The following is a 63,515-nucleotide window of genomic DNA, read 5'->3' as shown; positions in this document are numbered from 1 at the left end:
ACTTGCAGTATCTGGGGACAATCAGAGGACCATTTAGTTAAAGATTGGGACCAAAGTTTTTCCAAATTAGCAAGTATCAACTCCCAATATGAGAATTTAGTTTTATAAGGGACAACTGAAATCAGGTACAGAGGAGAGAGTAAAGGATCAGCATTCAAAGAAGGGACGTTACATAAGGTATTGGAAGAGACTAGATATAATGCGAATTTAAAGATACATGAAAAAATCATTGTGAGTAATCCCATATCTGTCCATCAGCGCACGAGAAGAAAAGATGTGAGCACCTGGGTCAAAAAGCTCTTTGATAGCACTGATACCCTTAGATTGCTATTGGGAACATTTAATGTCTGCTGCTGGTAAAAAACAAGGATTGCCACAAAAGGTAATATATTTAGAATGTGCTGGATTTCATGAAGGGCCTTATTTATAGACCACCACGCCAGATGTGTGTCCCAGAAGAGTAAATAAGAGCGTACAAGTGAGGGAAGAAAGGATTTAGGAGTATGGAGCAAGGCCCTAAGATCAAATGGATGCACCAGGGCTTGTTCAATATGGCAGTTAGTATAAGTAGCTAGAAGCCATTCAGTATAGTGCTAGAAGCCATTCAGAAATGTAGCAAAAGGCAACCGCTCTCGAAAAAGCAAGAAGGTCTGGGATTGCTAGTTCTCCATCTTTACGCTGCAGCCCAATTTCGCCCAAAAAATTTGAGTTTTTTTTTTTTGTCTTCCAAAGGAATTTAGTAAATAACTGATTACACAGTTTTACATCTGTCGCAGTCAACAGTAGCACGACCCAGCAGAGAAAGTGGTAGGCAAGACCAGGTTGAAAGTAATTGAGTGATTTTAAGAATCACTGGTGTGAAATTAAATGAATATAAGTTGGAAAGACAGACAGCGATGTAAACTCCAAGATATTTCAGTTTAAATACATTGGGCACGATTCTATTCTACGCGATGTGAATAGCGCCTGGAATCAGCTCCCGGAGCTATTCAATACACCGCGCAGCTAACCCCAACTAAGGATTTCTTATCGCATCCCTACGGGAATGCGAGCAGAAATCCAACAAAAGTCCCGGCGCGAGGCTGTTTTCTGCTCTTAGTGCCGGGAAAACAGCATCGCGCCGGGAAGTTAGGTCGGGGAATGCCTGTTCTCATGCCTAAAAACCCTGTTTAAGGGGCGAGAATGAGCCTTCCCCGACCTAACATCGCGCTGGATTGAATAGCTCCAGGAGCAATCTCCCGGCGCTATTTACATTGCGCTCAATTGAATCGAGCCCATTAAGTTCAAACTGAGAAAGAACAGGGAAAGAAGAAAGAGCAGGGGGAATATTAGTAAGAGGGATGAGCTGAGACTTGTTAGTACTGACACGATAGCCTGCAAAAAAGTCAAACATTTGAATAGTTTGCAAGATTGCTGGAACAGACAATAAGGGGTCGGAAACAAATAATACAGTAACATGTCATCTGCAAACAGCACAATCTTAAATTCTCGATTAGCCACCTGAGGGCCTGATTCAGAGCCGCTCGTAAGCGTACGCTCGTTCGCTCCGAGCGATGTTCGCACATCTGCGCATGCGTATGGGTCGTAATGCGCATGCGCCAACCAGTCATTGCGGTCGGAAATCGAGCACTCGCAAAATAGCGAGTGCCTGCTAATTTGAGTGACAGGATGAGGCGTTTGTGGGTGGTAACAGGGGAAGGTGCTTGAAAACGGGGAGTGGTGATCCGAACGCAGGCGTGCCAAAAGGTCAAAACGGGCGTTTTAAGGGTGTGCATAATTAACAAAGCAGAGTCATCGACCACATCACTTGGTTGTTTCTTTGCCTGAACTGTTCGCATGATTGCGGTAGGAAAATCCTACCACAAGCACTGCGAGCAGTTCAGATGCATTTCGATGTACTCGATTAATCAAATAAATAGCGGAGATGACGTAGGATGCGAGCGGCCAGGGGGCGTCTTTACAAAATAGCGAGCGCATATTTCGTTCGCTCGTTCAGACATAGAGGCGTCAACAGACCGCAAAGAGCGAGCGCTCAATTTAAATAGCCGGCCTCTTTTTCTGAACGAGCGAGCGCAAATAGCGTCCGGCTCTGAATCAGGCCCTGAATTCCTTTAAATTGAGGGAGTTGGCGCAAGGCTATGGCCAAGGGTTCAATCGCTAGGGCAAAAGCAGTGGAGACAAGGGGCATCCTTGCCGAGTACCTCTCTGCAAGGACACAGAGTTATAGCGTTCCCGCTAGGCTGTTTTAGCGGGGTGCCGCGCCCTGCCCTATTTCTGAAGGGCAGAAAGCACCCTGTCTTCCAGCGCGGCGCCCCACTGAGACAGCCTACGGGTTCTATCTCCACCCGCTGGTCACAGTGTCCCGCGAGTGGTCAAAACGGTGGCGCAGCAGTCACTGCCGGGGAATGGATGCCGATTCACTGTGACCGCAGCGCTTGAGGGCTGCCCAGCATGTCCATGAGTGCCGGGCACGTCCCCATGTGTAACGACCCGTTTTCTTTGGCCACAACACCTATTCGGGTGCGCGCCTGCTGCGCGCGCAGAATTGCGCTAGCTCTAGGTCCGGCGCCTTGCCTGCTGCTGGACCTAGAGTGAACACTAGGGTTAGATAACAAGCCATTACAGATCATTCTAGAACTAGGTGAAAAATACAGGGTTTGCAACAACGTAATCAAGCCATCTGGGATATGTTGTAAAGAGATGGTCCCATGACACAAGGTTGAATTCTGTTCTGCATCTAAGGAAGAATAAATTTAGGGTCTGTAGATTCAGAGGATCTCAACCACTGTGCAGCAGACAGTACTTTCCGAATATTTCCAGTAGAGTGTCGGCCTTGTATGAAGTGAACCCTGTTTTTTAAGGGTGTATAATTAAAGGAAGCAGGAGTTTTAATCTGTCAGCTATGATTTTTGTAAGTAATTTATAGTGAACATTTAAAAGCGATATGGACGTATAAGAAGCAGGAAGATTACAGACTTTTCCTGGTTTGGGGATTAAACGAATGACAGCATCATTAAAATATTTAGGTATCGAAAAGAGCTTGTAGTATCGTATTAAACACTGCTATCAAGGAATCTAACAATCTCGGTGCAGGGATTTTATAATATTCCCCAGAAAGACCATCCGTGCTGGGCACTTTTAGGGGTTTTAAAGATTTAACTGCCAGGCAGAGCCGTAACTAGATATTTTGGTGCCCTGTGCTAGAAAGAGATTTGGTGCCTCCCCTCTCCCCCCATCGTAAACAGGGACAGTGCACGCCGTAGATGTGTGGGACAAAAAAAGGGTATGGTCTCATAGGGAAATGGCGTGACCACACTATAGTACCCCCAATTCACATTACGCCACACAGTAGTGCCCTTTATTTACATTAGATGCCTGTAGTAGTGTCCCTTATATACATTACGCTACAATACGCCACACAGTAGTAATGCTCCTTACATATTATGCCCACAGTACAAATTCCCCCATTACACCACACAGTACACATTACCCTTTACAGCCATTACACATTATGATGACACACAGCACAACTTCCCCCTCCCCATTACACATTAAGCCACATAGTACAACTCCCCCTCCCCACATTACACATTATGCCACAGTACAACCCCCCTCTTCCCCCATTACACATTATGCCACACAGTACAACCCTCCCTCCCCACATTACACATTGTGCCACACAGTACAACCCTCCCTCCCCACATTACACATTATGCCACACAGTACTACCCCCCTACCCCATTACACATTATGCCACAGTACAACCCCCCTCTTCCCCCATTACACATTATGCCACACAGTACAACCCCCCTCCCCCATTACACATTATGCCACAGAGTAAAACCCCCTCTTCCCCCATTACACATTATGCTACAGTACAACCCCACCTACCCCATTACACATTATGCCACACAGTACAAGCCCGCCTCCCCACATTACACATTATGCCACAGAGTACAACCCCCCTACCCCATTACACATTATGCCACAATACAACCCCCTCTTCCCCATTACACATTATGCCAACAGTACAAGCCCCTCCCCCATTACACATTATGCCACAGAGTACAACCCCCTCTTCCCCCATTACACATTATGCTACAGTACAACCCCCCTACCCCATTACACATTATGCTACAGTACAACCCCCTCTTCCATTACACATTATGCCACACAGTACAAGCCCGCCTCCCCACATTACACATTATGCCACAGAGTACAACCCCCCTACCCCATTACACATTGGGAACTAGGGGAAGCTGCTGTCTCCGTCCACACCTGTGCCTCCTCTGTCAGCACTGACTGGGCTGCAGCCCAGCACCGAAGGAACTGCTCCTCGGTGCTGGGCACTCTGGGACTGGACTGGGAGAGACGTCACGTCATGATGTCTCTCCCAGTCCTTGAAGCCACTATAGCAGACTGGAGAAGAGGCAGAGCTCAGGGGGTGGGCGGGCAGCTGCACCGCTGCCCCCTGTTAAGTGTAATAGTAGCGGTGCGCCTGGCAGAGAAGGAGCCGGGCACACAGTTACTTTTATACATTGCAGCGGGCAGCAGCTGTAGTGAAGGGGTGATCGCGGGTGGAGGCGTCTGGTTCTATCCACAGGGCATTACGGTCGGGCTGCCAGGTCTAACTCTCTAGATGAAATAGGGGAGCAAAGAGTAGCCATAGCTTCCATATCTAATTAGGTAAAAGGGAGTCAGACCAGAAAATGGATTAGATGGCTCATCACACAATGGTTTAGAGTAAATATCCATGTAAAACTGACACATAACATCTGCTATATCTTTAGATGAAGCAAATGTGTCATCTGAGCATTTCAAGCATTGTTTAAGAGGGGGAGGCGGGGGAGAGCCTTTCAAAAGATTAGACAGGAGGTAGCCTGTTTTTTCCCAAATTTGTAAAATCTGTGAGCCTTATGAAAAGTATGTCTATCACCCATAGAGATAAAGGGACATCAAATTTAATTTTAGCTTGATTGTACAATCGCTTAGTGATAGGGTAGGGAGCCACTTTAAAATCTTGGTAGGCCTCCATAAGCTGTAATTGTTTAAAAGAAAGACAAAGCTCTTTCTTTCTGACGAGAAACATATTTAATAATACAAGCTTGTATCACTGCTTTAGAGGCCTTCCAGAAAGCCAAGGGGTCATCTTGGGCGCAAAAGTTTCAAGCTTACTACGAAATCCGAGAGAGGTTAAATCAGTAGGAAAACGCCATAATTTAAAAGACCCCACATTGAGCGTGGTGGAAAATGAAACCCAGACCAGTGAGTAATCCAAATGGGACATAGGTTCAATATTGGCATCAATGACATTAGAAAAAATTGTATCCGACATCAAAGGTAATCAATTCTAGACATAATTCCGTGAGCGGCAGAGACATGTGTACTCATTACTGGAGAGCCCTCCACACATCTGTGAGCAATAATTGTTGAAGCATAAAGGGAATGCCTAGTTTAGGGGGGTGTCCTAGAATGTAAAGTAGAATTAGAATCCATATAACAAAACGTGATAATATTGAACTCTCCACCTATTATCAAAGGCAAAGAGGAGTAGGGGTATAATTTAGTCATAATAAGGGACTGAAAAATTTGTTTGGAGTATTTATTAGGAGCGTAAACATTACATAAAACATCTCAAATTAAATATCTACCAACTGGATCAACAATTGAAGAAATAATCTCTACTGTGATATGTTTTTTTGCTAATATTAATACTCCCCGTGCCTTGGAAGAGTACTAAGGAGTAGAGGAAATGACAGTCCATCCCCGCATATTTAACATTTGGATTTCCGGTGGAAGGAGATGTACCTCCAGTATAAATACCAGACCCAGCTGGAGTTTAAGTATAGTAGTAATGTTTTCCTATTTACAGGAGAATGTATGCCGTCCACATTCCATGACCCTATTTTAAATTTAGGGCCATTTTCAATTCCAGGTGAAAAGTCCCGTACTTTTCCCATGCAGTACTTTTCGACCACTTCGCTGGTTTTCAATGCGGAAAAGTATGGCGTGCGTGCCCGCCTTCCCCGTATTGAATTAGAAATCATCGAGAACGAGAGCTGGCAGAACTGTAATATGCGAAAAGTACTGTAAGATTTGGGGAAATCAGCCTGACACCCCCAAAAGAAGCATTGACATTGGAGATCACATAGGCAAACGCAGGGGTGGTTTCCGTTTGTGCCTGGAAACCCCCCCCTCTCTAGCACACACTATGACCACAATAGAAATAGTAATATAATAGAATGTTACTAGTGCTGCATGTTCTTCTCAGTATCACAAATTAAATGATTAACACCTCCTGTGGATTTTTCAAAATGTGTCAGCCAGTAATAAATATACCTGTGCACCAACTAGGAGATGTGGAAAACATGCACTGCTATAGACCATCAATAGCGTTAATTATTAATACTGTATAATAATACACTATCCAGTACATAAGGAGACCAATATGTACATATATGTCCAGGGCAGTGCTAGGTTCTTCTGCCACTCGCCCAGACACCCAGACTTGCTCCCATGCTCTGGAATGATGCCCACATCTGAAAAAAAACATTCTGCTCAGACAGGATGGCCCTACTGCCGCATCTAATGGCTTATTGTGATCTCTGGTCCTGTATATACTGGAATTATGACACACAATACACTTTGTATGACACATATTAGAACTGGATAAGTGGTAATTTTGCCCTCTTCATGGACTGGCCATACTCACTCTAAAATCAAGCATTTGGAAACCCCTGTCTAGAAATCCTGAGTTTGCCACTGGATCACTGTAGATACCCCCGAATAGCCCTGCTGAAGGTATTTGGGGTACTTATACGCTCTCAATAGCTTCTATTTAACTTCTTTTCAGAAGTGGTGAAGAATAGCATTTACAAGGTTTTTTTGTTCAAAATAAGTAGTCCCAGCAAAATAGGGGTATATGTGAAAATGGGTGCTAGGCTAGCATATATTTACGTTGCTAAAGTGAGCTTTTAATTTTCGTAAAAAATCCACCTGCCTCAAGCACCTGCAAACTTAAAAACACCTGGGTCATACTTGGGGACCCCCCTGGACTCTATTTTGCTAGTTTTTACGTTTGTCCCCCAACTTTGAACTTTTTCGCACCCAAAACTAAATTACTATTTGGGGGTTATCTAAATACTTTTTTTAAACTTTTTTTTTACGCAGATTACCTTTGGGGGACTGTCTCAATGGTGCAGGGTGGTTCCCGCAGCTTTGTACCCCAAAACCCCAATTCAGTATTTTTTTATATTTATTTTATATTCCTAGGCGAATCTTTTTCGCAGTTCCCATTGCATTGACTTTCCGCACTGGCGAAAAGAATTTGGAATTTAATACGGAGGAAACTTTTCGAATGGTGAAATGACATCACTCGCGAAACAGACTTATCACGGCTAATTAAATACGGCCCATAGAAATATGTCAAACAAATAAGAAAAGGGAAGTGAATCCAAAGTTGCAACCTATCATAAATCCAGCACAAAATATGCAAATATATCCAAAAAGAACTGATGACATTTACAGTTAAAGGAAGGGACATAGGAAAATAAACATAAAGAGGGAGAGGGAGGCATATAAACATATAAAACTTCAAAAGTATAATAGTAAACAGAGAGACCGACTAAGGATCTCCATATATATATATATATAAAGTAAAACAGAGACTTTTCGGTTTACATTATTTTAATATTACCGTATATACTCGAGTATAAGTCGACCCGAATATAAGCCGAGTTACCTAATTTTACCACAAAAAACTGGGAAAACTTATTGACTTGAGTATAAGCCTAGGGTGGGAAATGCAGCAGCTACTGGTAGTAATCATCCCCCCTGGTACTGCCCCCAGTAGTAATCCCCCCTGGTAGTGCCCCCAGTAGTAATCCCCCCTGGTAGCGCCCCCAGTAGTAATATCTCCCACTGGTAGTGCCCCCAATAGTAATCCACCCCCCTGGTAGTGTCCCCAGCAGTAATCCCCCCCTGGTAGTGCCCCCAGTAGTAATCCCACCCCTGGTACTGCCTCCAGTAGTAGCGCGACGTAATAAAAAAAACAAAACACTTACCCGAAACCCCGCTCCTGGTCCCGACGCTGCTACCGGCTCCTCCGGCCGCTTTGCATTATGGGAGAGACGTCGTCATGACGTCTCTCCCATTACCCACTGCGGGAGCCGGAAGATGGCTCCCGCAGTGGGAGCAGCAGCAGCCGATGAGAGTCTGACAGACCCTCATCGGCTGCTGATTACAACAAACACACAGCTGCCGGCTCCGGCGGCTGTGTTTGACAGTGTGTAGTGCTGACCGAACTCCGTCCGGTCAGCGCTACACATGCGGTGCAGCTGTGTCACAGAGACACAGGACCTCATTCAGAGTCAGTCGTAGTGGCCGCACGGTCGTACGGCCAACGACCGCAAAATCCGATCGTCCGGCAGGGCGATCGTAAACAAAGTGAAGCCCATTCGTTAGCACTGCACCTCCTCTAGCTACCGACTGATCTGAACGAACGAACGAGTCAATCGTAGTCAGGTGCTGTCAGTCGCTGTATGCTAATTATGTTCTGATGTTTGCGGCCGTATGTGCTGTTTTGATGGTCACATGTCATGTTTACATGGACTATCGATCAGCTTGTTATTAGCTTGTTGTCAATTATCTAATTAAGTGTTTAACTCTTGTTATCATGTGTCAATAAACTTTATTGTTCATTTCGTGGGTGTTTTCTCCGTTTTTTTTTTTCACACAATTTGAAAAACAAAGTAAGGTTTATTAACTGTGAATGTACTTTTGCTAATTGTGTTAACTTTATAAATGAATGTGCATTTTGCGTTAGGATCATTTGCACTCTTATGTTTGCAATTGCACACTGCATGTTGTAGCCAATCAAATGTGACCTTATTTTTCGGGACACATGATTAAAGGATTGGCCAATATTGTTTTTTTTAAGGAAAGTGTAAATATTTTAGCCAATCATATTTTTTGTACCCCATGTATATTTCATGTTTTCTGAAAAATCGGCCATTGCCATCATGAGAGCCGCGGCCTTTACCAGGAGAGAGTTGCTTCTCCTGGTAAACATCCTGGACAGGTGGATTACCCACGCTGTGCCGCCCATTTCCAATCGCATAAAGCGGGCGGCCTATGCGGAGGTGAGGCGAGCCCTCCGATCAGCGGGTTACAGGCGCAATATTGCCCAATTAGAGAGGCGCTGGTCTGACCTGTGCCGCCGGTCGCCTGCGCTCCTCATGAATTTGCGGGCGCAAATACGCAGACGTAAGTATGCGTTTGTTTAAAAGTAATAATTAGTGGACTCTTAAAAAAATATGTTCCTTTGCGAATAATTTTAGTCAATGTTAAAAAACCCTCCTGTATGTTGTCCCTATTGTCCAGAATGTGTAAAGTGTACTTGTATTGTGTAGCCGAAATTCCAAACTCATTTTTTGGGGGGATTTTATGTTTACATTTTAGAAGCACAGTGGAGACAGAGAAGGGCACGCAGAATGCAAAGACATGCTGATGGCAACCTGCAGCCCTCACCTTCTGCATCTCCTCAACCCAACCCTCCCTCCCCACCATACTCCCCCAGTAACCCTCTCTCCCTCTTCCAATCCTCCCCAAGTATTCCTTCCTCCCCTGCCCACTCATCCCAAATTTCTCAAATCTCCCCTCCCTTGGATCTTTCCTGCTCCATTTGCCATTCAACCATTCCCCCCACTCCCGAATATTCTCCTTCACCGGAAGGATCTCCGCCCACATCTGTTGTTGTGTCCGACCACTCTGAGGGTATGTTTTTTTTTTTTGGGTGTTGTTGTTATCCATGTAGTTGTACAAATTTATGTCCTTTTTTTTTTGGTTACCCAAATTTCTGTATGGGGTTCCAAATCATTGCGCAGTAATGCTGTTTTTCACAATTACGACCTTAGGTTTTGTGGCTGGGCCTTTTTTTTATTGTGGACCACAAAAATATAGGTTTAGTGGTTTTTTAAAAATGTTTTGTATTTTTAGGAAATAATGATTACATTCGGATTATTATTTTACAATGTAAAAAAACATGTCACCCAACTTGGCAAGGTGCTAGGAACCAGACTACCCTTGTTGATGTTGTGTACACTGTGTTTAAAATGTACTAATGTACTTAGGCAAAGTGATGTTTTCCATAGCAAACAAACACATTGTATTTTAGGTTTATCAACAACATTCTAGAAGTGAATACATGCATTGTGTTTTAAGGATATGGCCATCATGACTTAAAAATACACCTCCCATTATTTTTAACATCATCATAGTGGTTTTTGGCTTATGCCACATAGTTATGGTTTCCAATTATTTTAACAACATAAAAGTAGAAACCTATTAATAATGTTGTGTGGCTGATACTTTCAAACACACTGTAACATCATTGTGTTTAAACACTCTTTGGTACATTGAATAATGTGTAATGTTCAAATGTTTGTAATTTTAATGAAGTATTTAATCCTAAAAATTTGTTTATTTTCCACAGATCTAACCCACATCCTGAGGGAAATTAGGGAGGAGCTCAGAGACACATCGGGAAATTTAATGCAGGCCTACTGCTCCCTCCAAAGAAAAGTGGGGCGTTTGGAGGATGTTTAGTTTTTTTGTTTACATTTTTTTGTATTTTTCTGAGCCAAAAAATAAAGTTTTTGTATTTCAAACATTTGTCCTCTTTTTTGCCACACATTAAATGGTGTAATTCTGCATTTAAAAAACTTTGTGAACAAAGGTGGGTGCCTTTCCATAGTGTAAGAACTTAAAAAATGTATTAGTAAACCTTAAGAACATTTGCAGTAATGTTGTATATTTTTTATTTATGGGTTGGCATACATTATCCACCTCAAAATAGATTACATGTTTAAAAAAAACACAACAACATTTGTATTTAACTGAAAACATTTATTAAATAACAAACATGTTGCCAACAGGCTGTTACTGGTAAAAATAATTCAATAACAGATTCACACATAACAAATGTCCTCAGGGTTTGGGCAAATAAAACATCTGGCTTAGTCAAACATAAACAACTATAGTAAAAAACAAACAGATTTGTGAATGGGAAACATACAAATTACTAAAACAAAAGGCAAATTAACTAAACATGTTGGGGGATATCCGTGCAAAATATGTTAGTTGTCCAAAAACATACAGGGTATTGCCAATGGGTTCCATTTTTTTTGCAGGTTTTGAAAAGAAAACAAAAGAAAAAGGTACACATTAAAATACATTTGCAAAGTGTTTTTAAAAAAAAAAAAAAATGAAAATATTACTACCTAAAAAAATGTGAAACAACATCATCGCATCTGGCCCCCCCAACAGCATCACAACACCTTCCTCTGGGGGGCCATCCTCTGGCAAGGCCTCCTCTGGCTGCATGGGTACTCGACTCCTTATTGCAATGTTGTGTAAAATCCCACACAGGACCACAATGTGAGAAACCATATCCGGCGAGTACATGAGTGCACCACCAGACTGATGGAGACACCGGAACTGGCCCTTTAAAAGGCCAATACAGCGCTCCACCACCTGCCTGGTGGCAGTAAACGCAGCATTATAGTGAGTTTGGGGCCCTGGTGTGGGAGTCAAATAAGGAGTCAGCAGCCAGGGCGTGCAAGGATACACCTGATGGAAATGGGACACCAAAAGATACATACATTTACCATGAAAACCTGTTTACACTATTACTAGAGATACATACTGGATTTTAACTCACCAAGAATCCACACATCACCAGCTTGCAGTGTGCTTAATTTTGGCCAAATCCCTGAATGCTGGATCACATACGCATCATGGCTGCAGCCTGGGAATTTGGCATTCAGGGAGAGGATCTGGAGGGAAGCATCACATAGCACCATTACATTTAGGGAATGGTAATGTTTTCGGTTCCTATATATTTGTTCCCTGCATGCAGGGGGCTGAAGTGCTATGTGAGTTCCATCCACTACCCCTATGATGTGTGGAAAGCCTGCAATTTAAAAAAAATTCTGCTTTACCACATCAAGGGCTTCCGTATCCAAAAGCATACTAATAAAATGTGCTAGATGATTGAAAAATGCATCTAGCACACGCCTCAGGATCCGTGAAAATGAGGGCTGGGAGAGGCCACCCACGAGCTCCACAGTGGTATGAAAGGACCCTGAGGCGCAGAAATGTACACCGCCAACAACTGTGTAAGTGGTGAGATTGCTGTAGGAATGTTAATCTGACTTTCTAGATCATTCTTTATTATTGTAAGAGTGTCTAGGATAATATTTGGAGGCAGGCGATAAGTGGTTACAACCACATCATCAGGCATTCCAAAAAGGGTGACATGTGTTCTATATATCTTGGCCCTTGCATGCCTCCTATGCCTATGCCCAGGAGGAGGCTGAGGAAGGTTGGTGGGGGTCAACATGGCCACTATTAGCTGTCCAACATCGCTCTGTAAAGTTAAATTTATATTTTAAATTGGTTCTACAGAGTGTTTTTTGATTATTTGTTCAAAAATACTTAGCTTTATAATAATAGTGCATATTCTCACAGGGTCGGGCAGTGCCATCTTCGGAAATCACTAAATGTGTATTTGTTGTACGTTTTTTAAATTAGAGGGAATAAAAAAATTAATTAGATTTTTTGAGTACAAACCAATATTACTACTATTATTGTTAAGACCATGCTTAATTTTTAAAGTCGCCAATATGAATTGTTGTTAAATGTACAAATTTACATTTACAAATAGATTAAAAAACAATATTAAAAGTAATATTTTTAATTCTTTAAAAAAAAAAAAAAAAAATAAGTGTAGGTTTGAATAAATAGACACTTACCTGATTCAAGTCCAAAATGGACTGTTAAATACCTTTAATAAATTATATATAAAAAAAAAATTAGTACCAAAAAATGTAAGTTTTTTAGGATTATTGATCCAAAAAAGAAAAAAAAATGCAGTAGGCTGGCACACTTACTTGAGTCTTCGAATAACGTTGGATTTTTTAAGGAGACAAAAGCCCGGCCACCCAAACTGAACAAGTAACCGGCTCAAGCACAACAATTAACGGGGAATGTTAAATGTCAGCACCAATCAAATTTGACAAACAAAAACCAAAAACAAAACACTAAAAAAAAAAACACAACCCAAAATAAAGGAACACAAAAACCACCACCACCAAAAAAAATTTAAAATCTAAAAGCCACCACCCAAAAGAAAGTAAACAAAAAACCCCCCACCAAAAATAAAGGAACACAAAAAACAAACACAAAAAAGAAATTAAACAAAAAAAACCCCACCAAAAATAAAGGAACACAAAAAACAACCACCAAAAATAAAGGAACACAAAAAAACACCAAAAATAAAGGAACACAAAAAAACCACCAAAAATAAAGGAACACCAAAAAAACCCACCAATAAAAAAGGAACACCAAAAAAACCCACCAAAAAAAAGGAACACAAAAAAAACCACCAAAAAAATTAACACAAAAAAAAAGAAAACAAGAAAAATAAAGGAAATTAAAAAGAAAAAAACAAAATGAACTAAAACAAAGAAAAAAAAAACCCACAACCAAAATAAAAAACAAAAACATAAACAACTCACACAAGCACCTCTCAAACAACACACACAAGCACCTCTCAAACAACACACACAAGCACCTCTCAAACAATATACACAAGCACCTCTCAAACAACGCACACAAGCACCTCTCAAACAACACACACAAGCACCTCTCAAACAACGCACACAAGCACCTCTCAAACAACACACACAAGCACCTCTCAAACAACTTCAAACAATGTAACTACTATCAAACACCTCATGCACCACCAAACACTCCAACTACAACCCACAAGTAAGGGAACATTTGGCTTTGCCTTAAATAAAGAAACCAAACCCCAATTATTGAAACATGCAGGAAAGGTGTGCATTTGTAGTTAGGGAAATAAGGATGCACGGGTAACCAATCCAGGGATGCGCTCACATCTAGCACAACTCACGCAGTAATTACGGAATGCAGGAAAGGTGTGCATTTGTAGTTAGGGAAATAAGGATGCACGGGTAACCAATCCAGGGATGCGCTCACATCTAGCACAACCCACGCAGTAATTACGGAATGCAGGAAAGGTGTGTATTTGTAGTTAGGGAAATAAGGATGCACGGGTAACCAATCCAGGGATGCGCTCACATCTAGCACAACCCACGCAGTAATTACGGAATGCAAGAAAGGTGTGCATTTGTAGTTAGGGAAATAAGGATGCATAGGTAACCAATCCAGGGATGCGCTCACATCTAGCACAACCCGCGCAGTAATTATGGAATGCAGGAAAGGTGTGTATTTGTAGTTAGGGAAATAAGGATGCACGGGTAACCAATCCAGGGATGCGCTCACATCTAGCACAACCCGCGCAGTAATTATGGAATGCAGGAAAGGTGTGCATTTGTAGTTAGGGAAATAAAGATGCACGGGTAACCAATCCAGGGATGCGCTCACATCAATAAAAACACTGCACAAGCAGTATTCTTCATGCTCTCTCACAGGTTAGCAGAATGTCAAGCAAGGAGCATGGTGAGCAGAGGCCAACTGAGCCAGGTAAGTGCAAATCAAATTTTTTCCACAACACAATGGTCATATTTCCCTTAAAAAAAAGATTAAAATTTTTTCTAATTTAAAATTTGTTGTAGGTGCTGGGAATCAAAGTCCACCAGTAGAGGAGGAGGAGGCGGGCCCAAGCAGGCCAAGGCCAAGAAACCCTCCGTTTTCACGGATCGAGCTTGAGACATTGGTGACCATGACAATGGAGAACCTTGTCAATGCACCAAGAAATATGGGGGCTGGAGCCAAAGACAGGATTTGGGAGGAGATATCCAGGGCTGTTAATGCTGTGGGGACAACCTAGAGAACACAGAAAGTCATAAAAAAATGGTAAGAAAATTATATTGTGAGTGTACTGAAGTCCAAAGCTTGATCTTATTTAAAAAACTAACACTTAAAATTTCCAAAATAACATTGACAGCTGGACGGATTTCAAGTACCAACTGAAGAGGAAGCTACGGAGTAGGGTGGACCATGCTGCGGGGACAGGTGGTAGTCCCATCCCTGAGGAGCTGGCCTTGACAAGGTTGGAGACGTTGGCTCAGGGATGTGTGACGGAAGAGGATAGTCGGCGTGTCCACTATGGACACTGACATGGCCGACTTCAACGCTCCACATGTGCAAGAAGGCTATCCTAGGCCAGAGGAAATCCCATCTACCTCTGGCCAGGCCAGTCGGCGTATGACACGCCAGTCGGCTGTCCGTAGCTTACCTCTTCCTCCGAGCTGGCCCAAACGACGCAAGTAGCCCTGGATATCTCCTCCCTCACCTGTTGTCCAGTCACCATATTTCTTGTCACCAATGTCTCAAGCTCTTTATTTTTTTTTATCCAAAAATTGTTATTTTATTTTTTTTAATTATTTTAATTATATACAAATGTTGCCGAAACAATTATTATTTACATTGTGATGAAAGGCAAATTTAAAAAAATAAAAAAATTTAATACCAAAAATGTCTATCTTTAACTATATCAATGTATACAAGGTTTAAAAAGTGTGGTATGTGAAAAGGCTGCTACGCAAAACACAATGCTAGATGTTTTAAAAACTGTTTTACAAAAAAAAGGTTTAAAAAGCACAAATAAACATTTGTGTTACGAATTCCCTAATGCACACGCAAGTGAAATGAGTTACAAGGTAATTAGCAGTGTTAATACTTACAATGCAGCAATCTTAGCTGCTTGGTTTGTGTGGTTCCAAATCGAAACATCGCAGGTAACATCAGATTAATGATTGTACTGTTGTGGCTTACGGACGCTTCTTGCCTACCTTAGCCTGGACGATCAGCCTGTTCGTTGAGTGACGTTTTCATGCATCCGCAATTCTTGGTCGTACGAAGCAGGTAATTTATGCACTCAACTAAAATGCCTGGAAATGCTGAAGAACGCCTCCGTTTGCAGACTACCACCCCCGTATACTCCCACAAACGGTCTTTCCTGTCAATCAACTTTAGCAATCCACTTCCGTGTCGGAAGCCCTACGACCGACAGTAGTTTTGATTGGTAGAGCTCGTACGCACATGCGCACTGCTAGCCGTGCACAGGCGCAGAAAGAAAAACATCGTATGCGTACGACCGTGCGGCCGCAACGACCGACTCTGAATGAGGTCCACAGTCTGCACCGCGGCCCGCATGGTACGCCACTCAGCTGTGTACCATGCGGGCATGAGTCAAGTATAAGCCGAGGGGGTGCTTTTTCAGCACAAAAGATGTGCTGAAAAGCTCGGCTTATACTCGAGTATATACGGTATATGGAAAAAATTTAATGGAGCAAGGTTGTTCCTAGCTGTAGTTGACCATAAATCATGTTAAAAGTAGAGATGTGCGCCGACCCCCATGTTTTGGTTTTGGATATGGATCTCCCCTAGTTTTGGATCTGAATCTGGTTTTGGATTTTTTTCCTCCGTGTTTTGTTTTCGTGTTTTGGGTTTGGATCTGGATTTTTTCTTACAAAATCATAAAAACAGCTAAAACCACATAATTTGGGCCTGTTTTTGTTCCTACACTATTATTAACCTTAATAACAATGATTTTCAGGCATTTCTAACCACCTCACAGCTCACAATATTGATTTCACTATTTTTCACCAATACAGGCCAAAGGCTGCAGCGAGCTGGCTGGTTAAAGTAAGCAACAGGGCAGCAGCACAAACGCATGGCAGTTTAAAAAAATATAGGACATCTATGAAACATTGCCACACAGCAGTGGCAGCAGACAGGATGGCAGTTTAATAAACTATAATAATGTCAGTCGGCAATGCCCCAAATTGTGCCAAATGTAAAGGAAAGAGGTGCAAAATGGAATTGTCCCTCCCACCCACTCTTATGTGGGATATTAAAAAGGACATGCACAGTTTAACAAACCAAGCACTTTAGCGACTAGGGCTGACACTTTTGTGGCTGATCTCCTTGGTTTGTTTGGGCCCCAAAAAACATTTTTTAGAAGGATTTACCTTCAATTATTAAGGAGGAGGTTGATGATGAGGATGTTGGTGGTGGAGATTGCATGTGCTGGTCCAAACTGCTGGTAGCTGATACTGGACTGCTTGTTATTAATTTACAAATTATAATTTTGTTAAACAAATTGCATGAACTCGCTGCAAATGACGTAAAAGGGAAGAGGTGCCGAGATGGTTAACGTCCCTTCCTCTGCTAACTTTGGCTTTACAAATGGAACAGATGCCTTCACAACTGTTGTCAGAATTTAGATTAAAATAATTCCACACCCAAGACGTTGCTTTTCTGGCTTTCTTTTTATCATTAGCAAGAACTGCTGCCACTGGTGGCTGATTTACGCAAACCACATCCTTATCATCAACATCCACATTAGCGTCAGATAAGACACAAATTTCCCACTTTTGCACTTCCTCCACACTATCATCCTCATTTTTTATTATTTCACCATCTAATACTAGCACAGCTGTCAAGGCGTCAGTGATCAGCTGTGAAACTGGATGACAGCTGTTATACTTACTTCCTCTATCAAAGGACTGTTTAATAGTCAATTGTTTTTTTAAATTACTTCCGATCACGAATGAGGATGTCGATGATGATGCAGGTGGTGATCGAAGGCGCTTGGATCCCATAAAGAGGGAGCAGGTAGGTGACACTGGACTTGTTACGTTTTGAGTTTTGGAACTTGGTGACATACACTTTGATATTTGATGAATGCGCTCCAAGTGACGTAACAAGGAGGAGGTTCCTAGGTGGTTTAGGTCCCTCCCTCTACTTACTCTTGCATGGCAATGGGCACATATGGCTTGACAACTGTTGTACGGATCGAGATGGAAATAATTCCACACGTGAGAAGTAGATTTTTTTGTCTTTTGTCCCGGCATGACAACAATGGGCTTTGGCTTTTTCAAACCATGGGCAACAGCTGTTGCCTTACTTATGCAAAGGACATCCTCGGCATCACAACATCCTCATTACCAACATCTTCATCATCAACATCCTCATCATCCTTAGCGCCTTCATCCACCAAAATATCCTCCTCCTCCATCTGCAATTCCACAGAAGCATCCTCAATGACTACGTGTGCAAGATGTTGACTGCCTTTCCCCACATTTACAGAGGGCGCGCAAATGTTGGAACTTGGAGGATCCTCCAGGACACTAGTATTTAGGTCTGGATCACACATGGCAACCGCGGACACACTTGCACTCTCCTCGGGGATTTGTGATTTCAATTTCTCAGGGCACACAGTTGGTTTTCCCAGAGCTGTCTCAACAACTTTCACATTTTTAATTGGACCACCACCACTACTACTACAAGCAGAAAGGCTATCAGCAGTCTTCATAAAGAAAGGCCAAGGCCTTATCCTTTCCTTGCCACTTCGTGTAGTGAATGGCATATTGCCAATTTTTTGTTTATCTAAAGGCAAATATCCTTTACATTTTTTTTCTTAACTTCAGCAAAACTTGCTTTACCATATCGATGGTGTGACTTAAGCCCTGGGGCATGGGCCTTCATAGAGGACGAGGAAGTTAATGGCCTTGCACTGCTGGGGGCAGCTACAACATGTGGTTCTTGGCCTTTCTCTCCTGTCACGTGACAGCCCTCCATATTTTCTGTAGTCTTGAAGCAGTGTCACAGTCACCAACAGTGTAGCCAAGGTGCGGTTACAAAATTCACACATGTGCAGTCGTGCGCACACACAAAAATATTAGAAAAAAAGACAAATGATGATTTTAATTTTTTGTCAGCTCCAGAAGAACCTGGGCCCAGAGCACCGATTGATCACGAGTGGAGTCGGGCAGCACAAGGTTGCAACTTGCATTGCTAGCTGGCTCTTGTGCGCTACTGTGGTTAAGCCTAACATGCACGCACACACAGAAGAAAAAAATATGAGACACTTTGATTGTTTTTTTTTGGAGAACGACTGGAGTCGGGCAGCACAAGGTTGCAACTTGCGTTGCTGGCTGGCTCTTGTACGCTACTGCGGTTAAGCCTAACACGCACAAACACACAGAAGAAAAAAATATAAGACACTTTGGTTTTTTTTGGAGAACGACTGCAGTCGGTTGCATGGTGCGTTGCTGGCTGGCTCTTGTGCACTACTGCGGTTAAGCCTAACACCCATGAGCACACACTCAAGATAAAAATATAAGACACTTTTATTGTTTTTTTTTTAGCAAGACAGTAGTCAGGCAGCACAAGGTTGCAACGTGCATTGCTGGCTGGCTCTTGTGCGCTACTGCGGTTAAGCCTAACACCCACGAGCACACACAGAAGAAAAAAATATAAGACACATTTATTGTTTTTTTTTTGGAGCACTTATATACTACATTGATCATAGAGACGAAAGCTTGCAAACCACAAGTTTCAGACTCTATCGTTTTGCCTCGGTTTCGAGATCCGAGTAAGGCGGGAAACTCAGAGCCTGCTTGGATGAGACTCGATTATGCTAAATTCGGGTGGGTTCTGAACTCTAGAATCCGAACCTGATCATCTCTAGTTAAAAATAACACATAGAAACAAAAGCTGTAACCACTGGGGTAATATAAAGGAATAGCACAATTTGGCAGTGCAAGAACATTTAACAGGAATATATACAAACATAAAAATATGAAAATGCTTTGTCCAAAAACTACTTCACTGTCTGCAGATGCAAAAATTATGTCACAGAGTAGTAAAGGATAAAGCCATCGTAAAACCAAACAAAAGTATGGTTTGGACCATCGTGAGTAAATAAAATAAGCAATCGAGAGAATCTTAGTAGGATACAGAGGAAAGTAACACAATTATGCTCAGATAGATGCAATATCTGCTTGGGACTCCTCAGCGACATAAGCCTCTGAAAATCTTTAAAATAATTTCCTTCGAATAATCGCAAACGGGCTGGATACAGGAGAGCACATTTCCGACCTGCTTGGGCTATACGAGAAAAAGCCTCAGGAGCTCTGGTCAGTTCTGGGGAAAAGTCTTGAAAAATAAAAATCTTGGATTCATCCCAGGTGAGATCTCTCTTACTTCGAGATGCGGACCATATAGCTTCTTTATGTAAAAAATAAAGACACTGGAGTAGCACAACACGTGGCCTGGAGGTAAGGGAAGATCTAGCCGAACTAGTCCTGTGGGCTCTCTCAATTACCAGGTCAGAACAGGCATCCTGTATTCCCAATAATTCGGATAGGGTATGTTGTAAAAGATTAATCAAAGCAGAGCCTTTAAGGGATTCAGGGAGACCAACCACTCAAGTTGTTCCTAAGCAACCTGTTCTCTAAATGATCCAGTTTCTGCCAAAGTAGATGTAAGATCTTGTAGAGCAGAAATATCCTGGACATTTCCCCCCACTTTATGTTCTAATACAAGAACATTGACCTTTATGTCAGTAACAGCAGCTGAATGAATCTTTGCCTGCTCAGCAAGCAAAGGCTGCACAGTCTCTCTGACCACCTGCACTGGGATGTAGTCGGCGTGCAGGATGCTGACAGTCTGAATATCAGCACCGAAATCCCGACAGGTCAGGATCCCGACACCAGTATCCAGACCGCTGGCTTCCCGAAGGTAAGTATTGGGGTGTTAGGGGAAGGGTTAGGCACCGGGGAGGTGGTATTAGGTTTAGGGTGTGGGGAGGGGTAGGTTAGGTTTAGGCACTAGGCGGAGAGATTAAGTTTAGGAACTGGGGAGGGGGTGTTAGGTTTAGGGTGCGGGGAGGAGGAGTTTAGGCTTAGGCACTGGGGGGGAGGTTAGGGTTAGGCACCGGGGAGGAAGGATTAGGGTAGGGGTTAGAAAAACACTTACCTGTCTTCCTTATGGACATATGATGATGAAATCCAGTCTGTCGGGATGCCGCTGGTCAGAATACCGACAGCGGTATCCCGACAGATGGGATTTCATCCTCATATGTTAAAGAAGGGACAATACATGGTTTAGCAGGGGATTGGGGTCTGGTTAGTCATCTAGAGACCTGTGTGTCCTGAGCCTGAGAAGTCAGAGGTCCAGCGTCCGCTTGTGGTGCAGAGGCCATCTTGGAAACGGCACTGACATGGCTGATGGGAAATACCTTTCCATACACAAAGGTATGTGTTCCAGCAGGAGGCAGTTGGGCTGCAGAGTGCAAGCCAAAAGCGGCTTATCTAAATGGTATGGCTAACGAGCAACAGAGCTGTGGAGATACCCATCTTACTCCATAGACGGCGAAGCTGGAAGTCCCTCTGCCTACATTTATAAGAAATAAATAGATAAATAAAAAATTTATATATATATATATATATATATATATATAAATAGGCTTGCTATATAATGCTATAAGATCCCATTAATTCCAGACACATGAATTACACAGAATCTGTAGCTGGCTGACTTCAAATATCCATTTCACTTTGTTTTAATCAGTCACAGAACCTGGCCAAGCCACAGCTTTTAGGATGCAATTCCACAAATTTTAAAAACTCAATTTTCTTTGTTGTGCACTTAGTTCCAAGTTGATCTTATGCTTCTTTCAGGTTACTTAGAATCAGTAGCAATAGTAATAACATGTGTGACCACCGTGTGGCGCTAAACTAAGCCAATCAATACAAAAAATTAATAGGCTACTTTCCTATCCTGTTCTCTCTTGGGACGATGTATCAGGGAGTTCCCAATATGTAAAAAGAGAGATAAGCACAATAGTGTAATATTGAAAAGATCAGGTGAATTTTTTAAAACACACAAACATATAAATCAATCTTAAAAAGGCTAAATAAAGCCAAAGAAATGCCTATTGGGCATGGTATAATAATGTCTTTAAAAAGAGGGGCCCATGAGCCCTGTGTACCAGATCCAAGATGTATAACTGCGTTGTGGGTGCAATGCTGACCGTCCAGACCATGTCAAGCAGTGACTAACCAACGATAACTGGTACTGGGGGTCCAGGGTCCCTCTCCTCAGTAAATTGACTCTGCTGTCCTTAACGCGTTTCGAGCCCTCCTGGCTCTTCTTCAGAAGGATGCAGAGTCTCTGTCCATACTGCTTTTATATACCCCTAACCCAGGAAGTAAATTAGTTCCTCCTGGATCCAAAAATGACGAAACCGGAAGTCTCCACTGCAGCTCAGCACACGCTGTGTGCTGGGCTGCTGTGAGGGAGGGGCAGCGGCGCCGGACCCGGGCCCCCGCCGGGCCCCTCAGGAAGCCCGGGCCCGGGTAATCTGTACCCACTCCCCCCCTCTTGGCGCCCCTGACTACATCCACTCCAAACCAATGAATGTCAGTGCACGGAAGGCCACGTTCCTAATAACATCAGAGCCCTGGGTCTTTTTGCTTTTATATTTGACAAAACAATACACTCTGTCAATTTATAATATTACCCAAATAATTTATCAGGTTTGAAATTTTTTGTTCTTTACAATTTCATAAAAATAAAATGTAACTTTATAATATAATGTACTCATAAATGTTGTGGTCTCCAAAGAATTAGGTAGTCAATCAAAGCAATAAAAAAATAAATAAAAAAAAATCACATTGCCAGGTAACAATCCCAATAATTGTTAACTTTTTATTTTTCATATTTGGCTGGAAGCATCTCCAGTTCTCCCGAGGGAAGCAGGTCTCCTCATGAGGACAGTTCAACTGCAGCAGACGACATGCACTCAGGACCTCATTCAGAGTCTCTCGCTAGGGCGCGATCGCTCACATCAGCAGTGAGCGAGAAAATGCAAAGCGAGCACAGCGCAAGCGGGTAAACACCCACCACAATGAAAGCACACCTCCCGGACCACGTAACAGGGCGAGCGAGGACTACAGTCATAGTAATCTGTCGGATGCAGCCATCAACCTACGTGACCATCGTGATATCTTGGCAGAGTCATGTTTTCTCATCTGCGCTTTCGATGGACCTTTTACTTGATTTCGATGCGAATGCGATCAGCGTTAATTTGCACCATGTTTTTTTTTTTCTTCATTTATATACGCTGGAGTAAGCAAACTGGACTTGTCCCAACTTTGTTAGACATATTAAATATTGTTGCTCTCAATATATATAGATATATATTTCAATATATATATATACATAGAAATATATATAAAGATCTAGATATATTTCCAAATATATCTTAATTTGTAAATCATGTATATACATATATCTAGATGTGTATCTTTATAATATCTGCACATACATACATATATTTTTTTTTTATTATTTTTTTTTTTACACCTTAAAAATGTACGCCTACCCAAACATTTATTCCTATAGTTCAACTTAAGATCTGTTTTTTTTTGAATTTTTGGCCATTTAATAAAAACAACACACATTTTTTTGGGCCAACAATTTTTTTAATGTAAATTTTTGGATGGGAAAAAAAAACTTCAAGGGCATTCTAGATCCTCCGAATGGCCTCATAAATTTGGAGGACACATTCCCCGATTATGCCCACCTCCCTCCTAAGTAGCTCCCGCAGTGGCTCCTCTTGTTCAACTGAAATGTAAAGGAAATTGAAAAAGAATTATTAAGTATTTGTTATTAATGCAAAACAGTTTTTCCTAACAACCACCCACCATAGGTCTGAATAATTGGTGTGTATCCCTTTGCCATATTGCATTCTTTTCTGGTTCCTACATTACATATACATTGCATAATGACATCTGTAACATATGTACCTTCAGGTCCTTGGCCCAGCACTTCTTGGGCTGATGCAGCCCAATTGCAACTTCCCGTGGAGAGGGTGGGTGATCCATCTTCTGGGATGGGTGGGAAGGAGTGGGTGGATGATCCATCTTCTGGGATGGGTGGGGAGGAGTGGTGGGTGATCCATATTCTGGGATGGGTGGGGAGGAGTGGGTCAGTGATCCATATTCTGGGATGGGTGGGGAGGAGTGGGTCGGTGATCCATATTCTGGGATGGGTGGGGAGGAGTGGGTGGGTGATCCATCTTCTGGGATGGGTGGGGAGGAGTGGTTGGGGGAGCCATCTTCTGGGGTTGGTGGGGCTTCAGCTTGCCTTCTCCTTTCTCCTCTTTGACGTAATCCTATGAATTTAGAAATTTGTTTTAAAAAATGTCAATGTCCAAAAAACATCATATCCAGATCTCCCTGGTTTAGCAGAGCAAAGGTATGAGCTATTTTTACATTTTTTTATTAAAAAAAGGGAATACATAAAGGCACCTGTGTCACCCATGTGACAAGAATCCAGAGACACTGCATAAAATGTAGCCTGACACTCAAATTTAAATCTAGTTAAGCCACTCAGCCACTCCTCTCACTCCCTGTCAGTGTCACCTGCCATAGTAGAGGGCTGGCCGAGCCAAGAGGGCATGGCCTAATAGCGTCCAGGCGTAGCCACGCCCCTTTAGGGGAAAAAAACACTTTCTGCAGCGTGGTGCGGCATGTCCCCGGGCTGCAGAGGTAGCCATCTTGTGGCTGTGTGTTACGGGGGGTTGCGATCGGAATGCAGTACTTTTAGAAATAGCTGTGGCTGCAGGGCCCGGGTTGGCAGGCGCCTTGAAGCTTTGGGCACTTGGGCAACTGCCCAACAAGCCCAATGGAAGAGAAAGCCCTGGCAACCGCCAATAGACACTGCTTTGTGCACTTCTGCATTCATTTCTGAATCAGGCCCCGTGTTCTCTTTACATTGGCAATTTTTGCTGTTTGGTCATTGTATAACTTTGCCTGGTGGGAATATGTATTATTTGTTATTGATTGTGCATTGTTTTATATTGTTAAATGTGTTATCTGTTCATCCCCCATTTGTGACACCTTACAAATAAATAATAACAACAGTGGTCACTAGTATGCAATCTAATTAGCACCGATTTGCTGTCAGCACAATGCTCTCTGCATTGTAAATCGGTCACTGCAATGTGATCTGCATTAAATACTGATCACAAAAGGCTGTGTAGTATTTAGTTACAGGTCGTTTGAATTAATAATTCTCATATACTCTGTCGGCTGTGTAAAGCACCAGTAGGCAGACCATGTACACCTCTACTGCTGGAAATAGTGATGACCAATCGGCGGTTGTGTATCGATCTTTTGGATCGATAAGGGATTACCATGTCTATATTTAATTCTGAAAATATTCTGCAAAATAATATAGATTTTCTCCAAGATCAAAATAATTTTTGAGTATGCGCCGTTAGGGAGTTTGGTAAAATTGTGCATACACATGCACAAGGTGAATCGGGTACATTACTCCTGCAGCAGATTGATGCCCATCCCTAGCTGGAGAACTTTCCATTATGAGACCCTCCAACATGACCCGATCCATTATGTACAAAATGCTCTGCTCCTGGACTTCCCTCTTAATTTATGATTGCAGCCACCTGTGGTGAAACACCTTTCTCAGCAATTAACTAGTTCAACACAGGTGACTGCAATCATACATTAGGTGGGAAGTCCAGGAGCAGAGCATTTTGTACCTGATGGAATGGGTCATGTTGGAGGGTAGGCATTATCCATCATGTCTGTGCTCAACAACTTTCTCAAATTACTACTGCAGTTTCCTGTGCTGAAACCATGAAGTCGTAAGTGCAATATGCAGGTGGGAAGTTCAGGAGCAGATCATTTCCCACGGGGAGAAGGGAATAATGTTGGGAGACCATTTCTACCTCCTCTTCTATATTAAATATATTGCCGAGAAACATCGATCTGTTTTGCCTAAAACACTTTATGTCCTCGGTCTTTGCCAGTAACCAAAATGGCGCCCGTACATCGTCCCAGCAGTAAAGATGGCTGCTCTTTCCGGCTGTGATGTTCCGGGCATGGCAGCTCCAGAGCAGCTACTAGTGCAGGCTCTGTCCGACCTATCTGCCTGTCTGGGTCGTACAGCTGCGGGTCCCCGCACCCCAGCGAGCTGTGCAGAGCTGCTCCAGGCAGTGGTTTTCTGGGCAGCACCCGGTCCGGACCCCGGGAGTGAGCGGGGGACGCCCGAGAGAGCGGCTGCTGTCGCCCGAGCTTCCCTCCAGCTGCTGGAAGCTGCGAGAGCTTCGTCACGTGGCAAGGATGATACCAAAGCCGCGCAGGGAGACTCCGCAGGGGCAGAGCCAGCTACAGCCGTGACGTCAGAAAACGCAGAGGTGTCTGGGAAGTCTGCTGGTTTTATTCTGCAGTCGAAGACAGGGTGGGAAGGAGCTGGTACCCCTAAATCAGCAGAGGATGGAGATGAGGCTCCTGGCACCGAACAAGCACCCAGGACTAATGCTGGCATCTCAGACATGGGTCCAATGGATCCCCAGAGTGTCCTGCGCTGTGCTACTGCGCCCCTTCTCCTGCTGTGTGGGGCACACATTCAGGACAAGCCATGGACAGATTGCCATTCCCGGGCACTGGCTGAACAGCTTCTCCAAACTTTTTTGGAAGTCCTGAACTTTAAATCTGTGGCTGATCTCCTCAAAGGAAAGAACAACCAGGATCCGCCCTTTAGTACATTTAGGGAGACATTGGGACTTCTAGGACCCCGGCTCCACAAGTGAGAACTATGTGATGTGTGTATCTTAGGGGTCTATTCATGAAGCAGGGAAAAGCGTGGAGAAGTGTGCCAGTGGAGAACTTGCCCATGGCAACCAATCAGCTTTGAGGTTTAATTTATCAAGTACATTCTGTAAAGTAATAGGAGCTGATTGGTTGCCATGGGCAACTTCTCCACTCTTTTCACTGCTTCAAGAATAGACGCCTTAGTTACCAACTGGCATGACATCCAGAGCCATAACACTTGATTGCCGGGCACCATGGTGAAATTTTGTGGGGATGGTGGCGATGCTGGTCTATCCTCCCGGGGACATGTGGTCTTTAATTAACGGAAGATAAACCCCACACAGAGCTTCACTGTACATGCTCCACCCCCGAGGATGCTCAGAGGAGCAGAGCTGGGGCCTTGGGAGCAGATGGACCAGCATCGCAGCTCCCACCTCACTGCTGAGACACGTAACATCTTCACTCCCAGAAATACTGGTACTAGCAGCACAATTTACGGACAATACAAATAATTTTAGCATTTAATGGTTTCCTACAAGAGTAACTAGTGGATTTTGGTATTTTGTAGCTTCTTAAACCTCTTGCTTATAATCCATGAATATATTTGTCATCAAATATTGGTGGTTGTGCATTGAGAATCAGGGGGTGCATTTGACACACAAGAAAAGCATGAGGTGGTTCTAAAGGGGGAGTAGATTCCATGATAATGAAAAATTGAAGCCCATGGGATAGAGTTACTAAACCGTGGTTTACCAAAACGTCCTATAATCAGCAATGGATTTAGAACGGCAACTATAATAAATGCTAAAGAAACCAGATTTACCATTTATTATAGTTGTCATTTGATAAACTGCAGGTTAGTAAATCTACCCCATGTGTATTAGCACAGGTCCACCAGCAGTCCAGTCCTTATTTTGCAGAATTCAGTGATGCCTCTGTGTACTGAGTGTATATGCCGTGCAATACAATTATATGTCTTAGTCTGTTGAAAAGTGATTTACAGGATATCATAAATAGGATTGAACATCAACGGATCTGCCATCGATGGTTTTCAACTAGAAACCATCCATGATTGAGCCATGGATGGTTTAACGTTATGCAAGCTCAGCCTACTGCTGGCAGTAGCCATCAGGAGACCGCCATCCATGGTAAAACTAGTTGCCACTGCCTTCAGACCATAGATGGTTGGCAATCATTGATGGTCGATGGCCAACCTTAGCCTCAAATCTGCAAAGAAAAGATGATCAGTACCCAAAACTATGATCTGTACACTCCTATTGTAGAGACACCTGGGAGTCCCACCCTGACGCAAAGTTGGTCTTTTCCTGGATGCTGTACCAGGTGCCCCGGCCTTGGCTCTCTGACTTCCTCAGCAGAGTGATGCCGCCGTCTCTCCTATTCTCTGATGACTACAAGCCGGAGAACAAGGTGTTGGGTATTTGCTGCCTACATCACATCATCAAGAATGTGGTAAGCTTGTGATAAATTGGTAGGTTATTAGAAATGTTGGTTCTTAGAGAAGATTTATGAAGGTGCCATCTCCCTCTTAGGCATGGGTTCTGAGGATTCCCATAGGCTACCTTCCGATTTCCCCTGCTGGTGGGACATAATCGTGGGTCTAAGGTGAGCTTACGTCCTAGGATCCAGTTAAAGAACGCCAGACAAAGCTATTATTTTTATTGTAAGATGCCATAATATTGCTTCCTCCGACATAGAACCAGGCCAAGGCTAGTGGATGTCCTATACTTGGGCAGGAGGATTAGAGACCACTCCTCTATTGTAGCTCCAATCAAGCTGGCAGACTGATAGGCAGGAGTTAGGATCAGGAGACATTTTCTTGGTCACAGAGAGACATCTACTATTGTAATCAAACCCCTCAAAGTGTAGCCTGGGATCTCTCCCTATACTTTAATATATTATATAGAGTATTATTACGAACCTAATGCTCTTGTTTTCATTGTTAGCCGGCAGCAGACTTGAGACAGTATAATCGGGCGCTGGTTGTATATCATGCCCTGCGTAACCACCTTTATACAACAGATGCTGAAGTTATAGAAGTAAGTAAAGAGATTTTTAATATTGGTATTGAAAATGTACTGATATGTGGTATTTTAGACTCAGTGCAGCTATGGACCTGTTTCTTCTGAGTCAGATTGTTTGCACTAAGCATAGAGATCTAAGTAACCAAAAGGGTTCCCCACCTTCAGATGACTTTTGTTTATTTAGTTGTATAACATCTATTGTAACTTTTACTAAATACACAACTGTTTTCATTCTAGCTTCATTTTATGTGCTTTAGCCATGTATTTATATGATCAGGTTGATTGATATGTGTTTCTTTTTTTTTTTTTTAAATAAACTATTATTTACTTATTTAAGTCCCAGTCATTGTGCAGGTGTACTGAGGGGGATGTAGTTATGAGACCGCTGGTCTCAATCCTGACAGCATAATCCCGGCAAGGGATTTAACATAGGCGTTGAAACACAGACGCCTATGTTAATCCCGACGATCGTCCTCTCTGCCGGGTAAATATACAGTTAGCCCGATGATGGGGAGGTTAGGTTTAGGGACCCCCGGGGGGACTTAGGGTTAGGCACCCCCCCGGGGAAGTTTAGGGTTAGGCTAGGGGAATGGGGTATTAGGGTTAGGCACTAGAGAGGGAGGTTAGGGTTAGGCACCCCCCCCTGGGAGGGTTAGGCTTAGGGTGCGGGGAGGGGGGGGTTAGGTTTAGGCACCCATGAAGGGGAGGTTAGAGTTAGGCACTAGGGGTGAGGTTAGGGTTAGGCACCACTAAGGGAGGGTTAGGGGGGGAGAGAGGAGGGTTAGCATACTTGCCACCGGGCGTCGGGATCTTCACCTGTCGGCCTGTCACTTTCGGTATTTGAACCGACGGCTGTTGAGCCACCAGTATTTCAATCCCATTCCGTTGTGAGGTGTCTGTGTAGGTAGCACGCCTCTTCTGTCACTCTCATCTGCACAGGCTAGCTCATGGGTGGGGACACTGTGTACATTGGGCAGGTATTTGATGAGTGCAGTGCATCATAATATGATATTAGAATAAGGGGGGGATTCAATAGCCCCCCGGGGGCTATTCAATCAACCCCTAAGTGTGGCCGCTGGCAGCCCTTATCTGGGAGCAGGCTCCTTAAAAAAATCCCTGATAATGACCCTGTTATCGGGAAGCCGGCTGCAAAAACACGTACAGTAGGTCTGTGAACTTATCATGGATCCTATTTGTATTCGCACAAAAACAGGTAATGTTTCGGGCAGATAAAGCGGCTTTACTCTTATGGAATTGCCCGAAGGTTAAAAAAAATGCGATAAGTCCCAGTTTATCATTCGAAAAATTATCGGGGCTGCACTGTTCTTAGGTAGTAGTTGCAAAGTGACAAACAGGCCGAACAGACGAACATTCACATTTTAACCATTCAAGTAGACTGCTGCTTCGCTCATACAGCTCCTGGCTGAACCCTGTAGTGCCATAGCTTCTCTCTGTCTCCTGAGCTGGCTCCTCCATCACTGCAGGCTGCCTCTTAGCCCTTCTCTTTATTTCCCTCTCTAGGCACCACTGTTAGCCAGCTTCCTGTGGTAGGGCCAGATCTCCTTGTGGCTACATACTGCCCTACGCTCTCCCAATCCCTCCCCCCCCCCCCCCCCCCCAAATGCCACTTACAAGTTCTAACTGGCACTGTGTGACCATCCCCCTCTGGAGATTCAGGTCCACCCATGTCACAAGGGCGATTATATGTAATTTTAATTAAATCAAAACAGCATGCAAGAGTATGTTAATGCCAACTAAAAATGTGTCATAGGAACACCTAAATCAACAAGTATTGTAGCCATAATCGTGCACTGCATACGTAGGTGCAGTTATTGGTGACCTTGGCTCATAGTGTTTTTGGGAGAGACCTATTCAGCCTCATACAACCCCTGGCATAGTCTGAATAAACTCATCCTGTATACTGTAGATACTGTTTGTAATCCTACTTCTCTTGGTCAGTACATACCATGGTGGGAACACCATGCTCTTCATACTTGTGATACTTATCAGGGTATTTCCTGCAATCCTATAATACGGTTTCAAAGGTGATGACAAATTTATTATGCATTATCCATAGGCCACAAAGGTGAAGTCAGAGCATTTGGAAAATCGATATATGCTGCTACTACAACCCCCCATCCACTAGGCCAGATATGCACATTTTGGGGTCCACATTTGGGGGCGCATGAAGAATATTTGATGGGCAGAGCCAAACTAGAACACCCATGTTAGATGTCAAAAAACTGTTCCACGCTGTAAGCATTTGGGGAAGTTTGAGGTGGGGTACAAGTCGCCCCCAAGATTTAGTTATGTAGGATGATACTGTGAACAGATTTCTAAGCCTATTGGCTACAGGGAATTCTAGAAGCAGAAACTCTGTATACCATCTGGCTGTAAGCCTGGTGTAATTGAAATTGTCTTTGTTGGGCATCTATTCTAGCCATAATCACAGTTCCTATACAAATCCTGCATCTCCTGGCGTACAGGTGGCTGTGCTTTATATCAGCTCCCACATAATCATTCTCTCACTGATATGAAACTATTATATATTGTGATGTCAATTGGACATTACATTATACAGTGCATCAGGAAAGTATTCACAGCGCTTCACTTTTTCCACATTTTGTTATGTTACAGCCTTATTCCAAAATGGAATAAATTAATTTTTGTCCTCAAAATTCTACACACAATCCCCCATAATGACAGCGTATAAAAGGTTTTTTTGAAATTTTTGCAAATTTAATAAACAAAACTAAGAAATCACATGAACATAAGTAATCACAGCCTTTGCTCAATACGTTGTTGATGCACCTTTGGCAGCAATTACAGCCTCAAGTCTTTTGAATATGATGCCACAAGCCTAGCACACCTATCTTTGGGCAGTTTCGCTCCAGAGATGTTCAATCGGATTCAAGTCTGGGCTCTGGCTGGGCCACTCAGGGACATTCACAGAGTTGTCCTGAAGCCACTCCTTTGATATCTTGGCTGTGTGCTTAGGGTCGTTGTCCTGCTGAAAGATGAACCGTCGCCCCAGTCTGAGGTCAAGAGCGCTCTGGAGCAGGTTTTCATCCAGGATGTGTCTGTACATTGCTGCATTCATCTTTCTCTCTATCCTGACTAGTCTCCCAGTTCCTGCTGCTGAAAAACATCCCCACAGCATGATGCTGCCGCCACCATGCTTCACTGTAGGGATGGTATTGGCCTGGTGATGAGCGGTGCCTGGCATCCCGCCAAAGAGTTCAATCTTTGACTCATCAGACCAGAGAATTTTGTTTCTCATGGTCTGAGAGTCCTTCAGGTGCATTTTGGCAAACTCCAGGCGGGCTGCCATGTGCTGTTTACTAAGGAGTGGCTTCCGTTTGGCCACTACCATACAAGCCTGATTGGTGGATTGCTGCAGAGATGGTTGTCCTTCTGGAAGGTTCTCCTCTCTCAACAGAGGAATGCTGTAGCTCTGACAGAGTGACCATCGGGCTATTGGTCACCTCCCTGACTAGGGCCCTTCTCCCACGATCGCTCAGTTTAGATGGCCGGCCAACTCTAGGAAGAGTCCTGGTGGTTCCAAACTTCTTCCATTTACGGATGATGGAGGCCACTGTGCTCATTGGGACCTTCAAAGCAGCCGATATTTTTCTGTACCCTCCCCCAGATTTGTGCCTCGAGACAATCCTGTCTCGGAGGTCTACAGACAATTCCTTGGACTTCATGCTTGATTTGTGCTCTGACATGCGCTGACAAGTGTGGGACCTTATATAGACAGGTGTATGCCTTTCAAAATCATGTCCAAACTGAATTTTCCACAGGTAGACTCTAATTATGCTGTAGGTCAGGGGTTCCCAACCACGGTCCTCAAGGCACACTAACAGTCCAGGTTTTAAGGATAGCCATACTTGAGCACAAGCAACTTAATTAGTACCTCAGTTTTTTTGACTAAACCATCTGTGCTTTAGCATGGATATCACCAAAACCAGGACTGTTAGTGTGCCTTGAGGACCAAGGTTGGGAATCACTGCTGTAGGAACATCTCAGGGATGATCAGTGGAAACAGGATGCACCTGAGCTCAATTTTGAGCTTCATGGCAAAGGCTGTGAATACTTATGTACATGTGATTTCTTAGGTTTTTTTTTATATATTAAATTTGCAAAAATCTCCAAAAAAACTTTTTACACTTTGTCATTAGGGGGTATTGTGTGTAGAATTTTGAGGACAAAAATTAATATATTCTATTTTTGAATAAGGCTGCAACATAACAAAATGTGGAAAAAGTGAAGCGCTGTGAATACTGTGAGTCATCACACCAAGGACTGGGTAGTTTAGAAGATCTACTCTTTGCACCGTGAGCTCATGCCCTGCCACAGTTTTACTGTTTGCCTATGCTAAAACTGTTGCAGGGCATGCTGGGATGTGTAGTTCACCAACAGCTGGAGGGCTTCTTATTCTTCTAGAGGAAGCCATGAGCCTGATAACTAAAGAATATTATTTTTTATGTCTAGAGGGAAGCTTTGTGTTATAGGCTATGTAGATCAAACATTTAACAAACTTGTCTGAACGACCATTTTCATCTGTTTTCTGGCATTTACCAGATTTTCATTCCAACCAATCAACTAGTTGGCTGGTTGGACAGAAAATCTCTAGGTGTGTACCCAGATTAAGATTGATATTTGCTCCTGGAATTGTCTGATGCAGTCATAGGCTAAATCAGATGTTCCCAAACGCTGCCATTACAGTCCAGATTTTAAGGATATTCATGCTTGAGCCCAGATGGTTAAATCAAATTGACTGAGGTGCTAATTAAGTCACCTGTGTTCAAACATGGATATCCTTAAAACCTGAACTGTAATTGTGGAGTTTGGGAACCTCTGGGTTAAACATTGAGTTTCAAAGGAAACTCATTCTGCTTATACAGTAATATAAATGTTTTATTTTAGCCCTGTGGCTGCCTTGGGACCCTCTACATGTAAATGTGTGTAATTCTGTGTTCTTTAGTTCTCAGTTAAACTGGGACGTATTAAATTAGCTTTTGCAGATGCAGTGTTTTATTTTATCTTTTTAACTAATAAAAGAATATATTTCAGACCGCACCTGATATGGAATCTCCAAACTGCAATGTTTAATGAGTGGTTATTTAAATTTATTTTTATTAAAATTTTATAGCGATTCAACTCTATAGACAGATTGATCGAACTGCAATCTCACCTATCAGATGTAACTCAATATGATTTTAGATAAGTGTAGTTCACTTTTAGCTGCATGCACACGTAACGATGTTAGTAACAAACGATTTTCGTACAGATTTTCCCTTGAAAAAGTGAACGAAAATAGTTTAGAAAATCGTTGGTTACTAAATGAACGATTTTTTCAACGATTTTCATGAAAATGAACGATTTTTTAAACATGCATACAATGAGTGGACATCGTTCATTCTGTACAACATGAACGATTTTCTAAACGAAAATCGTTCTGTTGGACAGTCAGAATGGACGACTAACTACAAACGGGTTCGCGTATGAACTATTATCGTTCACCGTTCACCCTAAAAAGATGAACGATTTTTCAAACGATTTAACGATAACGACATCGTTATAGTTAAATCGTTCAAAAAAACGTTACGTGTGTACGCACCTTTACTGCTAAATATGTGCCTTTTATTTGGTTTCAGATTTGCTGTTATTAATGTGAATATGACCTTATTAGATCTACAAGGAGACTGTAATTTGTACAAGATGGCTACAGTGCACATAAACATCAGCACCCGTATGTAATCCAGCTGTCACTTTCTACCAGGTCGCTCTGCCCTGCCTACTGGACCTGTCCCCCATCCTCCAGAAACCGCCACCCGCAGTGGGCACATATCAGAAAGAGGCGGAGAATCCATCGGACCAGATCCTGCAGTTGGTTCTCACCCACATGGAGATGGAGCACAAGATAGCGATGCGCAGATTGTATGCGCGTAACCTGCCCGCGCTCCAGGAAAGGTGAAGATCTACAATAGACCTGGCTCATGTTGTCCGCTCGCCTCGCATTTACATTCTCCTCACTGGCTCGTCCATTAAGGGCCTCATTTGGTTTGTTACAGAGGATCTTTATTTTCCTAACATTGCTATTTCTATCTCTATGATATCTTCCCATTGTCTGCACACAGTGGTGGGGGCCGTTATGTGGACTGATCCAATAACGATGAAAATGGAGCTTCTCGATCTACTAAAGTAGTGACAGTAATGAGGGATAGAGTAATGTCAGCGGCTCCTAGAGGATTGCTGGTAGTGCACGTTTGCATGTAATAGTAGCGAAAAGCTTGATGGTTTTGAAGGGAGAGGGAGGGATAGGAAGTATCGCACAAAAGACAAGGGAGATAGATATACTATGCTGCGGTTTATCAAAGCTGCCAATCATCTGATGGATTTAAAATGACAACAGTAATACATGATAAATCAGCCTGGGATACCGTTTATTGCTGTTACCATTTTTATATACATCAGTCATAGCCGCCGATCACCAGCTCTGATAAACCTCTGCATAGTAACTATACCCTTCCCAATGTGTGGGCTAAACTCTTTTCTCTTCATTAAGGCTTGGAGTGAGGGTAGTCCGTCACATGAAGAGGCTGCTACGTGTGATAGTTTCATATCTGGAGGTTCATGATGGGCCAGAAGAAACCGCCCGGCTCTGCATCTTGGACACTTTACAGGGGACCATCAAGTTTGCATGGCCTCGGTGAGTCTCCCTCGTTTGCACTGTCAGTCTTCTGAGACCCCCTAGGATGTACATGCTCCTGGTGAAGCTGGGTGACCGGCTGTACACAGTAGTTGTCTATAATGCAACTTTTCAGTTCTAACTCCTTAGCAAAGTATTGCTGTGTCTCCATCTTGTACTTTTGGATTATTTCTTTCCCATTTATATGTAGTAATTATTATGGTAAGCGCTAACACTGTTAGTACACTTGCACAGATATATAATAATATAGCGCACTATATTATACAATTGTATGTATTAAGGCACAATCACACTTTAATAATAATGAAAGTAGTCCTACAGTCATGGTCTGTAACTCCTTTATGTGTATTCTATTTAATGATTTACGTATTTCTATACAACACGTTACATATTTATTTTTAAGTAGAAACATTACTATGAGATGTATTCTTAAGTTTTGTTGTCATTGTGGCCCCTTGCGTGCAGGTACAATTGTATCACGTTTTAGATAGAAAAAACTTGTAAGGGCTGATTCAGAGATGTACGCTAACCCGGCGGTTAGAGGACTGCGCATGTGGAGACCTCCATCTGCGAGGTATAGCAGGGGCAATTCTGGCCAGCATTTCACCCCCGTTTTTCGAGAGGGACAATGCCAGGGTCTACGTCGGTGGATGCAGATTTCCTGGCCTCGCAAGTGGTCAGGAGCCGGCCTGGCTGAGTTAGTCTCAGCTCATGCATCCTCGCAACCGATGCGCTCTGAGATGCAGCCAGGAGGTGTCTTATTTGCTCCAGCCACCACCTGCTGCATTTACATTTTGCTGGACGGTACTACACAACCGCTTCTGTGCGGCTCTGCAACATCGTCCATCTCTGAATAAAGCCCTTTCATACCACAGCCAGATTACCCTTTGTGAAAGTTGGGCCCTTCCCTTATTCCACAGAACCTAAACCGACAGGCCTAATGCCCCCGATTCTCTGTTTTCTAGGATCCCCTCCAGGCTGCCTCTTCTACTAAAGGCTCTTCTAAAGCTCATGTATGAAGTCTCTTCTGATCCTAGTCAGCACACTCAGCCGATCCGGGAAGCATTGCTCCACTCTGCCTGTGAGTGTCTGGTGCTGCTAGACCGGTGCTGCCAGAGACAAGTCAAGGTGAGCTGACTATGGGGGTAGAATGGGGGTTTAATATTCTCTACTAAGGGTGAAAGCCATCAGTTGGGTTTATACTGGTAATAATGCACACACATCACATTCTAATGGGAGCAGAAGAAAAGTTGAGATCTTGGGTCTTCGTTGTTAAAACAGCCATTGCATAAATGAGGAAAAGGCCACTGCTGTTACTAGTGCAAACACACATCCTATAAAGTCCTAGGGATAAATTTACTAAAGTGAGAGTTTAGCAGTGTTTTAGAAGAGATGTTGCCCATAGCAACCAATCTGATTCTACTTAACATTTAACTAGCACCTTCTAGAAGAGAATAGCTAGAATCTGACTGGTTGCTATGGGCAACATCTCTTCTAAAAACTCACTTTAGTAAATTTACCCCCTAGAGTTACACAAACCAGCACCTAATGTGACCACCACTATTCTGCGAGTAACAAGGACATTTTTCTTACTTCCCTGTGATCTCATCACATTTGATATTCTAATTGGGGAGGAATCACATTTTCTTGTGCATGAGATTAATTAGGAAGGGTCCAGCCAAAGCCCACAGCTTACTGTGATCCACTGACATTAGTAACATATATGGCAGTGATTCCCAATCTGGGTGTAGTGGTCACTGTGATTGGCAGCCACCAGCATTGGTGGACAAGCAGAAGTGCAAGCCTGTCCACCACCACCTAACTGATCATAAGGAACACAGCTAAGCACAATTTACTTTAATGTAATAGTCTTTGCTGAATTTCTCAATAATGAACTTTCGGCATTGAAGAAAAAACTGCTGATACTCTAGAGCGCTGTAAACCAAGAAAGTTTGGGAAGCACTGGTAGCTGGGGAAAGACTGCATTCAGCCATACACAAGTATTTTATGGCAATGTTCTTGTGTTTCAGATGGCCCTGGAAGGAATCCCCTCTGTGTGTAATGAACCCCTCCTGCTGCAATGCATTAATAGAGTCTTACAGGACACCTGAAAAGTAAATAAACATACAATAAAATCTGGTGTTTCTGGTTACGCTTATCGCAGATGTGCACACCACATGGGCATCAGCAGGGGTACACTTATCATTACCTCCTACAGCTGTCACTAAAATATAGTTTTGAGCAAATTAACCTGTCTGGAGTGATAAATACCAACTTTATTCCATCACTGAACCTTTATTGTTTATGTCCCACAAATAGTATATGATGCAAATCTTCTCTCACAGAACCCCAGTTATACCCCCTTCCACACAAGCCAAAAACCTGGGTGTTTGCAGGTGAACATGCATCGACCCTGGTTGCGATCAGGGTTTTTCCTGGGACATGCAACCTGGTTTAAGTCTGAAAGGTGCGACCCAGGTCTTGATGATGGGTCACACCTAAAAGAAATTGATTGGCCGGGGACAGTAGCACTCGGAGATGACATTGTCTCCATGCGCCTACTGACTGCTCGAAGACCCAGGAATAACCCAGGTAGTCACCCTTGTGTGAAAGGGGCAACCCAGCTTCAACCCGCGTTTCAGTGTGCCGGGGGTACTACTGATTTACACAGTAGACACTATATTCTCTACATTTTGGTGGTAGAATTCTAAAAGGGACTGGATGATTGCAGCCACTATCCTACTCCTTTTAGAAGTATTCGGGCACTGAAGCTTGGAGAATAGTGAGTTGAGGTGGTTTATCTGATCTCCCCATAGGTACACAGTACCTTTTGAGAGTTTAGATACCTATTATTTTATAGCCTTTCATTATTCTGACTCTTCACACCACATCAGACCCCTAGGACAGGGTACAGATGATCCTCATGTAGTCAGACAGGTATCCGGGACAGGGATTTATTTAGCAAAAGAAAGAAGAAAAAAAAAAGTTCCACAGCGCTTTGAGATCCACCTTAATCAGGTAGCTTTAGTCTTCTGCTGTGGCTCAGTCTCTTGTTCATACTCTATCTCTACATAAGCTCTCTTTTTCCGGAGTGGTCCCTTCAGGGGCGTCTTGCCCTTTGATTTTCCTTTTGCTGTCTTTGCCTTTTCCTCCTCTTCATCTTCTGAAGACTCCTCTTCGCTTGATTCTCTCTCATCACCGCTGACAGCTAATTTCTCCATGTCCTGCAAATAAAACCCACAGAGCTGTAATAATAGCAGTCGTCAGATACAGCTTAATGCTGGCAAGACATGGGACTGGTCACTTCATGGTGTAGATGCTAAATGAAATACAGAGCACAGCCAGGTTATTCTAAGGGTCAGGGCACAGGAAGAAATGTTACATTAAAAAGGCGTAAACTGCTCATTATGGGGCCTATTCATCATTGGAGACCGCAAGTAACCAAATTGTCGCAAATTGTGGCAGTAGATACTTAGCGGAGCAATTAGGGTATTGCTCCAGTGAGGGGACAGCTGCTCTGAAAACTACTCTCCCCGTGATCCCTAACACTGCTAAAGAAGTAACCGTGATCCCACTGCCAATCCGGCTGCCCAGAGTTCACACATGCGGAGGATCTGGTCAAATCCCTCTTCACAACTTCTTCCCATAGGAAGTAGCTCTGGGAACATTTTCGGATTTTGCCAAACGTTTGCTGAATACCAGGCGGCTCCCATCTGACCTCTAATCACGAATGGGCTCGTTACTAAAAACTTAACAGGCCCATAAAACGGATAATGAATTGGCCCCTATCCATAAAACCTAAAACTAAGCTAACTGGTAAATAATAACGGCCCAGATAGGCATGTAAAGTAGACGTGATAGAGCAACATGCAGCACCAAACACACTATTATAGCCCTGTTTGGTAGGCTGGGACCGGTAGTAGCTCTACAGTCAAATGGTGATACAAGAGCTATTGTTTGCATTTGGAGCACAGTCCTGGTTATTAGATACAGGCCATTCCACCCCCTCCGCGAATTAGTCACCCATATCCAAGTACATCTAACAATGAGTAAGTGACAGGGCGGCGTAACTGCTCCACGTTCTCCAAACTTACCTCAAAATCACTCAGGTCGCTCTCACCCTCATCTTCCACAAATTCTCTCTTGCCACTCTCCTGCAAACACAAGAGACAGAGTGAGTCTCTGTAACAGCGGGAAACACACCCTATGCGAGACAATCACAGCAAAGCATCCAATCATACTTACATCCTCCTCCTCATCTTCCTCCTCCTCCTCTTGGTCAGAGGACTCTGATTCGCTCGCATCCTCCTGCTGCTCCAGGGCTTTGTCAAAGGCTTGGATAGGGAAGTTGTAAATATCTCCGTACTGTGATAAAATGAGAGCATATGTCATAAAAGCTGACATCCGTCTGTGGGCTGGCCCCTGCCTTATATAGCAGCTGGTGTCCTAGACCCAACAGTCAGTTCTATAATTAAATCTCATCCTAGATTGGCTCCTCCCCCTATCACCCAGTCTTACCGCCCCCTGCACCCAGTCTTACCGCCCCCTGCTTTAATCGCTCCAGTAGTTCTTTCTCTATAGCATTGTCCAGCTGAGCGGCCACCAAGGCTTTTTCCTGTGTTCATATAAATGGGACAAACATACAGAATCAGAAACAGTTTCATCATCATCATCAGAATAGAACAAATTTATGATCACATCTATAAGGGTAAAATGTTATACTGATAAAAAGGGACCAATAGAACCAACCAGGATCCCCCTCCCCCCCCAAGCAAAAGATAATAAAAACTAACATTTTTGGTGATCTTGTTAGGAGACCCTCACTAATCATTTTGGCTTAAAGGAAATGCGTAAAGAAAAAAAAAAAATTTTTCAAAATATTTTTTTTAAATGCCAAAAATACAATTCCAATAAGCAAAGTTGTATTTGGACACATCTAGTGAGCAACGATGTCAGGAGTCACTATGAAAGTGTTTGTGATCCAGCGTATTAGTCAGTGTAGGTGAAATGCGCCCGGATTAGAGAATCACCGCATAGGCACATACCGCTTTGCTTTACATTGTTATGTGTATTACAAAGAATATCCCATGCAACAAAATGAAAGACTCCTTTTATCACAGTAGGCCAATCCCATTATATACACAATAAAAGTACTTACCTCTCTCCTCTTTTCTCTACGTTCCACCTTCCTGCTCAAAGGGACCAGCTTACGCCTGTGTGAGTAATAATGGGATAAAATAAATCACCTACATGACTGTGGCTTGGTGTCCCATGAGATCATGCTCGTTAATTACATAAACTAATGAAAATTAATTACAACTAATTATATGTGAGCCTAAAACATTCTACATAGTTGTTTTTTGTGTGTGGTGATTTTGTTCTTTTAAAAAGGAAAGCCCAGCTCTTTCTTCAACAATTTGGAAAACCCATTCAACCCCCTTCCCAACCCATCATATCTACATCAACCCAGCTCGTGTGACCGGGACGCAGTAATGTGCAAATGCTTACATAACAAATTATGTTATCCCAAACCCCCACAAACATACTCCATCCGAGCCCCACCTTCCCCTTACGCCCATCCTAAGTATTTTTGCAGGTTCTGTAACTATTATGGTCTTTTGCTCTTGAGCCCAGTAACTCAATCAGACCTGGATTAAAGTATATTTGGAATCCCTGTATTCAAGAGACCCAAGCGGTTAAATTGTGGGGTAGGTTTCCGCCCTTCCTATTTGTAGGTGATTTCCGCTGTGTAGCGCTAATACGATAATAAAATATTTGTTCCACTTTGCTACAGCAGAAGAAAGCTTTGCCCATCTTGGTTTGGTTATATTAGTAAAGGAAAACAGTTTATTCCCATTTTAACTGACCCATTCCTAAAATGTGAATTGTGCCCTGTTAGCGCGAGTAGGTCACCAACAAACGTGTCACTTACTGCCGCTTCAGCGTGAGTTTGCGGATGCGAATCAAGTACTGGGTGATCTTGGTGAACCTCTGCTTGCACTTGTGTCTGATAAATCTCGGCCAGTAGATCAGGTTCTCATCTATCTGATCGAGTGCACGCTCATAGTTCTTACTCAGGCGGACCTGCCGGGAACACTGTACATGAACAGCAGAATCTAGGTGCCATCTGATTCCCTAACATCACCAGTGATCCACACTTACCCGCTCCCACATCCTCGCTGGAAAGGCCGCCCGCTCGATCACCTTCATGTACAAGTAACAGATACCTTTGGGTGAAGAGACATTAGAAATGATCATACCGCACACATTCATTCATACCACAGAACTGGCAATGTCACGTATGCTGATGATCGGTAATTACCCTTCTCCTCTTTAATGGTGGCATACTGGCTGTTTGCCAGCGGACATGCGGAGCGGTTACACTGACCGGTTATGTTGTACTCATTCCGACAGAAGTTCTGAGTCTTTGTCCTGGAAAACAGCATTTAATTAAAAGGGATAAGATCACTGGACAATATAAGTGTGTGCCAGAATCCTGACCTCAGCGATGCACCTATCTACAGCGGTTCAATCCCAACTCACATAATCCTGGCAGGCTATAGCTAAAAGTAATGGTTGCAAACACATTACATATGGCCCTAACAGTGTGGAGTTTGTACATTCTCCCTGTGCTTGCATGGGTTTCCCCCCACACTCCAAAAATATACTGGTAGGTTAATTGGCTCACAACAAAAACTAACCCTAGTGGGTATAAGTGTGAACATGCTAATACGGGTCTATGTACTAAGTCTTGGAGAGAGATAAAGTGGATGGAAATAAAGTACCAATCAATCAGCTCCTGTCATTTTTCAAACACAACCTGTAAAGTGACAGGAGCTGATTGGTTGGTGCTTTATCTCCAAGGCTCAGTACATAGGCCCCATTGATTGTAAGCTCTACTGTGGCAGGGACTGATGTGAATGGACAAATATTCTCTGTACAGCGCTGCGGAATGTGTGTGCGCTATATAAATAACTGGTAATAAAATAAGTTCATGTATAAATAACAGATACATCATCCACCTGTGCACCCGTGTATTATGCCTCCTGCATGTTCTGTACTACGTGTGTATTCTGTACCTCGCCTATTACATTGTATGCAGATTCTGTATATTACTCATTGGACCACAGTAATACGGAAGGTGTTGCAGTGTTTGTGGAGTCCTAGAACTAGAAAAATAATGGGCTAATTTATCATCCATTTAGTGGGTTATGTAACAAATAGTGAAATGAGTGGGAGAAGTGGAGCAGTGGAGACGCTGCGAATAGAAACTCCACTCTGTTTCCAAGTAATTCTATAAAATGATGGGTACAACTGATTGGTTGTTATGGTCAAGTGCTCTAGTGGCTCACGGTAATCACTGTTTGATATATCACCCCTTGGATACTAAACACTAGGGATAAACATCCCCAACTGCCATGTATAAGAGCCTTAACTGAACAATATTACATAAATGGCCACAAACAGTTTACATACAGATGCGCCCACACAAAATTCTCTGGTCTGATGAGATAAAGATTGAACTCTTTGGCGTGAATGCCAGGTGTTATGTTTGGAGAAAACCAGGCACCGCTCATCACCAGGCCAATACCATCCCTACAGTGAAGCATGGTGGTGGCAGCATAATGCTGTGGGGATGTTTTTCAGTGGCAGGAACTGGGAGACTAGTCAGGATAGAGGGAAAGATGAATGCAGCAATGTACAGAGACACCCTGGATGAAAACCTGCTCCAGAGCGCTCTTGACCTCAGACTGGGGCGACGGTTCATCTTCCAGCAGGACGACGACCCTACGCACACAACCAAGATATCAAAGGAGTGGCTTCAGGACAACTCTGTGAATGTCCTTGAGTGGCCCAGCCAGAGCCCAGGCTTGAATCCGATTGAACATCTCTGGAGAGATCTGAAAATGGCTGTGCACCGATGCTTCCCATCCAACCTGATGAAACTTGAGAGGTGCTGCAAAGAGGAATGGGGGCGAAACTGCCCAAAGATAGGTGCGCCAAGCTTGTGGCATCATATTCAAAAAGACTTGAGGCTGTAATTGCTGCCAAAGGTGCATCAACAAAGTATTGAGCAAAGGCTGTGAATACTTATGTACGTGTGATTTCTTAGTTTTTTTTTTTCTTTTTATTAAATTTGCAAAAACCTCAAACTTTTTACACGTTGTCATTATGGGGTATTGTGTGTAGAATTTTGAGGACAAAAATTAATTCCATTTTGAAATAAGGCTGTAACATAAAATGTGGAAAAAGTGAAGCGCTGTGAATACTTTCTGGATGCACTGTACGTATAGTAGAGGAGCAAAAGATATAGGCAGGGCTGCTGTGTGCTTTTCCGGGAGGGCTGGACAGGAGTCACTCACTTCACCTTAGCATAGATGCCATGGGTAGAACCACGGGGAAGCACATCAGGTGATTGCTGTAGAGCAGGGGTTTCCCAACCACGGTCCTCAAGGCACACTAATAGTCCAGGTTTTAAGAATAGCCATACTTGAGCACAGGTGTCTTAATTAGTACCTCAGTTATTTTGATTTAACCATCTGTTCTCAGTCATGGATATCACTAAAACCTGGACTGTTAGTGTGCCTTGAGGACCAAGGTTGGGAAACACTGCTGTAGAAGCTGCGGCAATCACCCGACGTGCTTCCCTGTAGCACCAACCATGGTGTTGACTTGGCAGTACTGCAGCTACCAAAATTAAGACCGTGAGCTACCAGTAGCTCGCGAGCTACAGGTTGGAGACCACTGGTCTATACTGTGGCCACAGTTTTAATATTATTTAAACTTCAAGATAAAACTGGAGCTTGCAATATATGCGTCGGTACAGCAAATACAGTATCCAGGAGGCAAAGGATTAGAGAGCAGTGTGAAGCTGGGTACACACCTAACAGATATCTGCAGATGATAGTGGTTCATACACACTGAACCACCATCATCTGTCTAATGGCCACGGATCTCACTGGCCAGGGAGGGGGAAATATTCTGGGCAGCGGCTGTGCAGCACAGCCTACGCGATATGTCTGAACGACATATCGCTGGTACACACTGGCCGACGCACATAAGATATATTGGCCGATAAATTGATTGGCCAATATACTGTGTACCCAGCATTAGTGATCATGTTAGTGCCATGACAGTAAGGGGGGCTTGGGTCTTCAGACCTCTCTGTAAAGCCCTATTAGAGGGGCAAAGTTTTCTAAGCTATACACACCAACTAATAAGCCAGCCCCATGGTTCAACCAGCCCATTATCAATAGGATGGGATACTTAGCCAATAGGGCAAGAAGCTGAAAAACCATCTAGTGTACTTCATCTAGACGGGGATGATGCCACCTACAGTAGGTGTAGAAATATGGGCACTTACTTTATCTTGAAGGAACAAAACTGCTTGTTTCCCACAATATCCCAGATAACCTGAAAGAAAAAGGGAGATAATGAGAAATGGTGCAGAGATACTCACTATCACTATCATTAGCGATAACACTACGTTCTTTACTAAGACACTGTGGAAGGGATGGAAAATACCTGAAATGTGTTTAGTCCCAGTACTCAGCTGACCATCCTTTAGGTACAGGACATAGATAGTGATCAGTTTGAATCTTAAATTCAACAACATATTCCCCCAAAATACTATGATCAGCCATTCCAATTTCTAACTGAATAAAAACCACAGGGGGCTCTCTGGGTCATCATTACCACTGATCGTGGTGCTATGTTGGCCCTACAGGTGCTCCCAGAGATATCCCTAGTGGCAATCAGACTGGGTTTCTCCATAGGCTATGAGTACCATTGCTATGAGTGGGGATGATGAAGGTGGATGCGCTGCTCCTGTGACGTAGAATCACATTACTTCGGGGTAGAGGGGTGGCCACACATGCACAATCACACAGGTTATTAATACACACAGTCACCAATAAATTGGAATCGGGGACGGGGAGTAAATAAAATGTCAAAAATAAAAATACATTGCATGACATGGAGCATATCAATTCAATAACGCCAAAAGATACAAGTTTCACATTTGATAAAAATAAAACATGAATAATAAACACTGAATTTCCCCCCCCCAATGAAAAAATAATAGCAACCAATCAGCTTCTAGCTAACATTTACAAAGTACAGTCTATAAAATGATAGCTAGAAGCAGATTGGTTCGTATGGGCAATTGCTCTTTAGGAAGTTTGGTTTGTACTTAGGGGCTGATTCGCACGCTGCTGAGACGGCTTTAGCGTGTTTTGCCGTAGTAACGCCTGTGACTATATGCTAATGTTACTATCAGCCCTCCCCTGGGGCAGAAGTGTGTGTCTGACTGTGATGAGATGCCTTCAGATGCCGTAATACCGCTTGGTGCATCTTTAGATGCCACTATCAGTCGCACCATTGAAACTGGCACCAGCCCTATGCTAGGTGCAAATTCTCAGTCAAAATATGACCTCTAATGTGAGTAATTAAGCGCCTGCATACGTACGCACTCCAACTGCGTGCCCACAACACTCCCATAACACGCCCATTAGACGGGCCGTCTCTGTGCGTCTGAGATCACCTCCCAGTCACATTCAGCACATTTCCAATAGATTTCTGAACCCGCGCACCTACACAGTGTAATGCATGAACCGTATGAGATTATAGCGGTTGTGCGAAAATATGCAGATGTCACAGCCACTGGGATTTCTACTAAAACTCCCACCCCGCAGCTTTCCACCAGTCGTGTACCCACAGACGCACCATTGATCTCCACCCTATGACGGGCCAGAATGTCTGTCAGAAATAAGCCAACGGATCCTTAACCACTGCGCACAAATTCGCAGGTGTGGGCACGTCTCCAAAATGAGTCGCGACACGCCTGCGTTTCACTCGCTGCGTGCAAGACCACACGGCGACCGCTATCGGCAATGAAACTTGGCACATACGCAGTAGAAAAGCGATCGCTCAATACTGCAAACCTCATCATCACTGCGCCCACATCTACATCAGGACCTCAATGACCAGGATGCTAAGAGTGGCATCAGCTGGCAGAGGATAATGGGCTTCCAGGGAAGGAAATGTGGCAGTACGGTGCAGCCATTTCCCCCAGGCCCCCTCCTCCCCCCACTACATCCCTGCTCAGTAATTGTACTGACTGCTGGCAGCCCCGGGGGTTATTATAGGGGTGTGACACCGGGCAGATCATGTCCCTAGATCCCACCAGCTATGTATGGGCGACCCCAGCGCTTACATCATCGTGCTGCATCCTGGCGGCGGCGGCTCGTCCCTGTACCCGGCACCTCACACAGACACCAGACGCGTGTAGCCCTCACCAGGCGGCCGCCATATGCATCCAGAGGCTGCGCCTATCGCGAGAGAAGAGGAGCAGCACGTCACTTCCGGCATAGTCTGCCCACATCCAACATGGCCAACAGGAACTTTCGACTGGGACATTACGGGACATTACGTATTTGCGTCATCTTCGTCCTGCGATTGGTCGGTGTTTATGAATATATTAGAATGTATAAAACTGCACCGATCCCTGAGTGATTACTGATGTATAACGTGTCTGTAGCTCCCCGCACCCAGCGCCCGGGCTACGCGGCGGCGGCGGTGACAGCTGAGAGTGATGGGCAGGGTCTGTGTGTGAGTCGCCCTGATGATGACAGCAAACATGTTACATTGGGATCTCCATGCACTGTGTATACGCAGATCCTTCTGGTTCATACACATGATGAGTGAGTGATCACACGGCTGTGTGACATGTGCGGTCCTTCAGTTACGACTCAGCACATTACTCCTCTGATCTCTGACCAGAGAGTTCTCGTACATCTGCTACATTCATTTGTTGCTTATTCTGCTGTAGATGATAACCAGGCTTGGTATGCCTGTTATTCTGTGTGAATTGTAACCACTTATGCAATATAGCTATAAGGGCAGTAATGATGGGAAATCTGCGCTGTGTCACTTTTTTGCCTCCATGACTTTTCACCTGTTTTGCAGGCGGAAAAGTATTGCGTGGGTGCTTGTGTATTACGGTATTCAATTTTAAAGTAGGTGAAAACGGGACCCGGTGAAACTTAAACATGCGGAAAGTCCTGTCAGATTTGGGTAATCAGCCTGACACCACCCAAAAGATGCTCTGAAATGGGGGTTAGTTATGGTACCCCCGATTTGGCTTGCTGAAGGTATCTGGTGTTCTAAACGGGCTCAATACCTGCTAGATAGTGTTTTTCTATACGTGTGCAGAATAGTATTCTGGAGGGTTTTTTTGCAGAAAATAACTTATCCCAGCAAATTTGGGGCACTTGAAAATGGGGGTCAGCATACTTTAAAGTTGCTAAAGTGAAGTTGAAATATTTGTGAAAAATCCACCTCCAATGAAAAAACACCTGGGGCATATTTGGGGACCCCCCCAGAGTCAAGTTTGCTAGTTTTTAACTTTGTCCCCCAACTTTTTTTTTTTTTCACTCCCAAATTCAAAGTAATTTTTTGGGATGTCCTTAAGTCTTTTTTTTTTTTTTTAAATGTTGACACATATTACCTTTGTGGGGCTGTCTGAAGGCTGCACGGGGGTTCCCGCAACATTGCGCCCCTTTTTTCCGCCAGCTATTCATAGGCAAATCTTTTTCACCTATTACATTGCATTGACTTTCCGCCTAGGCGGAAAGTCTTTCAAATTGGATACGGCGATACTTTTCCACCTGGTGATTTGACGTAATCGGCGAAAAGTTTCCACCCAAAACACGCAAAAACAGCTTTTCGTTCTACAAATTGAATACGGGCCTAGGTCTTTATGATGATCATAATATGATCTAGTTCACGCAAAAGATCAGTTCATTTAGGTCATTGCATCATACACTGCTGATAGAAGTGATTAGAAACAGAACTAGTCTATTACACATACAGTACAGTACAGCATTTCTACTTGTTCAAATGATCACATCACATTATGTTTAATATGTCTGATCTTTTAATGTTTAAAAAAAAACAATCACTCATACAGCAAAGTAGTAGTGACATGTTTAGTTCTGCAATGTTCATTATTTTTGATAAAGACCCAAATGAAGAATATTGTGACGTGTCACTTTTTCTTGCTCTTAAAACACAGTAATTGGGAAGAAAAAACAGTAATTGGAAAACACCCATACCTTTACCCCATCTTATTTTTTAATTGCACCCATTAATGTCACTAAATGCACACCTGGGCTAGATGGGACTACAGCTGCAGGCCTCCACATAAACTTAGGCCCATCATCATTACAGCATTATGTTACCCAGCTGCCTAGCTGGCACACAGTGTGCTATAAATCATAAGTATTCTAATTGCATTTCCCTCTCAAAAATATAATATTTTTCAGTATTTAGGGAGATAATGGGGCTGATAGAGTAGCGGTTGTATATTATTATTATTATTATTATTATTATTATTATCATCCTTTATTTATATGGCTCAACAAGTGTTCCGCAGCGCCTTACATAGTACATAGAACTAATAAGTGAACAAGAAACAAGGGCCAAAACTAGGATTTTTGTCACCAGGGGCAAGACAGTAATTTGGCGCCCCCCTGGTAATTCCCCCCTGCATCAGTGCCCCTATAGTAATGCCCCTGTAGTAGTGCCCATATGATAATGCCCCATAGCAATGCCCCTGTAGTAGTGCCCATATTGTAAAGCCCCTGTAGTAATGCCCATATGTTAATACCCCCATAGTATTGCCCCTGTAGTGCCCACCATACAGGAATGCCCCTGTAGTGCCCACCATACAGTAATGCCCCTGTAGTGCCCATGCTCCCATATTAATGCCCTTGTGGTAATGCCCCTGTAGAGCCCATGCTTTCATAGCAATGCCCCTGTAGTGCCTATGCTCCCATAGTAATACACCTGTAGTGCCCCCACAGTAATGTACCTGTGGTAATGCCTCTGTAGTGCTTATGCCCCATTAGTAATGCCCCTGTAGTGCCTATACAGTAATGCCCCTGTATTGCCTATGCTCCCATAGTAATGCCTCTGTGGAAATGCCCATGCCCCCATAATAATGCCCCTGTAGTGCCCATGCTCTCGAAGTAATGCTCCTGTAGAGCCCATGCCCCCATATTAATACCCCTGTAGTGCCCATACAGTAATGCCCCTGTAGTGCCCATGCCCCCATAGTAATGCCCCTGTAGTGCCCATGGTCCCACATTAATGCCCCTGTACTGCTTATGCCCCCATAGTAATGCCTCTGTGGTAATGCCCCTGTAGTGCCCATGCCCCAATAGTAATGTCCTATAGTGCCTATACAGTAATGCCCCTGTATTGGCCATGCCCCCATAGTAATGCCCCTGTTGTAATGTCCATGCCCCCATAATAATGCCCCTGTAGTGCAGCTTATTAAAAAAAATACTTACCTTGAACCTTGCTCCTGCATCCAGTGTCGCGTCCGGTCCGCCCGGCTGCTCCTCTGAACTATGGGGGAGACATCATGATGTCTCTCCCACAGTGCCCGTGGGGAGAGCCGGAAGCTGGAGTTCAGGAGAGAACTCCAGCCTTCGGCACCAGCTACACCGCGTCGCTGCAGAGAAGGAGCCGGGCGCCCGCTGGTAATAACATCTCAGCGGGTGTCCGGCTTGGAGCCTCTCTGCAGCGCCGAGCTGGAGGACACTGTCGCCGGGTGCACGTGCACCTCCAGCCCCCCCCTAGTTGCGGCCCTGAAGAAACAAGTAACTTACAGTACATTACAGTGCAGGACAAGGAGACGATTTATATACATTGCTGCAATAGTGATTAAAGCTCTCACAATAAGCAGCAGGAAGTTGGCTGTAACGTGTTAGGTGCCCTTATCGGGAGTAAGGAGTAGAAGAAAATGTAAAGAGAAGCACATGAGGGAAGAAGTCCCTGCTCATGAGAGCTTACATTCTAAAGGATATGTATATGTCAGCTTCTGTCATTTATCTAGCATTGTCTAAAATGACAGAAGGATTGGTTGCTATGGGCAACTTTTCCATTTGATCTCTCTTGAAGGTTTGATACATGTTTTGTGGAATAAACAAAACTACAGTAGATAGCATGCAGCACTCAGCACTGTGTCTTGAGCTGATGAGGAATGTATCATGTGACTTTTGAGCTACGTGATCCATTCACTAGCCTAAACGAACTACTGACCTATGTGTCAGGAGAATAATGACTCATGAGCTCTACAGAATCCTCACAATGGGCACGATTCTATTCAACGCGATGTAAATAGCTCCGGGAGTGAGCTCCCGGAGCTATTCAATACACCGCGCTGCCAAGTCCGACTAAGGATTTCTTCTTGCATCCCTCCGGGGATGAGAGAAGAAATCCGACAAAAGTCCCGGCGCGAGGCTGTTTTCTGCCCTTAGCGCCTGGAAAACAGCCTCGCGCCGGGAAGTTAGGTCGGGGAATGCCCGTTATCGCTCCTAAACACCCTTTTTAAGGTGCGATAATGAGCCTTCCCCGACCTAACATCGCAATTAATTGAATAGCTCCGGGAGCTATCTCCCGGCGCTATTTACATCGCGTTGAATTGAATCGTCCCCAATGTCTGAGCACAGCAGTGCCACCTATGGTCGTTTAGCAGTACTGATTCATGATGAATGTATTAGAGAGCTGATGGGGAATGTATCATGTGACTTATAGGAGTCACTGACCTAATCAAACTAGTGAACTAGATGCCTGGAGAATGACTCATGAGTCATCATGACAATCTAGTTCAATCAACTGCACATAGCCCTCACAAAGTCTGAGCATAGCAGTGCCACCTGTGGTCGTTTAGCAGTATTGACTCATGCCTAATGGAGCTGCTGTGCTCTCTCTGTCTCTGTGTCTATCTCATCACATTTGTTTTAGCTCCTGATGAACTGATCTTTGCCAGAGCTGTGAACTGAATGAACTAGTTCATTTTGAAGATCATTTCATTTTGAACTGATCGTTCGTGAACTACCCATCACTAATGGGCAGAGTGATTCCTTAAAGTCAGTTTAGCCACAATGGATGACCATCGATAGCTTCACAAACCAATGGTCATTCCTATTCAATGACTGACTGGTCTGTGGGCCAATCAGAACCAGGGGGCGTGGCTTCGCAGGTGTCGGGGGGGCAGAGCTATGCTTTGTGTCCCGTCACCTTGAATAAAAACCCATGCGTTTATGTTCCTCCATCGATGGAGGGAGACCATCTGGTTCTCCCCCATCGATGGGAAAAATATTCAACATTGGCCATAAACCATCGATGATTATGAATCGTCGATGGCCATCCCTAGTTGAGGGACAGAGTTATGCTCCATGTCCCGGCACCTTGTAGAAAAAAAAAATAGTTATGTTTTCCATCGATGGAGGGAAACCACCTGGTTCTCCCTCATTGAAGGGAAAAACATTCGACATCGGCCATAAACCATCGATGATTACAAATCATCGATGGCCATTAGCCATCTCTAAATTTAACCCGTTCCAAATCTATTAGTAATTGAGCAAGGAGAATCAGTCAGCCTTCACCCAGTGTGGTCACTTTTGACCCTGTCGATCTTTTGTAACTGTTGACCTTCTTACATGTCGAACTTTAATGTTCTACATGTTTAAAAAAAAACAATCACTCATACAGCAAAGTAGTAGTGACATGTTTAGTTCTGCAATGTTCATTATTTTTGATAAAGACCCAAATGAAGAATATTGTGACGTGTCACTTTTTCTTGCTTTTAAAACACAGTAATTGGGAAGAAAAAACAGTAATTGGAAAACACCCATACCTTTACCCCATCTTATTTTTTAATTGCACCCATTAATGTCACTAAATGCACACCTGGGCTAGATGGGACTACAGCTGCAGGCCTCCACATAAACTTAGGCCCATCATCATTACAGCATTATGTTACCCAGCTGCCTAGCTGGCACACAGTGTGCTATAAATCATAAGTATTCTAATTGCATTTCCCTCTCAAAAATATAATATTTTTCAGTATTTAGGGAGATAATGGGGCTGATAGAGTAGCGGTTGTATATTATTATTATTATTATTATTATTATTATCATCCTTTATTTATATGGCTCAACAAGTGTTCCGCAGCGCCTTACATAGTACATAGAACTAATAAGTGAACAAGAAACAAGGGCCAAAACTAGGATTTTTGTCACCAGGGGCAAGACAGTAATTTGGCGCGCCCCTGGTAATTCCCCCCTGCATCAGTGCCCCTATAGTAATGCCCCTGTAGTAGTGCCCCTGTAGTAGTGCCCATATGATAATGCCCCATAGCAATGCCCCTGTAGTAGTGCCCATATTGTAAAGCCCCTGTAGTAATGCCCATATGTTAATACCCCCATAGTATTGCCCCTGTAGTGCCCACCATACAGGAATGCCCCTGTAGTGCCCACCATACAGTAATGCCCCTGTAGTGCCCATGCTCCCATATTAATGCCCTTGTGGTAATGCCCCTGTAGAGCCCATGCTTTCATAGCAATGCCCCTGTAGTGCCTATGCTCCCATAGTAATACACCTGTAGTGCCCCCACAGTAATGTACCTGTGGTAATGCCTCTGTAGTGCTTATGCCCCATTAGTAATGCCCCTGTAGTGCCTATACAGTAATGCCCCTGTATTGCCTATGCTCCCATAGTAATGCCTCTGTGGAAATGCCCATGCCCCCATAATAATGCCCCTGTAGTGCCCATGCTCTCGAAGTAATGCTCCTGTAGAGCCCATGCCCCCATATTAATACCCCTGTAGTGCCCATACAGTAATGCCCCTGTAGTGCCCATGCCCCCATAGTAATGCCCCTGTAGTGCCCATGGTCCCACATTAATGCCCCTGTACTGCTTATGCCCCCATAGTAATGCCTCTGTGGTAATGCCCCTGTAGTGCCCATGCCCCAATAGTAATGTCCTATAGTGCCTATACAGTAATGCCCCTGTATTGGCCATGTCCCCATAGTAATGCCCCTGTTGTAATGTCCATGCCCCCATAATAATGCCCCTGTAGTGCAGCTTATTAAAAAAAAATACTTACCTTGAACCTTGCTCCTGCATCCAGTGTCGCGTCCGGTCCGCCCGGCTGCTCCTCGGAACTATGGGGGAGACATCATGATGTCTCTCCCACAGTGCCCGTGGGGAGAGCCGGAAGCTGGAGTTCAGGAGAGAACTCCAGCCTTCGGCACCAGCTACACCGCGTCGCTGCAGAGAAGGAGCCGGGCGCCCGCTGGTAATAACATCTCAGCGGGTGTCCGGCTTGGGGCCTCTCTGCAGCGCCGAGCTGGAGGACACTGTCGCCGGGTGCACGTGCACCTCCAGCCCCCCCCTAGTTGCGGCCCTGAAGAAACAAGTAACTTACAGTACATTACAGTGCAGGACAAGGAGACGATTTATATACATTGCTGCAATAGTGATTAAAGCTCTCACAATAAGCAGCAGGAAGTTGGCTGTAACGTGTTAGGTGCCCTTATCGGGAGTAAGGAGTAGAAGAAAATGTAAAGAGAAGCACATGAGGGAAGAAGTCCCTGCTCATGAGAGCTTACATTCTAAAGGATATGTATATGTCAGCTTCTGTCATTTATCTAGCATTGTCTAAAATGACAGAAGGATTGGTTGCTATGGGCAACTTTTCCATTTGATCTCTCTTGAAGGTTTGATACATGTTTTGTGGAATAAACAAAACTACAGTAGATAGCATGCAGCACTCAGCACTGTGTCTTGAGCTGATGAGGAATGTATCATGTGACTTTTGAGCTACGTGATCCATTCACTAGCCTAAACGAACTACTGACCTATGTGTCAGGAGAATAATGACTCATGAGCTCTACAGAATCCTCACAATGGGCACGATTCTATTCAACGCGATGTAAATAGCTCCGGGAGTGAGCTCCCGGAGCTATTCAATACACCGCGCTGCCAAGTCTGACTAAGGATTTCTTCTCGCATCCCTCCGGGGATGAGAGAAGAAATCCGACAAAAGTCCCGGCGCGAGGCTGTTTTCTGCCCTTAGCGCCTGGAAAACAGCCTCGCGCCGGGAAGTTAGGTCGGGGAATGCCCATTATCGCTCCTAAACACCCTTTTTAAGGTGCGATAATGAGCCTTCCCCGACCTAACATCGCAATTAATTGAATAGCTCCGGGAGCTATCTCCCGGCGCTATTTACATCGCGTTGAATTGAATCGTCCCCAATGTCTGAGCACAGCAGTGCCACCTATGGTCGTTTAGCAGTACTGATTCATGATGAATGTATTAGAGAGCTGATGGGGAATGTATCATGTGACTTATAGGAGTCACTGACCTAATCAAACTAGTGAACTAGATGCCTGGAGAATGACTCATGAGTCATCATGACAATCTAGTTCAATCAACTGCACATAGCCCTCACAAAGTCTGAGCATAGCAGTGCCACCTGTGGTCGTTTAGCAGTATTGACTCATGCCTAATGGAGCTGCTGTGCTCTCTCTGTCTCTGTGTCTATCTCATCACATTTGTTTTAGCTCCTGATGAACTGATCTTTGCCAGAGCTGTGAACTGAATGAACTAGTTAATTTTGAAGATCATTTCATTTTGAACTGATCGTTCGTGAACTACCCATCACTAATGGGCAGAGTGATTCCTTAAAGTCAGTTTAGCCACAATGGATGACCATCGATAGCTTCACAAACCAATGGTCATTCCTATTCAATGACTGACTGGTCTGTGGGCCAATCAGAACCGGGGGGCGTGGCTTCGCAGGTGTCGGGGGGGCAGAGCTATGCTTTGTGTCCCGTCACCTTGAATAAAAACCCATGCGTTTATGTTCCTCCATCGATGGAGGGAGACCATCTGGTTCTCCCCCATCGATGGGAAAAATATTCAACATTGGCCATAAACCATCGATGATTATGAATCGTCGATGGCCATCCCTAGTTGAGGGACAGAGTTATGCTCCATGTCCCGGCACCTTGTAGAAAAAAAAAATAGTTATGTTTTCCATCGATGGAGGGAAACCACCTGGTTCTCCCTCATTGAAGGGAAAAACATTCGACATCGGCCATAAACCATCGATGATTACAAATCATCGATGGCCATTAGCCATCTCTAAATTTAACCCGTTCCAAATCTATTAGTAATTGAGCAAGGAGAATCAGTCAGCCTTCACCCAGTGTGGTCACTTTTGACCCTGTCGATCTTTTGTAACTGTTGACCTTCTTACATGTCGAACTTTAATATGTCTGACTTTTGTCCCTGTCAACTTTTTGTCCCTGTCTAACTATTGACTGTGTAACATCTGGTGTCTACCTAATTACTGCCTATCTATATTCTGTAACCCATTTGGAACCATCTGACCGATGTTTCTGATGAAACATGGGCAGCCCAGACGGTGTAATGGTTAGCATTACTGCCTCACAGCACTGAGGTAATTGGATCGATTCCCACGATGGCCGTAACTTTGTGGAGTTTTTATATTCTCCCTGATGCTTTCGTGGGTTTCCTCCGGGTGCCCCGGTTTCCTCCAACACTCCAAAAATATACTGGTAGGTTAATTGGCTCCCAACAAAAATGTTGCCACCGTTTTGATATAACAGCATGCTAAAACTGTAGCAGGGCATCCTAGGATCTGTAGTTCCATAGCAGCTGGAGGGCCAAGGTTGAAGACCCCTGTGATAAGGAATATAGATTGTAAGCTCCACAGGGGCAGGGACAGATGTGAATGGCTAAATATTCTCTGTAGAGCGCTGCGGAATATGTGTGAGCTATATAAATAACTGGTAATAAATAATAATAATGATTCCCATCCCTTCTGCCTTGACGCTTATCCTACAATGATAATAAAAAGGTTTTAGTTTGTTTGTTTTTTCTGTGAAATTTGATTGTAGTGAACAGTGTGAAGGCTGACTGATCCTCTTACTCAGCTTCTAACAGCAGCCAGCCTGCTCCTATGAGCAGCTGCTGATTGGATGACAAGTAGAGTGTCTTTTACACTGTCAGCCACCACTCTCAGCTAGTGGCGTAAATTCAACCCAGACGCCCGGAGGCAAGTTATAATTTGGTGCCCCCCACGTTACAACCACTGACACTGTAATGTAGCAATTTGCATGCAGACAGGATGAAGGCAGCAGCTGTTGGTCTGACATGGAGCTCTCCACTAGTGTATGGTGGCTTCTCAGGTGCCGGGAAGGGTGCCATGTATTGAACGGCTGTGATGGTACACTCCGGGTGCATAGTTACAGCCCTAAGTGGGGGTGAATATGTTGTGGACAATGGAGCAGGTGCCCCTTCAGAGCTGGAGCTCGGTGGCAGGTGCCTCCATTGTCTCCCATAGTTCTGCCCCTGCTCTCAGCAAACACTGACACAAGACAGAGCATCCCAGCTTGCAGCCTAGGGATGGCCATCGGTGGTCACCATTGATGGTGCAATAAAACCAGGTGGTGGGGCTCAACTCCAAGTTGGGAGCAGGAAAAAAAACCCATAGGGTTCCACTTTGCCATTGATGGCGGAAAACCATTGACTGTCTGCCATAGATGGCAAAATCATTGGCCATCGGTAGTAAACCATAGATGTTTGTTAACTATCAATGGCCATCCCTATGGCAGCCCAAAGCCCCACACACAGTGAGTGCGATGGTGAGGAAACTTTGGATCCTCACAATTGCAGGGTTACTGTAAACATAGGCCATCGGAACCATCTCACCCATGGTTCTGATGAAACATCAAATGATTCCTATCCCTAATTTAAACCATTGAGGTTTGCACATGTGGAGAAGAGACGCTGCCGTCGCTGTTGTCAGAGACAGAGACATAGGGCAGGATGCATCAAGCACAACATTTTGCAAGTGATGCATCCTGCCACTCATTGCATGCTGCCGTTAACAACGCTGGTATGCATGAAGTTAATTGCTATATGTATAATTGAGATAGAAGGACTTTCGGGTTTATGACCTGGGAGTCCCCCTGCTCATGACTGGATCCCGCTCTCAGCACACTGATAAGAAGCCCATAGGCTTCTATTGAGCAACGCCAGGGCCGGCTCCAGGGAGAGCCACGCCTTGTGCAGGGGGAAGCAGTAGGGAAGCCTACAGACGGAATCCCGACCGCCGGCTTCTCGACTGTCCAATCCCGGCAAGGGTTAAATGACAGGCGCCGAGATCCCGAGGGTTAGGGTTAGGGGGGGGTTAGGTTAGTTTATACTTACCTTTAGCGCAGTCGGGATCTTCACCTCTGCCGGGCTTCTGCTGTCGGGATTTGAACCGCCGGCCATGCGGCTGGCAGTATATGGCCGGCAGTAAATTATACCGATCCCCTTTGCAGGATGGGACTTATGCACCCATTACCTTGCGTGCGACTGAAAATGGGATGTGGCCTAATTACCATAGATCACGCACCCTAAATTACGTTATTTGGGGGCGTGCCTGTATGTCTGCCCACGGGACAAAGCATGGAACAGCGGGGCAGTGCCCGAAAAATGGGACTGTCCCACTGAAATCAGGAATGGCTGGGAGGGGTGTGCCCTCTATGGGGTGGCGTCCCTGGGCAACGCCATCTGATAGCGTTGCCTACCGGGTCCGCTGTGGAAGGCAAAGCTTTCTGTAGCTTGGTTGATATGAGAAATAAGGTCAAACCCCTGAAAACTGCTTTTTCTGCGATCTGACCGCATTTGTAGCTTTGAGGCTTCCCTTCCAGAATGAGCAGTGTGAGTTTCCTTTGCATGTGTGAACATGAGCTAGGGGCAAGGCTGGGCTGATGACTGACAGCTGAGCCTGTCAAATCAGGTACTGTAGAGAGAACAAGGCGTGCTATCCATCCCACTTACTCACAGCAAACTTGCTGACATTTTAATTCTCCTCTCCAGGAAAAGCCCAGAGAGGAGATGGAGCTAACCATTTAGGGGCCGGGCTCTTTATGTCATTACATCATTTTAGCTCCGCTCCCTCCCTGCGAACTCTCGATTCTCAGTAATTATCTCCCCATCCTGCCCACTTCACTAGGCAGTATGCGGGAAATCTACCCACCCCTCTGAGGGTGCTGAGGACTACTGAAAAAAGTCAGGAGTCTCCCGCATCTTCTGGGAGAGTAAATAAGTACAGTGCCGGACTGGCCATATGGCAATTCAGGCAAATGCCAGAAGGGCCGATGGCCAGATGGGCCGGCCCAGTGCTGGGTCACCAGTGCACCAGCATACAGCTGAGCTGCAGCCCCGTTAAGAGACAGCTGTGCCGCGGCCACTGTCATTCACACCTGAGGCCGTCCGTGAGCCAATCAGAACTTGCGGACCAGCAGCTAATCAGCAGCAGCTGCCGGACCACGATCACTGATTGGCACTGAAGTCTAGCTCGGTTGCTTGTAGTCTCTGCTGTCCTGCTTGCGTCCCGGCCCCCAGTGCAGCTCAGCAGGTGGGTGTCGATGGAATAGACACTGCTGCTGTAGCTCATTAAAGAGCACGGCCGATGCAAAGAGAGGGGCGAAGTGGAGGAAGAATTAGCAGGGCGGAGGAAGCGGCAGCGCGTCCAGGGAGGTGAAAGCGGCGGTGGCTGCATTGCGGGGACAGCACAATGCAGGGGGAAGCAAATCAGGAACTGGGAGCAGAGGAGGTCTTCTGTCAAGCAGCAACCCCCACCCCACCAAGGGCCAAGGTAAGCTGCCACCCCACCAAGCAGGGCCACTGGCCTGGGTACCTGCAGTGAAATGAGACTGCACAGGAAGGTCTTGAAGGGGCACTCCTCGGTGCTAGGTCTAGAAGAGTGCTTTCTTGGGAGATGGGACTAAAGGGGTGCTCTCTTAGGTACTAGGTCTTGGGGGTGCTCTCCTGGATGATGTGTCTAAGGGAGTGCTCTCGTGGGTGCTAGGTCTAGAGGGGTGCTGTTTTGGGTGCTTGGTCTAGGGGGGTGCTTTCTTCGGTGCTGAATCTAGGGGGGTGCTCTCTTGGGTGCTGGGTCAAGGGGGGTGCTCTCTTAAGTGCTGGGTCTAGGGGAGTTTTCTCCTGGGTGCTGGGTCTAGGGGAGCACGCAGATAAACAACACAATACTCTCCATGGCAGCTGTTGCCTGCTGGTGCCCTGCACAAATTCACCTGCTGATGCCACACAGGGTGAGGACAGAGGCTGCTGGACAGACACAGGGGGTTGTGATAGGCTGCTCGGGAGACAAAGGGGGACATGAGTTGCTGGTGGGGTGGCATAATGTGTAAAGAGTGTTACCATTTGATATAATGTTATGAGGGGCATTACTGTGTATGGCATACTTTTAGAAGGGGCTTTACTATGTGGCATAATGTGGTGTAAGGTGCTTTACTGTCTGGCTTAATGTGTTGTAAGGGGCATTACTGTGTAGTATAATGTGTTATACTGTGTGGCATAATGTGAAAGGGCTCTATGTGGCATAGCGTAAATGGGCTCTATGTGGCATAGCGTGAATGGGCTCTGTGTGGTGTAACGTGACTAAGGGACACTACTGTGCAGTGTAATGTGATGAAGGGGCACTACTGTGTGGCATCATTTAAATTGGCGGTAAAATTGTATGGTCACGCCCCGTCCCGGCGAGACCACAATTGTTTTTTTCAGCATGCGCTCTTTCTCTACTTCAATTGTGGATGGCAGTTCCAATGCTTTTTATGTACACAGGGTACCAAATAGTGTAGTTACGGCTATGCTTTGGTGTGCACAGATGTGTTGTCCTCTGTGTTCAGATCCCCTGCCCTAAAAAATTTCTACAGTGAACGCTATCTAATCCTCTACAACTGCTAAGCAAGGGCTGGGTCAGTTGGGAAAATGCCTTCCCTTTTCTTTGTGTGTGACCTAAACCATTGTAGTGCCAGCTTTACGTAACAGAGCTAAATACAAAATGTTTCACTATGGCACATGTTTGAATTCGCTGCAGGATGAGCCCTGTTCTGTATAGGGTTAGGTACCCCCCCCCCCGGGATGTATAGGATAGAGGAAGGGTCGAATAGGCTTAGGCACCACTAGGGGGGTTTAGGGTTAGGCAAGCCCCTGGGAGGGTTAGGTTTAGGGTGTGGGGAGGGAGGGTTAATTTTAGGTACTAACGGGGGGAGGTTAGGGTTAGACACTAGGGGGGGTGTTAGGGTTAGGCACCCCTAAGGGAGGGTTAAGGGGGGGAGAGGGGAGGGTTAGGGTACTTAGCTTCAGCTTCCGGGCTGCCGCTGTCGGTATTTGATCCGGCGGCTAAACATACCGATTCCAGGGGAGAAGTCTATACCAGTAGCCAGATGCTGATGCGAGGTGGGCCTGTGTGCTTTAAATGCCAGGGCCTATTTTTAGTCCCAGTCCTGCCCTGGATAAGTATGACTCACTGTAGCTGGGGGCGGGGCTAAGCTGCTGACTGACAGCTGAGCTGAGCCTGTCATCCCAGTGAGGTGGGTCATCCCAGTTGTATGTGTAAGCTGGAACCAGGGGAGGTGCAGGACTGTTGGCAGAGAGTTTCGTATCTCTACACAGCAGTGCAGCTGCAGCACTTTGTAAGTGAGAAAATTAAACAATCAGGCCCACAGCTACCATTGATGGTAGGAAACCATCGATGACTGATGGTTTTAAATCATTGGTAGAAATCAGTTGATGGTTTAGCTAAATGGTTGAGTTGTGTGCATGTACAATCTGCAGCCATTGGGCCAGCGCCGTCGATGCTTTCTTAACATCAGGATCTGCCATTGATGGTGTGGCATCAGATGCAAAAAAAAAACATTTGCCATAGACCATTGATGGTTAGGTTTAGTATTATTTCTTATTTATATGCTCTCTATTTCTATGTAGGAATACATTTTGTCCCCAGCACTGGAACAAGTTTTTTCACATCACATTTATATAAATTATTTTGCTGCGTTGTCGTAATCAAGAATTATAAAGACAATCAATAGGGATTTGTTATAATGCATATCTAATTACCATTGTCTTCATTTTTAATATAAACTAGATCTTTAAATATAGAACGATGATCTCAGTGGTTGGATATATTAGGTGTGACCACCCTAGAGTGTCTGGCTTTCAGAATACTTCTTTGTCTTTCTTTGCCATATATGTGACTTATTATTGTTCTGTAGAGCCAGGGTTGTAAGTTCATACCAGGAGCCTGGAGGCGTGATAGCTGTTGGTGCCCCAATCCACTTGCATTTACTACTAACACTCCAGTCCCAGCAGCACTCATATGCACTCCCCCAAACCAACATTTAATACCAACACTCCAGCAGTGCCTAGTCACACACTCTCCTTCCCCTGTATTCACTTCTAACACCCCAGCAGCTCCCTGTTACATATTCTCCTTCCCCTGCATTCACTACAACACCCCAGCAGCGCCCTGTCACGTATTCTCCTCCCCCTGCATTCACTACAACACCCCAGCAGCGCCCAGACACACACGTATTCTCCTCCCCCTACATTTACTTCCAACACCCCAGCAGCACCCAGACACACACCCTCCCCCCCTGAATTCACTACTAACACCCTAGCAGCACTCAGACTAAACTCTCTCCCCTGCTTTCACTGCCAACATCCCAGCAGAACCAACATTCTCCCTCCCTGCATTCACTGCTGTGCCAACACTGCAGCAGCAGCAGCAGCAACCAGACACACACTCCTACTCCAATTAACTACCAGCACACAAATACTACCTGTTGCTCATTGTGGAAACCAGATAGTTGGCTGAGACAGGATCGGTTTAAAATTAGATCGAGGCGACGCCGTTTTGCGAATGGCAATGAGACGCCATTTTGCGACTGGGCGCCCAGCGCCATTTTAGTGAAACTCGTAGTTATAAGTACATATGGCGATGCTATTATTTAGTGTTGTGCGATTCCCACGCAATAGAAAGAAGTTAAAAGTCCCAACCACATAAATACAGACAGCCACTAATACATATAAATTGATTATCCCTGCAAAACACGTACCATGGTGTACTCCACAAAACACATAGTCGCACAGCGCTAACTAGCATCTTTTTCCAATTCCCCAATACTTACACACTGCACACTTACATAAAAGATTCGCTAGCATTAAAGTGTAATATTCAAGGTTTATGCAGTAATTATTAATGTTGTGTAGTAAAGGTTATTTGATATCTAAGGTTTAGTACATGGTAAGCAGACCGTGTTTGGTGTTGTACTGATCCACTGTGTCTCAACAGATTTCCGGTATCATCGGTGAGAAAATCGCAACATGCGTCTGCAAACTATGGACTATAGAGAGTTAAAACATTAAAATGTACTCTGTAATGTTATCAGCTTAGATTAGCATGCAGCGGGAAAAAGGACACAAAGGATTGTTGGAGGCTGTTTGTGTCCATTCGAATTGACCTATGAACTATCCTGTTACAGAAGCACCTTTAAGAAGAACCAATGGAATCATGCCAAACTTGTCTATTGTATTGCCTATCCCTGTAAAGAGTATATATGTGCGCTCTCTGAACCCAGTCTTGAGTCTTCTTGCTGTGCTGTTGACGGAGGTTTCTATTGCTGATGCCGGTATCTGGGTCCAGAGCTCGTGCGTATGTAACAACTGTACCTTGGGTCTGTATGATTTATTATCCGCTAATTGTCTTTAGATCACAGCGTGTAACCATCTGTTTATATATTGAATAATAACTTTTTGTGCTTTGGAACCACATTCAAAGTCTGAAAGCATTTATTTACTGTGCGACTCATTACGCTAAATAGCGACAATTTTAGAAGGTATAGACAGGATTTCATAGAGGTTTTAATTAGGTATCCATATCATCATGGTTTTCCATTCTTGCTATTTAATTCTCCCACAGCAACAACAGAGGGAGCAAGTCCCGCATGTGTGAGGGGGAAGAACCCACAATGGAGGGAGGGGCCATGCACTCCAGCCTCTGCCATGCCCCTGTTATGTACAATGGTGCTGTTCCTTGGTGGAAATCCATCCATAGAGACAGAGGCGTCACCGGTCTGGTGACACCCGGTGCGCAATCCACAAGCCTTATTGGGAAATCCCAATTACATCACTCCAGGGGTGTGCCCAGCATCCCCGGAGATGCTAGGCTGCCCTGGAGTCTAGTACCTGCTGCACTGTCGGCTCCTCCTCTGTGACAGGAGCCGAATGCTGCAGAATAATGTCACACTGCAGCACCTGGCTCCTGTCACTCAGAAGAAGTTGGCATCTTGGTGACACCCAGGTGTGGCCTGCACCCCTATAGTGATGCCACTGCCTAGAGACCTGACTCCAGGGTCGGGGCCCTGGAAGAAGGAAGACCATGACACATGACCCCTGGGCTCCCTACTTATTCCAGCGCATAAAGCAGAACCTGGAGCAATGGAGGAGGTAGTGTGCCCCCGGAGGCAACCGCCTTCCATTGCCTCCTATATTTACGCCCCTGTGTGGTGCACCATCCGCTCAGATTGGGACATGCTAATTTATGGAGAAAGGAAAGTCAGT

General features: G+C 44.4%; 2 protein-coding genes, 1 long non-coding RNA gene and 1 other non-coding gene across 6 annotated transcripts; 2 read left to right on the top strand and 2 right to left on the bottom strand.

The window, feature by feature from the left end:
- Positions 1-23,345: 23,345 nt before the first annotated feature.
- LOC148509357 (uncharacterized) lies at positions 23,346-26,167 on the bottom strand. Its single transcript, XR_015869457.1, has 3 exons — positions 25,697-26,167; positions 23,649-24,016; positions 23,346-23,466 (listed from the first exon to the last, which is right to left on the bottom strand). It is a non-coding gene; the product is annotated as an uncharacterized LOC148509357 (long non-coding RNA).
- On the top strand, positions 25,715-38,122 carry TTI2 (TELO2 interacting protein 2). 2 transcript variants are annotated; one of them, XM_088443389.1, is made up of 7 exons: positions 25,715-26,454; positions 27,743-27,929; positions 28,424-28,516; positions 34,287-34,477; positions 35,073-35,216; positions 36,182-36,344; positions 37,247-38,119. In XM_088443389.1, the coding sequence occupies exons 1-7, from the start codon at positions 25,715-25,717 to the stop codon at positions 37,325-37,327; spliced, it is 1,599 nt and encodes a 532-aa protein (XP_088299515.1). In that variant the 3' UTR covers positions 37,328-38,119. The 2 variants fall into 2 exon arrangements, with proteins under 2 accessions (XP_088299515.1, XP_088299516.1); XM_088443390.1 differs by lacking the exon at positions 35,073-35,216 and having other exon boundaries at positions 25,725-26,454; positions 37,247-38,122.
- On the bottom strand, positions 36,689-46,594 carry MAK16 (MAK16 homolog). Of its 2 annotated transcripts, XM_088443392.1 has the most exons (11): positions 46,432-46,594; positions 44,581-44,630; positions 41,539-41,648; positions 41,379-41,443; positions 41,149-41,300; positions 40,375-40,429; positions 39,757-39,831; positions 39,462-39,581; positions 39,311-39,370; positions 38,226-38,440; positions 36,689-37,323 (listed from the first exon to the last, which is right to left on the bottom strand). In XM_088443392.1, the coding sequence occupies exons 1-10, from the start codon at positions 46,444-46,446 to the stop codon at positions 38,231-38,233; spliced, it is 912 nt and encodes a 303-aa protein (XP_088299518.1). In that variant the 5' UTR covers positions 46,447-46,594; the 3' UTR covers positions 36,689-37,323; positions 38,226-38,230. The 2 variants fall into 2 exon arrangements, with proteins under 2 accessions (XP_088299518.1, XP_088299517.1); XM_088443391.1 differs by lacking the exon at positions 36,689-37,323 and having other exon boundaries at positions 38,157-38,440.
- Positions 46,595-46,892: 298 nt separating this feature from the next.
- Positions 46,893-46,988, top strand: LOC148509354 (small nucleolar RNA U13). The gene has a single exon (XR_015869478.1). It is a non-coding gene; the product is annotated as a small nucleolar RNA U13 (small nucleolar RNA).
- Positions 46,989-63,515: the final 16,527 nt, after the last annotated feature.

The sequence above is a fragment of the Taudactylus pleione genome, unplaced genomic scaffold (genome assembly GCF_031769625.1).
Source record: "Taudactylus pleione unplaced genomic scaffold, aTauple2 ptg000329l, whole genome shotgun sequence".
Taxonomy (NCBI): domain Eukaryota; kingdom Metazoa; phylum Chordata; class Amphibia; order Anura; family Myobatrachidae; genus Taudactylus; species Taudactylus pleione.
Note: the sequence above shows the minus strand (reverse complement) of the source record. Positions and strands in the feature narration are given on the sequence as shown.

Bases quoted from the DNA above. Each gene is read 5' to 3' on its own strand.
- TTI2 (XM_088443389.1), top strand. From the start codon at position 25,715: ATGGCTGCTCTTTCCGGCTGTGATGTTCCGGGCATGGCAGCTCCAGAG. The intron at 27,930-28,423 runs GTAAGCTTGTGA...TTTCATTGTTAG, and splicing joins ATCACATCATCAAGAATGTG to CCGGCAGCAGACTTGAGACA. The intron at 28,517-34,286 runs GTAAGTAAAGAG...ACTTTCTACCAG, and splicing joins CAGATGCTGAAGTTATAGAA to GTCGCTCTGCCCTGCCTACT.
- MAK16 (XM_088443392.1), bottom strand. The intron at 40,430-41,148 runs GTAAGTGACACG...TTACTCACACAG, and splicing joins AAACTCACGCTGAAGCGGCA to GCGTAAGCTGGTCCCTTTGA. The intron at 39,371-39,461 runs GTAAGTATGATT...TTGTGTTTGCAG, and splicing joins AGGAAGATGAGGAGGAGGAT to GAGAGTGGCAAGAGAGAATT.